General features: G+C 33.9%; 2 protein-coding genes across 2 annotated transcripts; both read right to left on the bottom strand.

Annotated features, from left to right (window-relative positions):
• Positions 1 to 30493: 30493 nt before the first annotated feature.
• Positions 30494 to 31795, bottom strand: LOC110635639 (uncharacterized). The gene has a single exon (XM_021785056.2). The coding sequence runs from the start codon at positions 31484 to 31486 to the stop codon at positions 30566 to 30568; it is 921 nt and encodes a 306-aa protein (XP_021640748.2). The 5' UTR covers positions 31487 to 31795; the 3' UTR covers positions 30494 to 30565.
• A 906-nt stretch (positions 31796 to 32701) lies between these two features.
• On the bottom strand, positions 32702 to 41742 carry LOC110635653 (kinesin-like protein KIN-14F). The gene is made up of 18 exons (XM_021785075.2): positions 41491 to 41742; positions 41246 to 41406; positions 38501 to 38664; positions 38230 to 38373; positions 37398 to 37757; positions 37171 to 37239; positions 36803 to 37027; positions 36570 to 36651; positions 36394 to 36489; positions 36138 to 36317; positions 35571 to 35677; positions 35209 to 35387; positions 34948 to 35112; positions 34597 to 34850; positions 34353 to 34516; positions 34078 to 34272; positions 33274 to 33971; positions 32702 to 33178 (listed from the first exon to the last, which is right to left on the bottom strand). Exons 2-18 carry the CDS (start codon positions 41394 to 41396, stop codon positions 33019 to 33021), a joined length of 3393 nt encoding a protein of 1130 aa, XP_021640767.2. The 5' UTR covers positions 41397 to 41406; positions 41491 to 41742; the 3' UTR covers positions 32702 to 33018.
• Between the last annotated feature and the right edge of the window lie 30347 nt (positions 41743 to 72089).

The following is a 72089-nucleotide window of genomic DNA, read 5'->3' as shown; positions in this document are numbered from 1 at the left end:
GATCATTTTGGTACAGTGGCAATGCACATTACCAGGGTTTGACCTAATTGTTCACTACCTTAAGGTCATTTTCTGTGCATGGTATCTGCATGAAAATTGTGTCATGTGTCTACTTTCATGTCCAATTGGCCTCACACCAATTAGGTTGGCAGATTTACAGTTTTGGTTCCTAAAAGGGACCTAGGTCATACTACCCAAAGGTTAACCTTATCCAATCCGAATTACAATGTCATTCTAATCACTCCAACACCTCTCAATTGGTCACAATTGACCATTTCTAACCTCAATTAGGGTCAGTTGCATCAATTGACCATTTCCTTCAATTTTTCCCTTAATTTCATGAACTCAAGAACCATAATTTATGTATTTCATTCAATTAGTGAATTTAAAGTGCATATTCAACATCGACATAATTCAACTCAATTATCCTTTTTAATTCATCAATTCCACTCAAACCCTAATCCCTATAGGTTGGCCAAATTTCACCCGAGGATAAAAGGCATGATTAATTTTATTTCTTTCATCAATTCTAAGTGTATCTAAACCACATAAACAAATTTTAAAGAGGAATTGAAAGAAACAAACACTAACCTTTTCTTTGTATTTCAATTCCTCAATTCTCTTCACTTTCTCCTTTATTTTCTTGATCAAGCTTCTTTTCAAGTTGCCAAAGTAAGGTAATTCAAGAAAGTTGGGGGATTTTATGGGGAATTTTATGGTTTATGAAGCTTGGTTTTAAGCTTCAATGGTGGAGTTTGGAGAGAGATGAGAGAGGGAGTGAGGACGGCAAGGTTTGGGTAAGGAAGAGGACATTTTTTTTTCTTTTAATTTTTGCATATTTATCTTGCTATTTGACTTAGTAAAAAATTAGAGTAGTTAAATTTTATTTTTAACATCATGTATGATGTCACTAAGGTGAGGTCATAAATCATTTTCTTTTCTTTTTTCTTTTTTTCTTTAATTTTTCCATTCTTCTTTAATTTAATTCTATATTATAAAATTTTCATTTCTCTGATTTTATTGGACAGCTAGGTCGTAAGTCACCTCTAGAGGTGAATTGAACAATTTGCCCCCCGCCGGTCTGATCCTGTTTATACATAATCCAGTGTTTCTTCTAGAACCCTGACCTACTTATCAACTCTTTTCTGTGATTTTCTCTTTTCCACTAGCTTCACAATGGTCCTTAGAACCGCGGTGCCATAATTTTCTATTCAAAATTAGGATTAAAGTTGACCTCATAGTCACTTCCTGGTAAGATCACCTATCGCTGTGACCCCCGGCTCATTTAACCTTTTATGCTTTATTTTTCTTATTTATACTTCACTATCTAGTACTCACTATTTATTTTTATTTAGGGCTTTTCTAGGTGTCTTAAACATGATTCTAATTCTCTTAATTGTCCGGACCAACACCGATCACCGGAATAGTAAAATATACCAGGCTATGCATATAGGGGTATTGCAATTCTCTCACCCTTAAAATAAATTTCAGAGACTGATACCAAGTAAAATTTCATCTCAAAATTTTATCTAGTATTAGTCTCTGAATAGTTGTGGGTGTTATTTCCTCATGTCCTCTTCTTGTTCCCAAGTAGCCTCCTGGCTTGAGTGATAGTTTCACAGCACTTTCACCAGTGGTATCTGCTATCTGCTTGTTTCTCAGCTGCTTCACCTCAAATGCCAGAATCTTAATGGGTTCTTTCTCATATGAAAGGTCTGGATTCACCTTAATTTCTTCTACTGGTAGTACATGAGATGGGTCTAATCTATACCTCCTCAATATGGACACATGGAAGACATTATATATCTTCTCTAGCTCGGGAGGTAGTGCCAATCGATATGCTAGAGGACCCATTCTTTCCAGAACCTCATATGCTCCAATGAAACGAGGACTCAGTTTCCCCTTTCTGTCAAATCTCATAATTTTCTTCCAAGGAGAAACCTTGAGGAATACTTTCTCACCCACTGTATACTCAATATCTCGCCTCTTCAGATCAATATAGGACTTCTGACGGTCTGATGCAGCCTTGAGGTGATCTCTGATCAGTCTGATTTTTTCCTCTATTTGCTGAATAATCTCTAGCCCAATCATCTTTCTTTCACCTACTTCATCCCAACACAAAGGAGTTCTACACTTTTTGCTATACAAAACTTCATATGGAGGCATCCCAATGCTTGATTGGTAGCTGTTGTTATAAGCAAACTCAATTAGAGGTAAGTGTGTGTCCCAACTACCTTCAAACTCAATTACACAAGCTCGTAGCATATCCTCCAATATCTGAATTACCCTCTCAAGATGGCCATTTGTTTATGGGTGGAATGCCATACTGAAGTTCAATCTAGTTCCTAAGGCTCTCTGAAGACTACCCCAGAATCTAGAAGTGAACCTAGGATCTCTGTCTGACACAATCGATACTGGCACTCCAAGTAGTCTCACTATCTCATCAATGTACAATTTAGCCAATCTCTCTAGATTGTAGTCCATCCGAACTGGCAGAAAATGAGCAGACTTGGTCAATCTGTCCACTATAACCCATACTGCATCATGGCTCTTCTGTGTTCTCGAAAGTCCCATCACAAAATCCATAGTTATTCGTTCCCATTTCCACTCAGGTACTGGCAATGGATTAAATAAACCAGCTAGTACTTGATGTTCTGCCTTCACTTGCTGATAAGTTAGGCATTTGGAGACAAAATCAGCTACATTCCTTTTCATGCCCATCCACCAGTAATGCTCTTTTAGCCCTTTGTACATCTTAGTGCAACCGGGGTGCATAGCAAAAGGAGACTCATGTTCTTCCTTCATAATGATCTGTCTCAAGTCAACATCATTAGGAATGCACATTCTGCCCTAATATAGCAGTAAACCATCATCTCTCACTAAGAAATCAGGTTTCTTGCCCTGCCAAACTTCTTCCAATAGCTTCTAATATTTTTCATCATTCTGAGCAGCCATTCTGATCTGATCAATTAACACTAGCTGTACATGCCATGCAACTATTGTCTGTCCCTCTTCATTAATCTCCAAACTGGCATGCAGTGCTTTTAACTCATATACCATAGACAAGGGAAAAATTCTTAGACTTGCCATAGTCTTACGACTTAAGGCATCAGCCACAACATTTGCTTTCCTTGGTTGATAGTTTATCAGACAATCATAGTCTTTAATCAGTTCTAACCATCTCCTCTGTCTCAAATTCAACTCTTTCTGAGTGCCCAGATACTTCAAACTCTTATGATCCATGTAGATGTAACACTTCTCCCCATATAAGTGGTGTCTCTAGATCCTAAGAGCAAATACAATAGCTGCAAGCTCCAAGTCATGTGTCGGATATTTGCTCTCATACGGTTTTCAGTAGGCTTGATGCATATGCAAGGACATTTCGATCTTGCATCAGTACACAACTTAACCCATTGTGAGAAGCATCACTATAAACTGTACATTCTTTACCCAGTGTAGGTAAAGTCAGGACTGGAGCTTCAGTCAAACATCTCTTCAACTCATCAAAACTCTGCTGGCATCTGTCCACTGAAATTTCACATCTTTCCAAAGCAACTTGGTCAGTGGAGAAGCTAACATAGAAAACCCCTTCACAAATCGGTGGTAGTATCTAGCTAAACCCAAAAAACTATGAATTTCTGTGATATTCCTAGGTGGCTTCTAATTAAGGATAGCTTCAACTTTACTGGGATCTACCTTGATGCCTTCTACCAATACTATATGCCCCAATAAGGAAATCTCTTTCAGCCAAAATACACACTTTGACAATTTTGCATATAGCTGTTTCTCCCTCAAAGTTTATAGTATAATCCGCATATGTTTATCATGCTTCTCTGCACTCCCCGAATAAACCAAGATGTCATTAATAAACACCACCACAAATTATGCCATTAACCCAATCAAATTATTGAGCAAAGTTGAGTTACTGAATCTGCAAAACTGCAGAATTGCCATATGAGCAGTAAAGTTTCAATGGCTATAACTCTCTCTAGAAAACTCCGATTTAGGTGATTCTTGAACCGATGGAAACCTAAGACATAGTAGAATATTTCATATGAAGAATGTTAGGCAAAATTATGAACTTAACTCAATCAAATTGTGAAACGAATTTGGGTCACCGAATCTGCCAGAATCTGGGCACCTAAAATTGACCAAATAAACAGTAAACTTTGCAAGGCTATAACTCTCTCTAGAAAACTCCGATTTAGGCGATTCTTGAACCGATGGAAACCTAAGACATAGTAAAATATTTCATATGCAGAATGTTAGGCCAAAATATGAACTTAACTCAATCAAATTGCGAAACGAATTCGGGTCACCGAATCTGCCAGAATCTGGGCACCTAAAATTGACTAAATGAACAGTAAATTTTGCAAGGCTATAACTCTCTCTAGAAAACTCTGATTTAGGCGATTCTTAAACCGATGGAAACCTAAGACATAGTAGAACATTTCATATGAAGAACATTAGACCAAATTATGGACTTAACTTGGTCAAATTGCTGAACGAACTTGGATCGATAAATTTGCCAGAACAAAATCTGTAGCATGAATAGTGACGTGAACAGTAATGGTTTTTTGGGCATAACTTGAGCTACACAGCTCCGAATTAGGCGATTCAAAAATGAAAATAAATTTAAGACCTAAATGAACAATTTTTATGAAGAACACCTCACCAAATTATGATTGAAACTAGGTAAAAATTAGGTTCAAAGATTGGGGCACCAAGTTGTCCCAAAACCAAAATATTCTAAAATTTTCAAAGCTAACTTGGGATGCATTAGACATGTATATAATGAGTTCTTGGCAGCAATTGAGATTGGTATTGAGGTATTCTACTTGTGTATTTTCAATAGAAAAAGAAGTTGGAACGGACAAGGAGAAGTAGGTAATAATAAAGGAGAGCATTGAAGGTTTGTGCACAACTAACATTTTCTTCGTTTTTAAATTTGTAAATTGCTTGGAATGTGTTAAATTGAATGAGTTTGCTTTGAACAAGTTTACTTTGATTGAAATATGGTTTTTCTCTTGCATTTAAGAAATTTAGGTGTTGCCACCTTTATTTGGATATTATGATGCATTTAAATGTGTTTATTGGTTTATAAATGTGATTGTTGAATGGAAAATTTTGAAAACTAATTTGAAACCACAGTTAGCATGACAGTCCCTTTCGGAACTCCCCAGTAGTAACAGCTACTTGGGGTTTTATAATTGATATTGATTATGTCTCCCATTAATAATGGTTAGTGGGGTAAGACTACATGAGTACTCATTAGCTAGCTAGCCCTTCCCTCATTAATAACGGTTAGTGAGGTTGAGATTGCTTTGTCGTGGTGTACAACACGACACTGATCGTGAAATTTTGTGTCATGGCCTAAACTGTGTTGATGTTGGCAACACTAATGCTTTGTGAATTGTGATTTATGAAATGTGATTTCTCATTTGAAGTGTTATTTCAATAAATGGTTCTTATGAACTTAGAACTATTGTGATGTTTTCATGCTTAAGAAGGATGTGATTTGTTATGCTTTGACAAATTGTGTTTTTACCTTAAGTTTTGAAATTTTAGTTGTACACCACTGAGTGATATACTCAGCAATAGCTTCTTTATGCTGTCGTAGGAAAGGGAAAGGAGAAGGCTGCTGAGTGAGAGACTTGGAAGCAATATTTTGGTTTTGATAGTGGGTATATATAGTAGGTATACCTCTGTAATTTCCTTTTGATATATTTTGTACCTATATGTATGGATGTACGGACATTGAGTAGTTTCTATTTAAAAGCACTGCATTGCTATCACATTTTGAGTTTGTAACTATTTTGTATTTCACTTTGAGACTTATGAAAAAGTAACTTTTGCAATATTTATTCTATTACTATTTCCAATGAATGTTTACATGGAATTTTAACTATTCTCATGCAATTTTCCGCAACAGAATTGATAAGACAAAAAGCTATGATTTGTTTTAAAATCCCTTGTAGCATAACTAATGGGTTATCAGTAGGTGTAGTTCGGTAATTCATTAGGTATGCTACGGGAACATGTCATCCCTTACCAGGGATAAGGTGTGACATGTTTTAGTGATATCAGAGGTTTGGTTTTTATACAAGTTTTGAAATTGCATGTTTGAAAATTTTTTATAAGTACAACTGCTCAATTGTCATTATTGATACATATAGTGCATTACATCATAAATATGGACTAATGAGGGAAATCTCCTTGTGTTGGTTGCTCAGGGAGTAAAATTCTTTGTGATTCAATATGGAAGAGGGGGATCACACAGTAGAGCAATCAGTAGCAGCTGAGGTACAAGGAAAAGCCCCAGCTCCTCTGAATGCCAGTGGATCGGCTGCACCCATCCCACCCATGCAGTTTCCTGCTCAGTTCGCTCAGCAGATGGCTGCACTATTTCAGCAAATGGCTGGCAATATACCAGTCCAAGCTCCTGTGCAAGCACCTCCAGTGCAACCACCATCCCCAGCCAGACAATATGATAAGTTAATGAAGTATGGGGCAACAGAGTTCAAGGGTACAGTGGACCCATTGGAAGCTGAGCAATGGTTAGAACGGATGGAGAGGGTCTTCAAGAAATTGCATTGCACAGATGAGTTAAAGTTTGAATATTCAATTTCCTTGCTACATGGAGATGCATATGAGTGGTGGAAGACCATTCCCCACAGTTTGGCTGAGCCGCCAGTGCTGACATGGGATGACTTTCTAAGGGAGTTTAGACAGAAGTATGTTTCTGATACCTATGTGGATATGAAGCTACAGGAGTTTCTCAGTTTGAAGCAAGGGAACAAGACTGTAGCCGAGTATGAGAGAGACTTTTCTCACCTCAGCCACTATGCTGGAAGCCTACTCACTACCAGTAGAGACAGATGCAAACGGTTTGAGGCCGGTTTGAGGCCTAGTTTGAGATTGCAAGTGGTTGGGTTTCGACATGACAACTTTTCTAGGTTGATATCATAGGCCCTTGAATTGAAAAGGATAAAACTAAAAGGGGCATTTGAGAAGGTAATCACTAAAATAGAGAAGAGCAGTAAGCCTACAGGTCAAAGTCCAAGTAACAATTTGGGTAAGAGGAAGAGCTTTGAGGGACCAAGTAACAGAGGATCTAGTAGGGGAAGATTCTCAGGGCAGAGGCCACCTAGATCCGGACAGCAGACATCTAGGGGTTCCTTTCCTACCCGTGCTTGTGAAACTTGTGGCAGAACTCATGGAGGAGTATGTTATAAGGCCATAGGAGCCTGTTACAACTGTGGTGGAAGTGGGCATTTTGCTAGAGATTGCACTAGTGCCCGCAGATCTGGGCCTCCTACTACCACTGAGAGATCTGTTCAAGGTTCTGCTTCCAGAGGACAACAAACAACTAATAGAGGCAGAGGCAGGGGTAGAAGTAACACTTCTGGCAGCCAGGGCACAGTGAGCCAACCAGAGCAGAGTGGTACACCAGTCAGGGTGTACACCATGCGCCAAAGGGATGAAGCTGAGACATCAGATGTTGTGGCTGGTACTCTCTCCATTTTTGATAGAGATGTATATGTGTTGTTTGATCCTGGTTCTACACATTCTTATGCTAGTGCCAGTATTGCATGCTCTATTGCTATTCCTTGTGTGAAATTGGATTATGATGTGCTAGTGACTAGTCCTTTAAGACAAGAGGTTAGGGTGAACAAATTGTATAAGGATTGTCCTTTGGTTATCCAAGGACATACATTCCTGTCAGACTTAATTGACATGCCCTTCCGAGATTATGATATCATCTTGGGCATGGATTGGTTAGCCAGGCATCACGCCATGATCGACTGTAGACTGAAGACAGTCACTTTTGGTCTTCCCGAGTATGTAGACGTAGTGATACACGGGGAGAGGCAATTATTGCCATCCAACATCATTTCAGCTGCACTTGCTAGAAAGATGATTAGAAAGGGATGTGAAGCTTATCTAGCTCATGTGATAGACACCCAGGTGGGGAGTCTAGATCTTAAAGATATTCCTCCGGTATGGGATTTTCCAGATGTCTTTCCGGAAGAATTACCGGGATTGCCTCCAGAAAGAGAGGTGCAGTTTGAAATTGAGACTATGCCTGGTGTGGAGCCAATCTCTATCACTCCTTATAGGATGGCACCTGCTGAGTTGAAAGAGTTGAAGGTACAATTGCAGGAATTGTTAGATAAGGGTTTCATCCGCCCTAGCGTGTCACCTTGGGGAGCACCAGTATTATTTGTGAAGAAGAAGGATGGTACTCTTCGCCTATGCATAGATTACAGACAGTTGAATAAGGTGACCATAAAGAATAGATATCCTCTGCCACGGATCGATGATTTGTTTGATCAGTTGAAGGATGCAACTGTATTCTCCAAAATTGACTTGAGATCGGGCTACTACCAATTGAGGGTGCAGGAGCAAAGTATTCCTAAAACTGCCTTTAGGACTCGGTATTGCCACTATGAGTTCTTGGTAATGCCATTCGGGTTGACTAATGCTCCAGCTGCTTTTATGGGCCTAATGATCACTATCTTCAAGGCATATTTAGACTAGTTTGTTGTGGTGTTCATTGATGATATTTTGGTGTACTCAAAGAATGCAGAGGAACACGACAAACACTTAATGATAGTATTGCAGACTTTGAGGGAGAAGCAGTTGTATGCCAAACTGTCAAAATGTGAGTTTTGGCTAAAGGAGATTTCATTTTTAGGGCATATTGTATCTGCAGAAGGTATCCAGGTGGATCCTAGAAAAGTAGAAGCCATTCTTAATTGGAAGCCACCTAGAAATGTCACAGAAGTTCGGAGTTTCCTTGGTTTAGCTGGGTATTATTGAAGGTTTGTGAAGGGATTCTCCATGCTAGCATCTCCACTGACCAAGCTACTTAGGAAGGATGTAAAATTTCAGTGGACTAATCGGTGCCAGGAAAGTTTTGATGAGTTAAAAAGGCGTTTAACTGAAGCTCCAGTCTTAACCTTGCCCACTTTGAGTAAGGAGTATACCATATACAGTGATGCTTCTCATAACGGATTAGGCTGTGTGTTGATGCAAGATAGAAACGTCATTGCCTATGCTTCACGCCAGCTTAAATCGGATGAGAGGAATTGTCCTACACATGACTTAGAGCTAGCAGCCATTGTCTTTGCCTTGATGATCTGGAGACATTACTTGTATGGGGAGAGATGTTATATAGACACAGATCATAAAAGTTTGAAGTACTTGAGCACACAAAAGGAGTTAAATTTGAGGTAAAAGAGATGGTTAGAGCCGATAAAAGATTATGATTGTTTGATAGACTATCAGCCTGGAAAGGCAAATGTTGTAGCTGATGCTTTAAGTCGCAAGACTATGGCTAGTTTGAGGGTTTCTCCTTTGTCCATGGTGTATGAATTAAGGGCATTGCACGCTAATTTGGAGATTAATGAAGATGGGAAGATGGTAGCTACTTGGCAAGTGAAGCTAATGCTGGCAGAACAAATTAAAGTAGTTGCACAGAAGGATGATAAGTATGTGAAGTTGATGGAAGAGGCTCGGGATGGCAAGAAAACAGAATTATCAGTAAATGATGAGGGCTTGTTGTTATATAAGGGCAGAATGTGCATTCCTGAGAATGTTGAACTGAGGCAGACCATTTTAGAGGAAGCACATGATTCACCTTTTGCAATGCACCCTAGTGGAACCAAAATGTATAGAAGTGTGAAAGAGCACTATTGGTGGAGAGGAATGAAGAAAGACATTGCAGAATATGTTACCAAATGCCTAACTTGTCAGCAAGTAAAGGCAGAACACCAAGTACTGCGAGGTTACTCTGACCATTACCAATTCCCAAGTGGAAATGGAAAAGAATCACTATGGATTTCGTGACAGGACTTCCACGCACACAAAAGAATCATGATGCAGTTTGGGTTATTGTTGATAGATTGACCAAGTCTGCACACTTTTTGGCAGTGAGAATGGATTACAACCTGGAAAGATTGGCCAAACTATACATTGATGAAATGGTGAGGTTACATGGAGTGCCAATGTCTATTGTGTCTGATAGAGATCCTAGGTTCACTTCTAGATTCTGGGGTAGTCTCTAAAAAGCCCTAGGGACTAGATTGAACTTCAATACAGTATTCCATCCACAGACAGACGGCCAGTCTGAAAGGATCATTTAGATTTTGGAGGATATGCTTCGGGCTTGTGTGATTGAGTTTGAAGGGAGTTAGGACACACACTTGCCTTTAATTGAATTTTCCTAGAACAACAGTTATCAGTCAAGCATCGGAATGCCTCCATACGAAGCACTTTATGGCAGGAAGTGTAGAACTCCCTTGTGTTGGGATGAAATGGGCGAAAGGAAGTTGATTGGTCCAAAATTAGTGCAGCAGATAGAAGAAAAGGTTAAGCTCATTAGAGACAGACTCAAAGTTGCAACGGATAGACAGAAGTCCTACATTGACCTAAAGAGAAGAGATATTCAGTATAGTGTGGGTGACAAGGTGTTCCTAAAAGTTTCCCCATGGTAGAGGATCATGAGGTTTGGTAGAAAGGGAAAACTAAGTCCTCGCTTCATTAGGCCGTATGAGGTTCTGGAAAGAGTGGGTCCATTGGCATATAGACTTGCATTGCCTTCGAAGTTGGAAAAGATTCACAATGTCTTCCTTGTCTCCATGTTAAGGAGGTACAGATCAGACCCCTCTCACATTTTGCCAATAGAGGAGATTGAGGTGAATCCATACCTGACATATGATGAGGAGCCCATAAAAATCTTGGCACATGAGGTGAAGCAACTGAGGAACAAACAGATACCTCTAGTCAAAGTGTTGTGAAACCATCATTCAGGACAGGAGGCTACATGGGAGCGTGAGGAGGACATGAGGAGACAGCACTCACAGCTATTCAGAGACTGAGACCAGGTAAAATTTCGAGGACGAAATTTATTTTTAAGGAGGGAAGAATTGTAACACCCCGAACCTCTGAGTTATGAATAGTATCATTTTTGCCTGTGACTAATACTATTCAAAGACACCTCGAGGACCAAAAATAAATAGAAAATTAATTGAGATAGCCACAATAAAAATTCTAGTGAACAAAAAGGTTAAGGACTCATCAGGTATTACAAAAAGAAGGATTATGACCCGATGAGGGGCATTTTGGTCAATTCACCTCAAGAGTTGACTTTTGACCAAAATGTCAATTAAATTAAATGAAATTAATAAATTGAATTATGGGGTAAAAATTGAATAAAAATTCAAGTAAAAATATGTGAGGGAAAATTTAAGAAATGAAAACTTAAACTTTCATTTCCATTATGACAAAATTAAAATGAAATATTTATGGACTTTTGATAGTTAAATTTAATTATTTAATTAAAAGGAAAAAATTAAGTGTAAATGTAAAAAAAAAAGGAATAAAATTTAAGTTTAATTATCCTTATGATACAATTAAAATTTATAATTTTAATAAGCTAATTTTGGGGATAAATATATATATATATATATATATATATATATATATATATATATATATATATATATATATATATATATCATAAGAGGCTACCACCCTCTCCTCTCTCTTTCTCTCTCTCTCTCTCTCTTTTTCTCTACTTCTTCCACTTCTTCCCCTCATTGATTTCCCCTCCCAAGTTTTAATTCCCTTAAATTCCCTTCATAAATTTCATAGCCCACTAAAAGAAAACATCAAAGAGATCTTTGATTGAGAGATTAAAAGCAAGGAGAACAAGAATTGGAAGAAAAGTGAAGTTGGAAAGAAATCAACAAGAGGTAATTTTCTTTTCATGTTAGATTAGTTGTATAAGCTTGGAATGAAGTTAATTTATGATGAAATTTCATAAGAAAATGAAAGAAAACATATATGGAACCTAAACTAGGGTTTTGGCCAAATGGGAGAAAAATTAGGGTTTTGAACATTAGAGTTTAGAGACCAAAAATGTGAAGAAGTGCTAAATAATGTCTTTGACATAGTTCAAGGAAAGAAATGGCCATTTGTGACCATATTAAGTGTGTTAGAAGTGTTTAAATCAAAGCCAAATTCGGATTAGGTATGAAGCATGACCAAAAGTCAACTTTGAGGGACCAAAAATGAAATTTTACAAGTCCAATTGGTATGGGACCAATTGGGACTGAAAATAGGCACTAAATGACACAATTTTCATTTAGGAATCATGCCCAAAAAGTGACCAAAACCTAGTGAACAAACTGACCAAACTTGAAAAACTGTAGTATGAACAGTGCACATAAACAGTAATCGTGTTTGGGTCATAACTCGAACTAGGCAGATCAAAATGACCTGAAATTTTACCAGTAGTTGACTGAGATATAGACCTAAAAATTTTATGAAGAAGAAAAACCCAAATTATGCCATTAACCCAATTAAATTATTGAGCAAAGTTGAGTTACTGAATCTTCAAAATTACAGAATTACCATATGAGCAGTAAAGTTTCAATGGTTATAACTCTCTCTAGAAAACTCCAATTTAGGTGATTCTTGAACCGATGGAAACCTAAGACATAGTAGAATATTTCATATGAAGAATGTTAGGCAAAATTATGAACTTAACTTAACCAAATTGTGAAACGAATTCGGGTCACCGAATCTGCCAGAATCTGGGCACCTAAAATTGACCAAATAAACAGTAAACTTTGCAAGGCTATAACTCTCTCTAGAAAACTCCGATTTAGGCGATTCTTGAACCGATGGAAACCTAAGACATAGTAAAATATTTCATATGCAGAATGTTAGGCCAAAATATGAACTTAACTCAATCAAATTGTGAAACAAATTCGGGTCACCGAATCTGCCATAATCTGGGCATCTAAAATTGACTAAATAAACAGTAAATTTTGCAAGACTATAACTCTCTCTAGAAAACTCCGATTTAGGCGATTCTTAAATCGATGGAAACCTAAGACATAGTAGAACATTTCATATGAAGAACATTAGACCAAATTATGGACTTAACTTGGTCAAATTGCTGAACGAACTTAGATCAATAAATCTGCCAGAACAAAATCTGCAGCATGAATAGTGACGTGAACAGTAATGGTGTTTTGGGCATAACTTGAGCTACACAGCTCCGAATTAGGCGATTCAAAAATGAAAATAAAGTTAAGACCTAAATGAACAATTTTCATGTAGAACACCTTACCAAATTATGATCCAAACTAGGTAAAAATTGGGTTCAAAGATTGGGGCACCAAGCTGTCCCAAAACCAAAATATTCTAAAATTTTCAAAGCTAACTTGGGATGCATTAGACATGCATATAATGAGTTCTAGGTAGCAATTGAGATTGGTATTGAGGTATTCTACTTGTGTATTTTTAGTAGAAAAAGAAGTTGGAACGGACAAGGAGAAGTAGGTAATAATAAAGGAGAGCATTGAAGGTTTGTGCACAACTAACATTTTCTTCGTTTTTAAATTTGTAAATTGCTTGGAATGTGTTAAATTGAATGAGTTTGCTTTGAACAAGTTTACTTTGACTGAAATATGGTTTTTCTCTTGCATTTAAGAAATTTAGGTGTTGCCACCTTTATTTGGATATTATGATGCATTTAAATGTGTTTATTGGTTTATAAATGTGATTGTTGAATGGAAAATTTTGAAAACTATTTTGAAACCACAGTTAGCATGACAGTCCCTTTCGGAACTCCTCAGTAGTAATGGCTACTTGGGGTTTTATAATTGATATTGATTATGTCTCCCATTAATAATGGTTAGTGGGGTAAGACTACATGAGTACTCATTAGCTAGCTAACCCTTCCCTCATTAATAATGGTTAGTGAGGTTGAGATTGCTTTGTCGTGGTGTACAACACGGCACTGATCGTGAAATTTTGTATCATGACCTAAACTGTGTGTTGATGTTGGCAACACTAATGCTTTGTGAATTGTGATTTATGAAATGTGATTTCTCATTTGAAGTGTTATTCCAATAAATGGTTCTTATGAACTTAGAACTATTATGATGTTTTCATGCTTAAGAAGGATGTGATTTGTTATGCTTTGACAAATTGTGTTTTTACCTTAAGTTTTGAAATTTTAGTTGTACACCACTGAGTGATATACTCAGCGATAGCTTCTTTATGCTGTCGTAGGAAAGGGAAAGGAGAAGGCTGCTGAGTGAGAGACTTGGAAGCAACATTTTGGTTTTGATTGTGAGTATATATAGTAGGTATACCTCTGTAATTTCATTTTGATATATTTTGTACCTATATGTATGGATGTACGGACATTGAGCAGTTTGTATTTAAAAGCACTGCATTGCTATCACATTTTGAGTTTGTAACTATTTTGCATTTCACTTTGAGACTTATGAAAATGTAACTTTTGCAATATTTATTCTTTTACTATTTCCAATGAATGTTTACATGGAATTTTAACTATTCTCATGCAATTTTCCGCAACAGAATTGATAAGACAAAAAGCTATGATTTGTTTTAAAATCCCTTGTAGCATAACTAATGGGTTATCGGTAGGTGTAGTTCAGTAATTCATTAGGTATGCTACGGGAACATGTCATGCCATACCAGGGATAAGGTGTAACAACCTAGGGCTTAACTTACCCTTTCTTCCAAATTGTAGTACTTTCTTCCACGGTGAGACTTTGAGAAACACTTTGTCACTAACTGCATACTCTATCTCTTTTCTCTTCAAGTCGGCATAGGATTTTTGTCTGTCTGAGGCAACCTTCAAATTGGCTTTGATTATTTTCACTTTCTCCTCAGTCTATTTCACCAGGTATGGTCCTACCAGCTTATCTTCGCCCAATTCAGTCCAACATACGGGGGTTCTACACTTCCTCCCATATAGTGCTTCATACGGGGCCATTTGAATTCTAGCTTGGTAGCTATTATTATATGCAAATTCTACCAGTGGGAGATATCTATCCCAACTCCCCTCAAACTCAATGACACAACTCCTCAGCATATCCTCTAGGATCTATTACATAATTCACATTGTTACTATCATTTCAATTTATTATTTGTGAAAATTCAATTAGTTTTTAGGTTTACCTGGATTACTCATTCTGACTGTCCATCCGTCTGAGGATGAAAAGCCATGCTAAAGCAGAGTTGTGTGCCCAAGTCTTCTTGTAACTTTTTCCAGAATCTCGATATAAACCTTGGGTCTCGATCATATATGATGGAAAGTGGGATTCCATGCAGTCTAACTATCTCACTGATATACAATTCTGTTAGCTTCTCCAGTGAATAGTCAGTCCTAACTGGCAAAAAATGTGTTGACTTTGTCAATCTGTCCACTATCACCCATACTGCATCATGCTTCTTCTGGGTGAGAGGTAGACCACTAACAAAATCCATAGTGACCCGGTCCCATTTCCATTCAGGTATGCTTATAGGCTGTAGCAATCCTGATGGAACTTGATGTTCTGCTTTAACTTGCTGACATGTCAAACACTTAGTCACATAGTCAGCTATGTCCTTCTTCATACCAGGCCACCAATAATGAGGCTTCAAATCATTATACATTTTTATGCTTCTCGGGTACATAGCATCAACACTAGTGTGTGCTTGTTTTAGAATACTAGTCTTTAGTTCCCCATCATCTGGTACACATACTCTTCCTCTATAGTACAGACACCCATCTGCTTTCACCTCATAATTAATTTCCTTTCTCTCTGGAATTTTACCCATAATAGCCATTAATTTTTCATCTACCTTCTGCCCATCTTGTATCTGCTGTAGCAGGTATGGCCTCACTTGTAACTCAGCCAAAATAGCTCCATCTTGAGCTAAGGACAGACGAGCATTTAGTGATCTTAAAGCTGTGATGGACTTCCTACTCAAAGCATTAACAACTACATTTTCCTTCCCAGGATGATAATTTATCACACAATCATAGTCATTTAGGAACTCAATCCATCGCCTCTATCTAAGATTGAGCCCCTTCTGGGTTGGCAAATATTTTAGACTCTTGTGGTCTGTATAGATGTAGCATTTTTCACCATATAAATAATGCCTCCATATCTTCAGTGCAAAGATAATTGCTGCTAACTCCAAGTCATGAGTAGGGTAGTTCTGTTCTTGTGGCCTTAACTACCTGGAAGCATAGGCGACCAATTTCCCCTCTTGCATCAATACACACCCTAACCCATTATGCGAGGCATCACTGTAGACACAAAGTCTTTTCCCAACACTAGCTGTGTTAACGCTGGTGCTTCTATCAACATAGCCTTTAGCCTCTCAAAACTGGCTTGGCACTTGTTGCTCCAGCCAAATTTCATATTCTTGTGCAATAACTTGATCATTGGAGCAACTATAAGAGAGAACCCCTTCACAAATCTTCTGTAATACCCAGCTAGCCCCAAGAAACTTCTGACCTCAGTTGTATTTCTGGGAGGCTTCCATTCCATCATTGCTTCTATCTTTTTGGGATCCACTCTAATCCCCTCTACTGATACTATGTGTCCAAGGAAAGAGATTTCACTCATCTAGAAGTCACACTTGGATAGCTTAGCATACAGCTTCTTTTCTCACAGGGTTCGCAGAACAATCCTCAAATGTTCATCATGTCCTTCCCTGGTCTTAGAATACACCAGAATATCATCAATAAAGACCACTACAAATCGATCTAAATATGGATGGAAGATGCGGTTCATAAGGTCCATAAATGCTGCTGGTGCATTTGTTAACCCAAACGGCATCACCAAAAATTCATAATTCCCATACCGGGTTCTGAATGCAGTTTTTGACACATCTGCATCCTTTACCCTCAACTGATGATACCCTGATCTGAGATCAATTTTCGAAAATACACTGGCTCCCTTCAACTGATCAAACAAATCGTCAATTCTGAGCAATGGATATTTATTCTTCACAGTTACTTTGTTCAACTGTTGGTAATCAATACACAATCTCAAAGTTCCATCCTTCTTCTTCACAAACAGCACCGGAGCTCCCCACGGTGACACACTGGGGCATATGAACCCCTTATCAAGCAACTCTTGTAACTGAATTTTCAACTCTCTTAATTCAGTGGGTGCCATCCTATAAGGAGCAATAGAAATTGGTGCTGTACCCGGCATTACCTCAATAGCAAACTCAACTTCCCTTTCTAGTGGTAAACCAGGCAATTCTTCAGGAAATACATCTAGAAAGCCTCTTACTGTGGGTATATCACACAGGTTCGGTTTAGTCTGCCTAGTATCAACCACGTGTGCTAGATATGCTTCACAGTCTTTTCTCATCAATCTTTTTGCAACTGTGGCTGAGATAACATTGGACAGGAAATCTGTTCTTTCATCTACAACAGTAATCTCATTACCCTCAGAAGTTTTCAGAGAAATCCTCTTCAATTTGCAATCAACTATTGCTTGATGACGTGAAAACCAGTCCATTTCCAAAATCACATCAAACTCATGAAAGGGTAATTCTATTAGGTCTGTCGAAAATTCATACCCTTGAATCCTCAATGGCCAACCTTTATATACCTTATTCACTACCACACTATGGCCTAGTGGATTTATGACCAGAATTTCTTGATCACTCTCCTCTACTGGAACTCCCCTCTCTACGAGTAGTTTGATGCAGATGTATGAATGAGTGGATCCTAGATCCACCAATGCATGCACAGAAGTTTTGTAAAGAGAAAATGTACCCCTGATGACATCCAGGGCATCTTGCTCCTCCTGAGCTCTGATGGCATAGGCTTGGCAGGTACTCTGGCCTCTCAGCTGACTCGGATACAGGCCTCAATGATGGACCAGCTACCTCAGATTTACCGGGCTTCCTACCCCTTTGTGGTGTAGGAGCAGGTCTGTCTGTTTGTGTTGGGGTAGCTGTAGTAGTCCTTTTCGGACAATTTTTTATCTGATGTTCTATAGATCCACACCGTAAGCATGCACCAGTCACTCACCAACAGTCCCCCTTGTGCCACTTCTGGCAGTATGAACAGGCAAAAAAATGCTAGGGCTGGTCCCCTAAACACCGTCCCTGGAGAGCTGCTCACTGATGATGTGGACTAGCCTCTCCTAGGTGTAAACTGTAGTCTAGGCCCCTGAGACTGACCCTGACCTTGTGGTTGTCCTGAACCCTGAGCAGGAAAACCCTTACTCTTCTTACTGGGAGCAGAAAATGAACTGGATTGACCTGGACCATTCTTCTGCTGTCTTTCCCTTCTAGTTTGCTCATTTATTCGGACCCTTTCTACTTTCGATGCAACATCTACTAATTTGGCAAAATCTGTGATCTCCAATGCTGTTATCATGACTTTGATATTTTCATTGAGCCCTTCTTCAAACCTTCTGCACCTCTCTGCCTCTGTAGGGACTATCTCCCTCCCATACCGGCTTAGTCTGACGAATTCTCGTTCATACTCTACCACTGATAGTTGCCTCTGTCTCAGACTAATAAATTCTCTTCTTCTCTCTTTTAAATGTACTTTACTGACATATTTCTTCCTAAACTTTGTGAGGAAGAATTCCCAGGTCATCCGTTCTGGTTGCACTTCACTGGTTACTGTGTCCCACCACATCATCCTGAAATAGGGACACAGCACCCTCCAGATTCTACTCGGGGGTGCAATTAAGCTGTTTCAGCACTCTGATTATTCTATCCAACCAGTTTTTCACTGTCATGGGATCATTCTCTTTCTTCCCAAAGAAATCCACAGCCCCTTATTTTCACAGTTTCTCTAGATGGGACTTCTGTGGTGCTGGTGGAGGTTGTGACTATGGTTATGGTGGTGGAATTGCCCCCATCATTTGTCGGTAAAACTCGGTCATTTGTTGAAATAATGCAAACTGAGGTTGGGCAGGTGCCTCAGCTGCTGGTGGAGCATATTCTTCCCTGCCCCCAGATTCAGCCCTTGGTGGAGCACGACTCTCCACCTCTTCATCAACTGCTCTTTGAGAAGCAAGATCCATATCATAATCAAAATAAGAAAACAAATAAATCTGCATCAATGTCACCTCAACACTTATAAATGCAATGCAATGGTATGCACTTTATCTAGGCCCAGAAACGCCTAAACCGATGCTCTGATACCACTAAATGTGACACTCCTTACCCGTCTACAGTGTAGCCGAGCAAGATATGCCACACAGTGTGCCGGAGCACCAAATCATATTTCCATTACAATTTACCCTTTTTAACTCATTTATTTACAATTTTGATTAATCTGAATTTTTCGTAAATTTTATAGAAAATCCAGCAGAGTGCTAGCTAATAATTGAAAAAACAGTTCTTGTTTAAAAGACACTTCCAATAAAATTTTCAAACCCAGAACTCCATTATACACACGTCCCAACTCAATCTCAATGTCTCAACACTATTTTCAGAATTTTTGTTCACATCATCACTTAAAGCACATTCATGAATATTTCTCAACATTTAATTTTTCAACAAAATATACAGAAAATTTCAATAACATGAAATTTCATATATTTACATTATCAAATAATTTTAAGAGTTTATAGTTACAATCCAAAAATAATACAAAATGCAAAATACAAAATGCCACCCAAAGTCCTAATGTCCTACCAAGTGCACTGCAGATGTGAGGTGACTCTGGACTCAGTATGCAGCTCTAAAAGTTCACCCGGTCTGATGTTTGCTGGGCTCCCCAGTTATGTCTCCAGTACCTGTGTGTAGCGAAAACGACGTGCTAAGCAATTCTGCTTAGTGGTGACAATATAAAATAAATAACTAAAATAAAGTAATTATACAGAATGTATGTTTACATCATTGGTAGACTTAATTTATGATATTTATTGCAGTATTATTCGATTAAAATTTGGTAAGATTTATTATCATTGCCCGAGTAACCCCTACTAGTTGACTGGACTGGATAAATGGGTAAACTGGTACTGGGTACTAAGTACCTCGGACCATCACACCATCGGTCACATTGTGTCTCCCAGTGTGCAACAGAACAGCTAATAAGCTGTAATAATTATCAGGGATAAAACCCAAGTATAACAACTTAATCAACATAACCAAAGGCTATTATGTCACAGAATGGCACGTGAGGCCATAAAACACAGAATGGTATGAAGCCATATGCAATACTGCTAACAGAACCCTATTGGTATGCTAACCTATCCAAACCAATCTTGCTAAGTATACTAGGGCATGTTACACTCTTAAATTATAAAATTCTTGAAATTCAAGTTTAGGTATTACTATTCAATTCATTAGTCAACAAAAATATTGACTTTTACATGGACAATAGGTACATTGGTTTTAATACTTCCAACATACTACATTTTGCATTCTTAAATTGTTGGTATTGGTTGCCAATACCATTTCTAAGCTTAATGTTAATTGTTCAAAATTTTCAGATTTCAAGCTTTATGTTTACTGTTCTATTAGTCATTTTTGCTGTGGGAATTTGGCAAAGTGGTCAACATGAAAGTTGTTCCTTATTTTGTCTAGTTACATTTCTTTTTTTGAATCTCTCCATTTGGAGTTTTGTAACTCAAGTTATAGCCCAAAAACCATAACTGGCCAGATTACAAATTTTCTAGATTTTCTGGACTGACTAAATCCACAGTATTTTGAGCAGTGGCTGCAGGTCACTTTTTGAATATGTTATTGTCATAATTTGAGTTAGGCTTCTTCATGAAAGTTGTAGGTCTATATCTCATCTTATTTCTGGTAAAATTTCAGGTCAATTAGATCTTTCTACACTAAGTTATGGACAAATGACTAAATACTATTCATTTGGTCATTTTGCCCAAGCAGAATGCAGGTCACTAGAATTAGGGCAATCTTTAGGTCAACTTGGTTTCATTTTCTGGGCATAGTTTCTTCACCAAAGTTGTGCTATTATGTGTCTAGTTTCATGTCCAATTGGCCTTGTACCAATTGAACCTCTACAACTCCAATTATTACTGCCCAAACCTACTGGACTCATGCCCAGTCGTGCAAGTCACCAAGGGCAGCCACACTAACCTCAATTCCCACTACACAAACCACTTCATTTCTTGTTTACACATAACTAAATGGTTACTAATTGACCATTAAAACTTACTTTCACCATTACATGGTCAAAGTCTCCATTTCATACCCAAACCCTAACCCTAACATCTCAAATTATGCATTTAACTTGCATTTCACCATTTCAGTTAAGAGACTAATGTTAAGGTAGCCATACTACCATTTCTAGTTCCATGAAATCCTCAAAACCTTACCACATCCAAGGCTGCCAAAAATTTGGGATGGGCATACACATGTTATTTGTTAAATTTCTTTGTAATTTTGCACTCAATCATACTCCTTCAACATGAATTTAAAGAGAAAAACAAGTTTAAGTCACTAACCTTTAATGGAGCTAATCTCAAACTTGTAAGAACTCTTCTTTAACACTTCTTTTTGCCCCCAAAAGATTCACCAAGATGAAAGAGCAAGCTTTTGTGTTAACACCTAGGGTTTTTGTTGGAAGAAAACTAGGGAAAGCAAGCTTTTGGTGAGCTTGGCTATGAAGGAGTGGGGGAGAGCTTTGGGACGTTTTTTGAAGAAGGGAGAGGCTGCTGGTTTGTTCCAAATTTTTTCCCTCTTTTCTTTATTTTTAATGTGTTATAATTGTATTTCTTGAATTTTGATTGGCCAAAGATTTTAATGACCTCATGCTTACTTAAGGATTAGGTAATAAATCTAATTTATTTTCATTTTCTTTTCTTTCCTTTGCTATTCATTTTTAATTAATTTTTCATCAATGTTTTTTCATATTTTATCTCATATAATTCACTTACATAAATGGACAAGGTGGTCAAAAATCATCTCTGAAGATGAAATGACCAAAATGCCCTCCGTTTGGCTTAACGAGCCAAAATTATCTGTACCGATTGAAAATTTTTTCTAAGTATTTTCTTGGCATTCTAATGCCATAAGAACCTCAATGACCCTTCTCTAGAGTCTCAAAAATTATTTTATAAATTTTCCCCGGGTCTAGGGTTACTAACGGCCTTCACCGTCACTTCCTTTTCGGGTTACTCATCTCTGGGGTTTCAGCTCGTTTAACCTTAATGTATTTGGTTTCTAAAAATTTTCCTTGATTTTTATGAGCATTATTCTGTTTATTTATAACTCCTCACTCTAGTCTATTTATAATTTCAAATATTTTAGCTGCCCAGACTGACATTGGTCGCCTGAACAGTAAACTGTACGGACTAGCTAAAGTGAGGATGTTACATGATCTGTTAGTTGGTCAGAATTCTCTAATTCTAACTCTATTTGCCTTTCTTTGCCTCCTTCTTGAATAAACTGTTGTTTAAGAAATGTGGCATCTCTACTTACCACAACATTTTGTGATGTAGGCAAATAAAAATAATATCCAAAACTCTCATATCCAACAAATTGACCCTTTTCTGATCTGGTTTCCAATTTATCAGTGTTCAGCTTTTTGATATAAGCTGAACAACCCCAAATCTTAACATGCATAAGACTTGGTTTTCTTCCATGCCATATCTCATAAGGTGTGGAAGCTACTGATTTTGATGGAATCCTATTCAGAATATGCAAAGCTGATTCTAATGCAAATCCCCAAAAGGAGATTGGCATATCAGTATAGCTCATCATACTATGTACCATATCTAATAGGGTACGATTTCTCCTTTCAGATACACCGTTTAGCTGTAGTGTTCCTGAAGGAGTCAGCTGTGAAACAATGCCATGCTCTTTCAAGTATTCATCAAATTCAGTACTCAAATATTCACCTCCACGATCTGATTGAAGAGCTTTAATACTTTTTCCTGTTTGATTTTCTACTTCAGATTGAAATTCTTTGAACTTTTCAAAGGATTTATGTTTGTATTTTATCAAATACAAATACCCAAACCTTGATTTATCATTAGTAAAGGTAATAAAATAATGAAAACCGCCTCTAGTCATTTCTTTAAATGGACCACAGACATCACTATGTATCAGCTCCAAAATATTTTCAGCTCTTAGCTCTTGTTCAACAAAGGGTGATCTAGTCATTTTGCCCTGAAGGCAGGATTCACAAGTTGGAGTAGGTTCAGAACCCAATGAGGATAGAATCCCCATTTTCTCCAGTTTTGCAATCCTATCTTCTGCAACATGACCTAATCTTAAGTGCCAAATATATTTTGAACTTGAGTTAATTTTCACCATGGCATTACATTCATTTAGATCACTTGCATTCAATTTGTGTTTGTCATTATTATCCAAATAATAAAGACCATCATGCATATAACTCGAGCCAACATATTTATTTTCAAAATAAATATTACAAACATCATCTGTGAACTGAAATTCATAGCCATTTCTAGTCAAACTAGATATAGAAATGATGTTTTTAAAAGCATCAGGTACATATAAAATATTATTCAAACACAAAACATGTCCAGACATATAAAAAGATTTAGATCCTATGGCTAAAGCTTCAACAGTTGAGCCATCGCCAATCCAGAGTCGAACATCTCAAGAACGCAAGCTGCTACTGTTTACTAGTTCCTGCATATCATAAGAAATGTGAGAACTGGCACCAGTATCTAAAACCCAAGCTGTAGATGAACTATGAGGATCATCAACATCTAAATAGACATAACTTCTGAAGGTGTATCCTTCTTGTCCATCAGAGAAGCAAGATACTCTGGGCAGTTCCATTTCTAGTGCCCATTTTTCTGGCAGTGGAAACACTTTCCTTTACCTCCATCAGCTTTAGTCTTCCCTTTTTGTTTAGCTATCTTCTTAGAAAGACCAGGAATTTGAAGTTTCTTTTTCTTATTGCCCTTCTTCTTATTGGACTTTCCAGCAGAAGAAGATGCAATTAAAGCTATCTCTTTTCCTTTATTGCCCGGCATATTCTTTTGGGCAATAACCAGCATGTTAAGTAGACCAGCCAATGTGTATTCCTGTTTAGTCATATGAAAATTTGTCACAAAATTCCCAAATGACTCAGGAAGGAACTGAAGGATCAAATCCGTCTACAGTTGGAAATCCATATTAAAGTCAAGATGTTCCAGCTGCTCAATAAGCCGAATCATCTTGTGGACATGATTCCTAATATTTTGTCCCTCAGACATCCTCATGCGAAATAGCTGCCTAGATATCTCATACCCGACATTCCTACTATGTTCACCATACAACTCTTGTAGGTGAAAGAGGATCTCACTTGCATATTGCATGTTCTCATGTTGTTTTTGTAACTCATTACTCATAGAAGCAAGCATGTAACACTTAGCTCTCATATCATGCTCCTTTCACTTGTCCAAAGTTTCATGTTCCTCTTGAGTGGCCTCTGGAGGTAAGGGACCAGGAACCTGTAAGTCTAGAACATATCATATATGTTCAAGGTTCAGGACAAGTTTCAAATTTCTTAGCCAATCAGAAAGATTAGGTCCTGTCAACCTATTGTGATCAAGTATGCTCGCAAGGATATTGGATGGTGGTGGTTATGGTGTGCTCATTATTATCAGAAAATTAACTACAGAAAATAACCAGATTAATTAGTAAATGTATCATGTATTTAACCAAAATGATTATGGTCTTTTAATGAAATTGGTCCTCCCACTAACTTAGCAAATCCCACAATTCCAAAGTAGAAAACGGAAATCCTAGTTGGATGGATTTCTAGTGGGTGATTGAATTCTTATAATCTTATTGATCATCCTCAGGCACATCCATTATTGGAATTACAATAAACTACAAGTGAGCAACTCCTTACCCATTACATCTCATGTGAGGTTCAATCCTTTACCTAGCCCCTAATGCTCAAATTCTCAGGCATATCTATTATTGACTTATCTTGCATTAGTTACGTTGATCCCATTGAGCCAGTAAACATGCAAATAATTTTAATGTCCTCAGGCACATCCATTATTGGCCACCAAACCATTTAAATATTTACAACATCTCATGCTTAATAATTATTCTTAAGAAAATCTCTTAAATTAATTGCATCATATGCAAGTATTTAAAATTTCTTAAAATAATTGCCTCAATGGAGAGCCCATGATATAATTACCTTTAATTATACCATTTCCAACTGAATCATTTGTTTAGAAGATTTTGTGGTTACCCTAATTACTATTATGGTCTCACTTTGCATATTATTCAATTAGCATGCATATATCATATACTTGCATACATTCCCATACATCTCATGCATTCATGGATAAACATATAAATATGGTATGATCATGGACTTTCTAAGGGATTCAATTCTGAGCCACCAAGAATTGAATCAGGGCATTTCTAGGTGCATTTCATTCATTCATATTACAAGAGTTGCTAAAGGAGTACATAATCAACACTTGATCTAGAATTTCTCCCACTGGTCCCACCAATGCTCTTGACCTCCTTGATCTTCTTGCAATCCAATTACATAGTAATCATTGGCATACTAAGGCGAATTTACAAGAACCAAAAAAATGAAATTACAACCCAAAAATATTACAATCTTTATAATACATGCCACTAAAATAAATTAATTAATTTACAACCCAAAGAAACATAAAAGAAATAAATCCAATCACATTGGTCTTTTATTGTCCATGATCATCCATCATGCATATCACCATTTAACAATTAAATAAAACATATACACTAAATTTAAATTGAATATCTCATATTCAATTTAAAAATTCAGATTTGAATCACATTCAAATAAATTTAAAAATTCAAATTTGAATCACATTCAAACAAATTTAAAAATTCAGATTTGAATCACATTCAAACAAATTTAAAAATTCAAATTTGAATCAAAATTTAATTATGTGATTAAAACTCCTAATTAAACATTTTAATTAGTCATGGGCCTAATTATGGGCCTTGAAAACAAGCCCACATTCAAGCCCAAAATCCATGCGTATGGTTGAATGAACCAAACCATGCACACCAATGGTGCTCATCATCATGCCTCCACCTATTCTTTGCAACCAGCAATGATTCAATCAACTTTTGATCAAATCACATAATTAAATCAGATATTAAACAATCTAAATGGTAAATATAGAGGCTCTAATACCAATTGAAGGAGCGGAAGCATGAAAATTATTAGATTAGAACATTGAATTCAAAAATTTTCTTCTAGGGTCTCATGCATCATGCAAGATTCATTATTTACCTATTGATTTCAATGTTCAATTGTATATTAAAACTCTTTTAATATGTATTAGGATCTACATTTACCATTTAAGATTTTAGAATTAACAAATTAATTTATTAGAACCCTAGATTAATTCAAGAACATGTGCGCTAACCTTTTGATGCACTGTAGATGTGTTTGGTACCTTTGTGAAGCACCTAGGACCCCAGATATTGTCCCTCTAGCTTGTCCACACCAAGATCACCAATGGCAGCCCCTTGAACAGCTTCTAAAGCCTTACCAACCAATTAGAAAATAGGGATTTGCCTTTAGGGAGGTTGTAGATGTATGTTGGACACTAGAAATAATTTCTAGCAATTTTAATTCAAGAGAATATGGACAATTCTCTTTGAATTGATGAGAGATGAAGAATAAGAGAGGAAGAAGACTTCAAGGGTGGCGACACGTCTTTGATAAAATCAGAATGTTCTTTCATTCTTTCATAACACCACATTATATAATTAGGTCATCACTTAAAATCCTTGCCACATGTCATTTTCTGATTGCACCTTAATTTTAATTGACCTAATCACATTAAGCCAAGTATCAAAGCTAGGTTTAATCTTGACTTTGATCATCTTACATGATTGGAAGACAAATGGCAAGCTTATATGGTACCATGTATCACCATCTCATGGTGCCACATGTCACCCTGTGAAATGATCAAATTACTCTTGTGTTGTAATTTTGAGTTCTTAACCCAAAATAATTATTTCTCTTCTTTTAATCAATTTATATCAAATATAAATTAATTAATTAATCTCTATTAATTAATTTCTCATAATTAAATTCATATTTAAACACTTTAAATATAAAATTAACTTATACTATACATCCAATAACCTAAATTTGGTTTCAAGTCATGCTAGGGACTTTGCAATCTAATTGCAAACCAAACCTATTTAATTAATCAATTAAACTCTTTAACTAATTAATTAAATCACATTTAACTTGGTGATTACTTGTGTATGTGTGTGACTCACTAGGCTCATCACTAATTGGCAATGACATATGATATTAACTCTTAATATCATCAGAACTCTTTCTTACCATAAATGATTTCTCTAAATCATTTTATGCATCTCATTGACCATGGTTAACACTTAGCATAGCATGCCATGGCCACCCAATTAGTAATAAGGAATACCTTAAATGAACCTTTAATCATATGTTACCATGCACTAGAATCTCTCTATTACAAAATCCCAATTCGAGCTTTTAGTCATGGTTTATGTCAAACTCTATTTGCTATGAATATTATGTTCTCTTTTAATTCCAATTCTTGATTAAAAAGATTTTCTCATTAGAAACTCTTTTCTGATTAAATTTATCTGTCCTGGCCAGGAACTTGAAATATCAAGAACAATTAAATTAACATAGGATTTTATCCCTATTTACTTAGGGTAACAGATTCTATCTTGACCAACACCTATCTCCATACATAACTAGTAGGAGCCAACACATGCCCATATACCCATACACAGTACAAGTATGAAAGCAGTATCAAACTCAAACCACCTATATACAAGATAACTGTACTATCTTAGGTTTAAAGATTATATGCACTGATATGATTTATGACACTGCATTGACAAGAGTAAACTCCATGTACTTATCATAAATGTCACTGGTTCGGCCTACTTATCATGCATAAGTACCTATTTTGTTTGTTATATGGCATGAGACTCACCATTCCATCTTATTTACATCTAATATAAATAACTTGGGAATAAACATGATTATTATCTTTCTGGATAAGTCATGTCCTTATTGTGAAGTATCCTCAATTGTGAACCAATTTATGATACTTTGTGCTAGAAATACTGTCACTCATATTCTTAACAACTTAAGAATAGAATTTCTAACAAAATATCAATGGACATTTTCTATCACACATAAATATATTATGTAAACAGAAAAGTGAACATGCCTTTTATTAATAAAATATTTACAAGATACATACTAAATGATATGCTATAGAGCATACTACTAACAATTGAAACTATTTCATACTTAGAGTGAAATTCCCTTACCACTCTTAGTTCTCATAAATCATGGTTGAAACCTAGCATAGTTAATATTTCAAGTTATGCTAGAGACTTTGCAATCTTATTGCAAACTAAAAACAAAATATGAATTTAATTAATTAATTAAACTATTTAATTAATTAATCAAATTAATTAAGCTTTGATCATGTTATCCTTATTGTGTGTAACTTTCTAGGTTCATTACTAATTGGCAATGAGAATAATATTAACTCTCTAATGTTATTAGAACTATTTCATACTTACAGTGAAATTCTCTTACCACTCTTAGTTCTCATAAATCATGGTTAAAACCTAGTATAGTATACAATGACTACTCAACTAGTGATGAATTAATTTATACTTAACTCATGAACCTTGATCATACATACCATGCACTAAAATCTCTATGTTACATAATCTCAATTTTAGCTAGGGTCATAGTTTATGTCAAACCCTAATTGCTTAGAATCATATGTCCTCATGTTAATTTCAATTCTTGATTAACAAGACTGCTCAATTAGAAACTCTTTTCTGCATAAGTCTATCTATCCTGGTTAGGAACTTTATTTATCAAAAACAATTGAGATAAACATAGGATTTCATCCCTATTTACTTAGGCAACGAATTCCATTTTGACTAAACACCTATCCCCTTATATAACTAGTTGGAGCCAGCACACGTCTATATACTCATACCTTGTACAAGCATGTAAGCGGTATCAAACTCAAATCACTTATATACAAGATAATTGTGTTATCTCAGGTTAAGAGATTATATGCACTATTATGACCTAGATGATCATGTATTGACAAGAGTAAACTCTATGTGCACATCATCTTAATGTCACTGGTTTAGCCTACTTATCTCATAAGTGCCTACCATATTTGTTATATAGCATGAGACTCACCATTTCATCTTATTAATACCTCATACTAATCCATGGAAACAAACATAGGTGACAGTCTATACGAATAAATAATACCCAATGAGGTATCCTTGACTGTGATCTAAAATTTATAACACTTGTACTATATTATTCCGTCACTCATATTTTAACATCTTAAGAATGAAATATCTAATAAGCTGTTAAATGATATTTTCAATTAAATTTAAATAATTTAAATTAAAAGAAAATATATATGCCATTAAAAAGAAATTAATATTTACAAGATACAAATTATAAGTTATACTTTAGGGCATACTATTAATAGGCTTACCAATTGAAGTGATGTACTGGATGAAAAGCTTCAGAATTGTGAGTGAAGGGAACAACTCCTTTGGTTTGATCACAGTGAATGACTCTTTAGGCACTTGGCTCGAGGTTACACGTAAAAGGTTAGTCTCTATTTGATTGCCCTTTGAGACAAGTAACTTGCCTTTTCTAGTAGCGGTAGATGGAAAACCACTGGTTTGTTGTAATAGAGTAGTATTGTTACTCTGTTCAGCGATACTGGATGGTAGGGAAGTGATTTTGGTTGAGAGAGTGGTGGCTTTTGGGTTACTATCTGCGTTGGTTACTTTGTCTTCAAAGAGGGGGGGAGGTTAAAGGTGCAGTCATTACTTCTAGAAAAGGCATGTTGCTAAATTCAATAAGGTTTAAATGGTCGATGTTTATGGTTTCTATGTGGTTTTGGGTCAAAAGTATGGATTGGTTGGAGCAGTAGATAGTGCCTTCATCCATGATTTGCGAAGGATGGCTTTAAAGGTTGTAGCACTGAAATTCCACGCCAGGGCCAATTTACCAACTACAAGCTTTTTCAGAGTTTACTTCTGCTGGTTTTCCTAACTCATGTCTTTACCTTTTTAATAAACTTCTTTTTGCTTATATATATATATATATATATATATATATATATATATATATATATATATATTGGCCTAATCACAAAAATAATCCAAATCTCTTCGTATTCTTACAATCTAATCCAAATATTTAAATTTTGATATAATTAGTCAAATTTTCAAATTTCGTAAATATTTTGTCCAAAATTTTGAAAATTTGTTATAGTTTTATTCAATTTTTTTAACATATTATTTACCTCATTTTGATATCATCAACTCTTTCCAAACTTCATTTTTGATATTTATATCAAAATTCTAAGCTTTTGATAAAATCAAATAGTTTGTCACACAATCTCTCCCTTATCAAGCACCAAATAAGATCACTATTTGATGCTCAGGCATAGTTTGAATTAGATTGTCACGAAAAGATTTTATTATTATTTTTTTTTTTTTGGCTAATCAGGCCATGGAAATTACTGTTTCGGGGCAATGATTTTTTCAAAAACATCATGTGCCTGAGTTCAAAATTTGCCTCTTTATATCTCTTCTCAATTTTACTGGACGTGTCAGAAAAGACAAAAATATAATGTTATTAGACCTGTGTTCCTACTTACAATGATCATGAAACGAATGTATATATATCATCAGGTAAATGAATCGCATACACTAATTAATTTCCAACATTTCCTTACTCAATTTTCCAAGCGTATATGACATGGAAAAACCCTGAGGTAGGTGTCCTCTCTAGTGGTGAATCATACCTGAGACCATTACCAGCGTCTTCTTCTCGATTGGTATCAGAGTTAGGGAATCCAGGCTTGAAAATGAACAGCCCATTGCCTGCGCCTGGAGATGCAGAGCTATTAAACAACCAATCATGGACATCCCAGAAAATCTCTACCACCACATCGTTCATCATAGTCACTTTCTCATTTCCTCTAAATCTCCAATGCAAATTCATTATGTGAATCACCTCGAAGCTGTCGATGCTAATCCACAGCTCAGGATCACCAAGCCCTGATGACATTTCAATGACAATGTCGTGCTCTTTCTTCTCATTGTGTAGCATTGCTTTGCTAAAAAATATTTTCTTCCCATAAACATTTTCTTTCTTGCACAACAATATAGGTTCTATCAAGGATGGTCTTTTCTTGGTTCTTTTATAAGCATCTTTCTTTAAATCACCTAGTATGAGAACCACCTCTTCATCATAAACTAGAGCCACATAATAATCCGAGGAAGGCTCGGGGTTGCTCGAAAATTTTGCGTGTCGAAAATCCCAGTAAACTTCTACTCGTTTTCCATCAACTTGGAAGGATTTTATACCCTTTCTGCCCCAAAACTGCCAAGTTTTTAAGTCAATCTTGCAAGTGTAAGGATCTTCATTGGAAGGGTTTTCCACGCCAATTGTAAGGGAATAGTTGATAAGGTTTTTGTTCCATGTTACTGTTACATAGCGAGACGATTCTGCTACATTGGCTTTGTAGATGAGGGTGACACAGCTTTGGGGAACCTTATTTGTTTGTTGATCCTCGGTTTCTTTCTCTAATGACGGTGACGACGATCTTGCAACCTGAAATGGTTCAGCTCCTGAAAGATGATTTGGCATTTTCAGGTGCTAACCTCAAAAGGGTTGGCCTCTCCTTACCTTATTAATCAGGTTAAATTTTCAGGGCCAAAACACCGAGGAAGACTTTTTTCTTTTTCCTCTTCAGAATCTCTTATTCAAACAAATCTGGTCTGGGATGTCAAGACCGTCATGACATTTCAATCTAATCTAATGATTATGATATTGTAAATCTACATGGAAAAGCTAACAAGATTTATCTGATCCCTTGGCCTAAAAGGGTGTTTCTTGAACAATGTCACAAGTTGATTTGAATGTACAGAATCTGCAGATTGGAAGGAAAAAAGAAGACTGGCGTTATTGAATTTGCAGGCATGAAAATAGATATATTCTGTGCGAGAAGCAAATCCCAGATTTGAAATTCACTGGAATCTAACACCAAGAAATGGTATTGTAGAAATTGACATGAAAATTAAATTTGAGGAAGGCTATGCAACTAAGCTTTGGTTGTCAAAGAGGTTTACGAAACAGAAGTTTTCTTGTATTTCTAAATTAATTAACTACATGCAGTTGCTGTCATCAATTTTAAGTTAAAAGCCAGGCTGGTTTGATGGCTAAATTTGGAAGCTATGGAACCACCCCATGCTTGTCTTTGAAATTGAAAAACCATCTTTAATCAGTGCAAGATTTTCGCAAATCTTCTTGAAATGGTTGCTTAACGACAAATAATTACCCATGCATAGTTGAGGTGATTTTATGTTACTTTTTGCTTCCATATGGGTACTTTATTTTTAGTTATTAAATTATTAGTATGATATTTCAAATTTCATTGTTTCCATAGGATTAATTAACAAATTGATTTTCAGACTAGAATAGCAAAGCTCTTTGAACAGATATTAATATTAAAAAAATTAATTCTCTCTGTTTGTTGTAACAAGAATTTTCTGTTTTTTATAGGAAATTATAGAATTTTTTTTTTGAAGTATATATGGTTGCTAAAGAGTTCACACAGAAGGAAAATAAAACCGTGTAGACTATCTGATGCTATGAGGTGGCAAAGAAAATGCCCTGGTAGACTTGCGGCAAAAACTTATTTAGACCTAAGACATAAATGAGTCCCACTTATTTTACATGTAAGTCTCATTATATATTTTGTGTATTGGATCAACATGGACCAAGTTTAGGCAAATACATAGAAAAAGATTGACGCAAGCAATCTAGGCAATACATAAACTGAAAATTTTAGATTTCATAAGATACTGAAACAATCCTCATATTCAAATGTTCATAAAATGACGGCTGCACATAATAATTACTATAGATTCATAGACCCAATATGGAAACAAAATGTCAGTATCCTGTGTAACTGGTTTGCTCTATAGGAAATACAGATAAATTAAACACACATATGATATCACAATAAAATTGCCCTTATAGTGTAACATAGAAGGGCACTCACCTCGAGTAACATCCTCAAAACTCTGAAGAAGTTTTGCAACCAGAAATCAAACAAGAACAGTCACTATACAAAATTTTAATATATCAATGGCTTGTATATTTATAACTATCAATTCTCAAGGTAGAACAAAAAATTTTCCACGAGGAGTAGATCGACTCCTCCTGAATTCAGGAGTCGATGTGTTGCCAGCTTCCTTGGGATTACGAATTGCATTATTTGGAAGCTTGTTTTCAGGTTTCCCTGCCAATAATGGTTCCACGGCATGCACAACTCCTCTGCATATGTACCATTGGAACAAGTACATTATAAGTTAAATATGCAAACTACGGTCCATTAATTGGCTTTAAAAGAAGGAAGATTTTAACCATACCTTAGTTCAAGATTTTGAGAGTTTCTTGAGAAGCTCTTTTGAAGCTTCTTTAACTTCAGAGCACCCAGTATTGGAGACCCAGGAAGCAAATGATCATTTTCTGGCTCTGAAAAGTCACTCTTTCTTGGCTCCTCTTTCTTTTCAATAGCATCCATATCAGAATGCATATCAGACTTCTGAAAATTTGCAGGTAGTTGATGTTTTGCCTTAACCTTACTTTCAAGTTTGTTTTTTCTAATGCCACCTTGTCTTATATTAAGAGCTTGCCTAAACTGCTCCTCTTCATGTTCTGGGAATACTTTCCTGGAGCTAATTTTTTGGATGTTAAACAATGCTTCGGAGATGTTATTCTGCTTTGCTGCTTCTTGTGGATTTGTGTATGAAACCTTTGTGCTGTTATCTGTTGATGCGGTTACTGGCATTGCAGCAACAGATTTATTGACATGTACTCTCGCTGGAAAGGGTACTTTTGCGACCGGTTGATTGTCAACTGTCTCAGCTTTGGTCTTACCCCTAATGAGAGCCCCTCTGTCTGTGGAGATTGACCTCCTAACAGGAGGAGATGGTGACCTCATCTTTGCAGAGCTTGCTAAACTCTCTTCAACTACAGAAGCAATCTTTGGCCCTGCAGTTTCCTTGTCTGTGAGTGCTGAAGGAAATCTCGACCTCCGTTGCTTACCCGAAGAACTACTTCTTGGCTGAAATTAAAATCCAAAGCCAAATAATTGCTAAAGTAAATACTCGGTGAAACTTAAAGAATACAACACAATGAAAATCCTTTGCAAGACAAGTGTTACTATTTACCTCAGAACTTCTAACTTCATCATTTGGTCGTTGGCATGTTTCAGGTTTTAAGTTGGCACTTGCACCATATCTTGGCATATAGAATGGAGAAACAGGTCTAGCCCTTTGAGATTCTGCTGTGGTTCTAGTATTTCCCCCTTTTATTTGTTCTAGCTCAGCTTCCTTTCTTTCCAACATCTCTTTAAGATATGAAATCTATACAAAAATAATAAAACATTATTTTCATTACTACTTATTTAAGAACAAAATTATAAACACAAGCCAATAAAAATAACCTCTTCTTTAAGTTCTCGAATTTCGCCAGTTTCTTTGTTTGATCGAGCCGCCCCAAGTTCAATAGAAGCAACTCTCTCTGCAAATTTGAGAGTGCTAATTGTCTCCCCAATAGCATTAACTTCAGGGTTTATGTGCACAAACATCAATGTTTTAGCTTGTCCACCTAAACGTAAGAGTAAAAGATAAGAACACAGAAAGAACTTTGGGAGGAAAAACTTTTTCATTTTATAACTAGATGGGTACCTAAAGAATCTTGTAAGACTTGTGTAAGCTTGCTATTTCTATAGGGAACATGTGCACTCTTCTGCGCAAGAGCGGATATCACATCTCCAAGTGCAGACAGAGATCGATTAATATGTTGAGCTTCTCTCAATCTCTCACCTACAGCTTCAGATTTATCTACTCTTTCACTTCCAGCCAAATCCACTAAATGAAGGCAACCCCTAAGGATGGATCCAGAAACTAACTCTTTTCCATGAACATGAATTGTCAAAACACTGCATTTTAACCAATAATCATTACTAAAAATTGCTTCGAAAAAAGAATATAAATATAGTAAAAAATTATAATCACTGCAAGAAACAAAAGTTCTACCTATGTGAACGGCTGCTTCGTTCATTTAGAGCAGTTGCACCAACAGCACGATTTCTCTGACCAATAATCATGACATCAAGAACATCTCGAGTACTTGAAACTGGAATCCAACTTGCATCCGGTACATTAAGTCCATTTAATTGGGAATTGTTACGTATATCTAATGTAAGTGTCATTAAGGAAATCAACTCCTCTCAGCTGAATGTAACCATAATTTTGTCAGGATAAATACGTTATAAAAAGTTAATTTTCAAAGGATATCTACGGTTTGATCCATCACTAACTAATAGGTCTCTCACTTGTTCATTGTATATTTCAATCATTTGAACTCCAACTTCATAATTTATCATATCTGCTCTTGTCTTTGCAATCTGAAACAAGTCACGAAGAGCTCTGTAGTTCACACCCCATGTTTCCTCAGTGGTCAAATCAGGACCGCTCTAGCAAAAATTAAAATAAGAAATTGCAAAAGTTATAAAAATTGATTAGAAGCTATTATTAACTTTTGATTTTGCAAATATTTAAGCAACAAAAGTGGTTGGGTTGCTCATCATGATAAAGTTTATGAAATAAAATACAAGCCTCTAAGAACTACTTGCTAAGAAGCAACATCTTTGGTATACCATTGTATATGTCTTCCCTGATCCAGTTTGCCCATATGCGAAGATACAAACATTATAACCATCTAGGACAGATCTGATCAATGGTTGAGTATCATTATAGATTTGCTCTGCAAAAAAAATGAAAAAAAAAAAATGAAAGTGATCCTTGTTTAGAAAGCTAGTTGATGCACAAACTCAGAAGTTTACGAGGTTACAAAACATACTTATGGCATAGTTTATATGCATCATTCATTATTAACTTGTCATTAAATATATTACCCATATAAAATCATGAAAAAAGTTAAAAAAGAATAACTATTACATAAAATATGACTACAGATTTCATTTGTCTTGGTTGATAAACAAATATATCCCATAATTTTCATTCTAGAAACCAACTCATAGGCCCTTCTTCAAATAATAGCCTCAAACTCAAAAATATAATTAAAAAGTTAGAAAAAGAAAGACTGATAGTCACTGCAATATTCTCTAAATGGAAAAATCTTTTTTATTTTAATTTTTCAAGAACGTTGTCACCTGAAGTTTTTCGTTGAATAAGAATTTTCTACTAAGAGAGAGAGATCATACCTTGTGTCACACTTGTTCCAAACACTTTGTTGAAAGAAAATATCCTTCTTGCATCTTTGCCATGCTTAAGAGGATTGACAATCATGATATTCCCATTTTCTCCAATATAATCTACAGTAGACTGTACATTTGATTGTCCTGATAAGAAGGGCCTTACTCTACAATAGACCCTGATTGTTCCTATTGAGAAACAAATGTTATTAGCTTCTCAAAATGCACTAGTTAAAAAGTAAATATAGAATACAAAAATAGTTACCTTTTAGGTCTTGGACTTGATTGTAAAGTTGACGATTTTCCTCCAAAACTTGGTGGTAACAGGTGGATGCAACTTCAAGGTCCTTGATATGGTGCTCTGAGGGGAAAAAAAAGTTATATAAGTAGTTTTTTTAGGCCATAAAAAATCCTAAATGAAACAATGTATAACATTCTCACCAAGCCTACTGAGTTCTTCTTTCCAGTCTGCTTGCATATGTTTAACTTCTCTTTTTGTCACTTTGTAATGCATTCTTACTTCCTAAAAACAGTAATTAAATCATGAAACTTGCTTTTCTCTTAAATTAATTAGTTGATTGGACTAAAAATTAAACTTTGAAAACAAGGTAATAAACCATTGTTGAATAGAAAAAAAAAAAAGGAAGTACAGTTTCAATTAGCTTTATTCAAACCTCAAGCTGTTTCTGATGAAGATCAATTTGCTCTGTCTGAACAAGAGAATGACTAACAGTGTGCCGAACAGCTTCCCGTTTTCCTCCACAGACACAAAATTTGGAGAAATCACTTGATACCAAATTAGTTCTTTGTCTAAGATATTGTGAAATGGCTTCTATAAATTCGGACTTTGATAAGAAACCAATATCACCCTTCAGTATTTTCTTCAGAAATAGGCCAAGCTGAAAGTAGTTGTAAAAAGGGCATTAGACTACGTCAATGCATTGAGGAAAGTGCAGGACTTTTGACTTAATGATACACTGAGCTTGTAGAAGCACTTCACCCCACACTGTATAAAATAAACAAGGATATTCTGAAGAATTACCTGTGTGCCTTGAGAAACAAGCAATGCTGAGAAATCTTTTACTACCTTACTGAGTAAAGCATCTATCACCTGAAATTTCAACCATATAATCATCTAAGATTCCTTATTCAATGCTCCCACTGCATGTAACTAACTTACACTGCATAACTTAAAGTTGTTCTGCCTTGAATATGTGAATTAGCATAAACAGAATATATGCAAATCAAATTTGAAAGGGCCTTACCTACCATTGCATTCAAAGGCAGCTCTTCAATCCCATTACTCTCTCTAAGGTAAGCTTGTAGGAGACCAAGTCCAAAGTGATCAAAAAGAAACGCCAAAGCATTGGCAGTTTTCGATTCTTCGATTGAAACTTCATTAGAAAGATGGAGAAAATCTAATAGTTGTTCATATTGTGATGATTCAGATTCATCAACTGACTCATCAGCACTTTCGCTGCCAACCAAGGACAATGGAGACTCCTTTGGAAAGGATACAATCTTCACAAGCCCCCCATATCTCCATACCCCAATTCCCCCTGCCTGCTTCCACTCATAATATCCTTTCAAACATAAAATACAATCTACAACCTTGCTTGATGAGCCTCCCTGTGTATCCAAGTTTTGAAATCAAGGAACGATTTAATTAAAGGAGACATATCGTATGACAAAAGCTAATCATAACAACCACAAAGAAAATTTTGAATCAATGTGAAGAAACAAAGTAGGAGATAGAATTCCACCACTTTTAAATGTCACATAGACAACATAAAACTATGCAACATTTGTGTTGCATATGTAGATACATTGATTTATGTATGGAAATATGTTGAAGTGAAATTCAAAAGCTGTGCATAATTTTCAGTCCCCAAAATACAAATGTGGAACATGAAACAGTTTAGAAATTTTATCATCTTCCATTTCCTTAATGCAAAAATCAAACATGTCAAACATCTAGAAATACTGTGTTAATATATAAATGTATACGCACGAACACACACAAGTATAATACTTGAATTACCCTTGTGAAAAACTATTGCATAATTAGTAACTTCAAGTGAACATAAAAGCATTTAGTAACCTTCTCCAAATCTGATGCTTCAAAAGTCAAAAGCTTCATGTCTTTAACAGCCACCAAAAAATTTCTCATGTTTTCAAAATACTGAATTGCAGACTGTGCTGCTCCTTCAGCTGACTGCACTGCAATTATTGGATTTTCCACCACCTATACAGAAACCAGTCTCAAAATAAATGGAAAATTTGTTGATTCATACCTATACAATTAATGCATGACTTGTTAGAGATCCAAAATGCAAGTTTACTAAAAGTGCGGAGTTAAAACTTCGTGATACCTTGAGTACAGCACCAGGATTGACTTTGTTGAGAACATTGCAGAGAATGAGACCATTTCTTAGTGCAAGGCAGAACTCTTCCTCAGAGGGATCTTTGGGAAGAGTTGCTGATGCACCTTGGTCCATCTTCCTTAACCATTCTGCTGCTTGGTACCTCCTTGATGCTGAGACACATAAAACATACTAATATTACAGTTCAATATTCTAACTCTTTTTTCTGTTTTGGAAATTAACCTTACTGCAGCTTTTACCAAACCTTTTTAATTTTTGTCCAAATTCTACGGAGGGTAGCAAATTAGATCTTCTTTGGTTCAATTTTATAATAAAATTCATTTCATTTGTAAATGAATTCCATAATAGAATTTATTTAAAAATAAATTTCTTTATTTGATATATTTTATATTAAATATAAAATTCATTTCAAATGAAATAAATTTTATGTTTAGAATAAATAAAATAAAATAAAATAATATATAATAAGAGGATAATTTTGTCACTTGAAATATATATAATTTTAAATTTAGAATTCATTTGTAAATTTTATCTATTTTGATGGAATTTGATTTAATTATAATAAATTTCAAGGAATTGATTATTAAGAATTCTAAATAAATTTTCATTTAAATCAAACATTTAAATATTAGATTTATAAATGAATTCCACAAAATTTTATAGAATTCATTTATACTAAATACTACCTTAATAACATTTGTTTTTTCTTTCGGTACATTGGAAGGTTTTGGAGGGAAGGGATTAATAGACATTGAATTTCTGACCTTTTAAATCTGGAGATAATACTCGATCGTCTATTTGGAGAGTAGTCCAGAGTTAGATTTTAGAGTTTGGACTCACAACAGTTGGATTGAAGTGTAGTGAACAGTTTAAAATTATGACTAAAATACTAAACTTGAGATTTTTAATTTGACATTTCTAATTGTATAGTTTTAACTAATGGTTATTTTATTTTTAACGGTTAACAGTAATCCTAATTTTTAACAGTTTATCACTAATTAATAATGATAAAAAAAAAATTACAATTGCACAAAATTTTATAAATCCTAAAATGAGTAAGTTCACTTAAAATCTCACAATTGTGCTCAAATTTATCAGTTTGTGCTCTTTGCTATTGTCATAAATCTCTTAAAATATTTCATTGGAATTGCACCACAAACTTTTCAAATCAAATCATAAATTGAGCTCATAAAAAAAAATATCCATAAAAAAATCAAATAAAACGACTCAGTAAGCTACTAATCCAACAGTTAAGGTTTGCATTTTGAGATGTACAATTTTCATACTATGCACAGAATGCTTTATTCTTTATATTCCTTTCAAATTTATAAATATCCCACATTCTGATTCACATGATATTTGAAATTAATAAATTAAAAGGATGGTGTTGTTTATTCTCACCAACCCAGACCGACCCAGACCTTTCATTTATGGTCCTGGGTATCATAATAGGACCATACTTACTCTTGTTTGGCACAACTAACTGACCCACATTTCAGCAACCAATGCTATATTGCTGAGGTGCGGTTGTTGGAATAATGAAAGCTACATGAATATCAATCTATGGCGAGGATTTCTTAATATTTTGGATAAATAATGCTATGATTGATCATCATTAGTCTTTCGAAAAAAGGTAAAAATCATTCTGCCTCCACCTTCTTCCTTGAAATTTGTCATCAGAAGTTATATTATAGGACCCAAAAATTGTAACAGTGGAAAACACATTTTTATATTCATACCCAAAAAATTATCAAGTTTCATTTCTGGCAATCTCGTTTGGCATTGGAATTCAAAGTTTAAAAAGAATATTTTCAGAAAAAAAAATATTTTAAATATTGTTGAAAATTTATATTATTATTTTATTAACTTATAATTAAGTTATATCAAATTTAATTTTAAATAATAATTAATATATATAAAAAAATATTTTTTCTGAAATAATAACTCTAATTGAAATATCAAGCAGATACTAAAAAATAATTTTTTTAAGTATTTAAGAGGCATAATATTTTTGTTAATCAGTTTGATGTGATAAAAAAATTAAAAAATAATTTTAAAATAATAATAATAATATTATTATTATTATTATTTAATTAAAAATTGTAAATACTTGATATTGATTCCCTAAAAAAGACTGATATGGATGAATTTAAATTTTGATACTGCTCCAATATTGCCAATAAATTAAGATACCAATTAAGAAATATGTTGGGCTGTGGGGCAGGACTTTAATCAAACGATTTAGGAACTTAAATAGGATTACCGCAGAGTTGCTTTCGGCTACAACATATAAAAGAGGGTTACTTTGGGCCCACATCTCCAAGCCCACATCCACATCCCCAATTACTTTCAGCTCTTGGGGATCCCCCGCATTCTCCGCATCATCATCATCGCTGCATAATCTTTAATAAATCCACTTTTCCTTTGTTTTTATCCCTCAAGTAAAATAATTATATTCCCACTCAAACAATTTAAAAATAATCTTAAATATTAAACAATATTCTAAATAATTTAATTTCATTAAATCCTATGAGACATTGGAGGAAGAGCCTACCAGATCCTGATGGTAGTAGAAATATAGTGTTACTGATAGCTGAATGGCGAAAAAGAATTCGGATAGCGATTGTCTTGAACTTAGTTGTTCGTGAGTTTTGATGAAGTTGGATGCATTGTAGTTTAACCATTAACATTGAAGAAGAACAGAAGAAGGATAATTTAATGTTAGTACTTTACCTGCTTCTTCAGCTTTTCTTTGAGCTAATTCATGGTCATTGATGATCTCCTCAGCATAGGAAGCCTCATTGTTGGAAACCGAAGTCTTTAATCCTCTCAAGTTCTTGCAGGGAGAGATGAAAATTGAACCACAGTTTGTTTCTTGTGGCATCTTTTTACCCCTTCAAAAACGATCATAAGCCAATGAGCAGAGCAAAAGAAATCAGTGCATTTCTGCAGAGAAAAACATGTATTTAGTCTCTTACCTTGTAAGGGTCTTCAAAATTTTAAGCCAAAGGCAGATTTTAAGGAGAATAATGTAGTAGAATAATTAATTAAAGAGGTTTTAGCGAAGAATGAAGAACAGCAGATCCAATATTTAACACAGAAATTAATGATAGCAGAAGGAAACAAGCTTCTCGTGTGTAGTGAATGATCATCAAAACAAATAGCCTCTTAATGTTCTTGCCAGTTGCTACATACGTAGAGAGAGAGAGAGAGAGAGAGAGAGAGATGAAAGGATCCTTCAAATTTGAAAACGTTAGTCTCTTCGTGCCCTCTGGCTTATGGCCTTCTTGTACCAAATAAAATTAATAGACCATCGTCACTATTAATTTTTTTTTTATAAAGATAGAAATTATTGTTTTTTTATACAATAATTTTATCCATTTTTAATTTCAAATTCAAAAACTCTAATGAAAACTAATTGTATCAAGAAAAAATAAATTTTATCTTATTTATGAATCTAATTAGAAATCATTCAATGCAGTTTATAATATATTTTAATTAAAAAAATTAAAATAATTTTATAAAATTAATAGCCAACTTGGTAATTGTATAGTAATAGTAATAGTTTTAATTTCAATTATATTGATTTTAATCTTTGAGATAAGTTTCGGATCAATATTTAAATTTATATTACCTCGAGCTTGTTGTAATAAATGATTTAAAAATATATATTTTTATTCCATTTTATTTATTATTTTAAAAAATTAAAAATATATTAATTTAATTTTTTAACATTATCTTTATTTATCATTATTTTTAATATATTTATTTTTCTTAATACCTTTATACATTCCTACTTTAATCCATTGTAGTATTTTTATTATACAAATAATGTTATTTAATTATTTCTTTTAATTTTTATGAAAAACCTTAGTTTTTTTACCAAAATTAATAAAAGTGAACTTTTAAAATTATTTTTAAGCCAAATCGGTTTAAACTTTAAACAGTGATAAAACGTCAATTAACGGCGTCAATGACCAGCTCTTAAAGCGGGCTTCGTTTTGACTTGAAATGACCTTCCACGTGGCATGCAATGAGAACAAAATTAGGTGGAGACAAGAGTGGACTCCAGTGGGTCCCTTTGATTGTTGGACTGCACGGCAGGATTTGGCCAAAATGATGACATGGGTTTCTTTATAAAGCTTCGGAGTTCGGGCTATGATTTTGTTATGGTCCTTTTCTCATGTAACGGTGTATCTCCTTAATGGTCGTTATGATGTACAATATATTTCAAGGCATGCAAATTTGCTCTCTACCATGATTGATAGTGCTGAGTGGATCCAGACCGTGCGATATGTTCACTGATTGATGCTGTGGTGTATGTTTCACTTGAGTCATAACTCATTTTTCATGGTACTTAATTCAATAGTTAATTATTTATTTATAATATAAAAATTTTAATTCTCGATAATCTCAAAGCTTTAAATAGTTTAGATGTATCAAGTAATTCTAAATGGATGCAATAGGAATAATTTAATTGATAAAAAATAGTTCTCCTTTTTTATTATTATTTAGAGTTCAACTCTGTTGAAAAATATTTTAAAATTATTCTTTTGAATGCGCATATTGTTATAAATGAATATGTCATTGCAACTGCGTGAAAAACATTCAGTATGTGAAAATTGACTAAGAACAAATTAAATAAAATAATAATGCAAAATATTGTGGGTATTTTGAAAGTCTAAAAATTTTTTAAAAAATCAATTCAATTGAATTTTTTTTATCAATTTTTATGTTTGAAAAGTTTAAAATTATTAAAATTTAATTAAATTAAAATCTTTTAATTAAAAATAGATCAGTTGAAAGAAATGAATTCATTTTACAATAAATCTATTTATTTAATAAAGTTTTCTATTAAATACTTAAATTAAATTATTTATTTGTAAACAAATGCAAAATATGAAAAATAAATAGTTTTATTTTATTTATCAATGGTTCCAAATAATAGAATTTAATTGAATTATATTACTTTAAAAATATTTTAAACATATAATTATTTTTATAAATTTATTTAAATTAAAATTTTTAATAGAATTGAATTAAATTTTATTGGAAAATTTTTTTTTTAAAAAAAAAGTCTTAGAAGCTAAACTCCGAAGGGTGTCAAGATTATGATTTTGAATGCCTTGAAAATTGAAAAGGACTGGAAGAGTATTAATGTATTTTGTGTTAAAATTATAATTTTATGATATGTGAGATTATTTAAGGGAACATTTTGTTATAATAATGACCCCAAGGCAGGCCTGGGGATTATTACAGTATTACCTTCTTTTTATTTGAGCGATCCGTCTGGATGCCATTATTAAAGTAATAAGAGCTTTTGTCCAGAAGTTAAGGCCCTAATTACCCTCCAAAACTGAAAAAATTATACTATAAAATAATTTATTATAACCATTTATTATAATCAGTCTCATATAAATTTTATTATAATTAATAATTATAATAAAATTATTACATATGTATCAATTTTACAAAATAAAAATTCTTAGATATCAGTTAAATAAGTTTTTAATTTTAAGAAACAAAAATGTAATTTTATTAATTTTTTTAATTTTCTTTCTAAATTATATAGGAGAAAAAATAAATTATGGGTCCTATTTATTATTTTTATAAATATATTATATTTTTAAATAATTAACATCTTAATTAATTTTTCCTCCCTTATTTTCTATCAATCAAAACGTTAGTGTTAAGTCAGACTTATTTATAAATGGTGTCAGCAATTAAAAAATTGAACTGACACAATGCTATTGCAGAATGTTGAAGTTGAACAACAAAAATTTATATATGGGTATGAAATCATTATAAACAAATAGATTTTTGGGTATAATAATTTAAAATATATAAAAATTATTAAATTTAGCAACCAATCCATCTCAAATTTTGTAAGGCAAAATTAAAAATTAATAAAAAATTATTTAAAGTTAGTTTGTGAAATATAACTCTCGTTTATTTTAAACATAATTAATAAAAAAGGATAAAGGATTTAATTTTAAAATTTAAAAGATTTGTATTATTAAATATAGAACATAGATAAAGACATTCTATTTGAATATTAATTTTTCAATTAAATTTAAATAAATTAATTTTGAATTGAATTTCATGAATTATCAATTTGGCCTTTCAGTAGTTTAGGATTAATATTTAACTTTTAATTTTATATATTATTTAAATTAAATTATTTTAAATTGATTATAAATTTAAATAATGGGATAAAAAATTAAAAGGGTTACCGCCTCGTAATAAGATGTCATAGTAATTTTTTTTTTAATTTGAAATGAAGAAAGGGGGAATTTAATTGGAACGTTGGATCCCATAATTCAAATGATTGCATAGACAAGCTTTTTACAATTTGTATCCGATTTACTGGACCACAAAAGAGAAGGTTCTCCTTTCTCTTTCTCTCAAACATATATTCCTCCTATCTTTGCTTTACTAGCTTTTCTTTATTGGATTAATTCACGAGTAGATTTCTTTTCTAAGCATCTTTATAGTCAAATCCCTTATAGTTAAAGCAAAATTGCACTGCATAGTCAAAGCCCAACAACATTGTGTGTGTCTCTGCATATATATATATATATATATATATATATATATATATATATATATATATATATATATATATATATAAATTTAAGAACTCAATTTTTTAAAATAAAAATACTATTGAATAATAATAATAATAATAATAATAATAATAATAATAAAAGTTGGTTGTTTTACTGCTCATAATTCAACGTATTTCCAACATGAAAACTTTTGGAAAGTAAATATATGAATTCGAAAGAAATAAAAAGTTAAGTAACGGGTAACATTGATTGTTATCATCACATCACACATGCTATATTTTAGTATGTTGATGGCCAATAATTAATGCTCATAATATATATATATATATATATATATATATGTTGTAGATAAGGATTATTTATCTTTGTGAACGTATATATTTACGTGTGTTCTTTTTCTTAATTAGAAAAAATTTGTAAGGTCTTGTCTCCATGGCAAGGGAGAGTATCTTGTCCGAGTTTGCATATACGACGAGTTTTGTTTTGCCTAAATGAGTAACAGTTCATTAACAATGTCAATAAAGGAGTTGTATGGGCTGTTATGCTGACGGACGAGGAGGTGGATGTGGTTTCTGTGGATGAGTTGGAACAAGGAGAAATGCTAGAAAGGTTCTGGTGGTGTCTTGTGGGGAGATTTCTAACAGATGGATCAATTAACTTAATTGCCATGAAGAACACTATGGGCAACGAGGTTCATATCTATGTTAGTTTAACTTTATCTTTCCATAACACTATTATAGAGCTTAGATATTAACACCTCAAGAGGCAGAGGAATGACTGAAGTCACCACCCGAGTGATAACTGGGACGAAACTTTAAAAGAAATGTGGATAATGACTCTACCCCTCATAAAGGTCTACTACTCTTTAATGACCTCAGTTTAAGATAGTGGATACAGAAGAGGAAAGGTGTTAGATACTCTCTCCGCTTGGGCTTACCTTAGGTTTAGTGTTTCTTTTTAAAGTTCTTGTTCATTCACAATGCAAATCTATGGTTACACACACTTTGTTCAATTAATTATACCACGACCATAACATGAACATATTAGTAGCCCTAGAATCATGAATTGTTTCTATATTTAGGGTTGTTACCATATTCACCTTATTGCCTTAATTAACATTTACTAAGTTGTTTACATGCCTTCGGTTTATTTGCACATTATTGAATGTCACGCCCTACTCCTCCGTAAGATGTAACATGATCCCGTAGTACACCTAATGAATTACTGTACTTCACCTACCGGTAACCCATTAAATATACTACAAGAGATTTTAAAACAATTTTCGTGAAATTAAATAGTGGTGGGAACATTGAATATTTCTTAAAAAGCGTTTAAGTGAAATTTTGGTCATGGATCAAATCATCGATTAAAATATAGTGTTACAAAAAATTTTCAAAATTTCGGCAGAGTGCCGACTGTATTTTGAGAAAATAGTTCTTTAAACCTGAAAATGAAAACACTCCCAATAAACTTCACTTCATCTCACAATTCAATCTCAATAATCAAATCAATTCATTTTCAAACCAACCTCATCATAAAAGAAACATTTCATTGATTTCAAGACTCAAAAATTATTATTACAAAACTATATAGGTAAATGAAATCTCAAATTTACATTATAATAATTTACATTTAATTACATACCAAATTATTTTACAAGAGTTCTTATACAACTGCTCAAATAATTTACATACATATTATTATATGCATATATCAAAACCTATGTACATGGGTATACCTATGATATACTTGGAGCTGATCTGAATGTGTCTTCAAGGAAGCTTACTCACCTGCTTTATGCTCTTTTCACCTGCGACAGCATGCAAAGCTATCGCTGAGTGGTGAATTCAACGGTGCACAACTATAATTTAAAATATAATACTATATATATGTTGACAAAATTATAACAAATAATTTGGAAATCTTGAACTTCATAAAAATTCCAAAGGTCAAAATAATTGTTGCCAATAATATAATCATTTGTTAAAATAACCTTGATCAAGAATTTCAATTTATCAAATCACAACTGAACAATTAAAGTAATTCCAGCAATTTATGGAAATAAATATTAATTTCAATAAAATCAAGTATGCATAAATCCCATTTGAAATCAAAATTCTTTACTATTCAAAAACCATTCTTTATCTCACTAACTTTGCAAGACTAATCCGAAAGGGCCATATCCGGGGTGATTCTAACTCCCTATGATTAGGGAGGTCAAATTGGATTCTAACTCCCTATAGTCGGGGAGGTCAAATCATCGTGCATAGTACACATCACAATAATGAAACTTCCGGAAGGGCCATGAAAAAACTTAGATCTAACCTCTAATAAGAGGAGAATCTAAGCCTATGCACGTACCATGGTAATCAAAACAAAGCTAACTCCATTGTCTCCTCAACAAATGAGAGAGAGAGGTAATAACCTAGTCAAGCATCTATAGTGAGATACAAAACAATATCATAAATCTCTTTGTCCTTTTTGTGAGCATAAATCAGAACACAATTCGATTCAAAGTCAATTCCAATATCCAATACTTTTTATGCCCATCATAATTCAACACATATTTTATCACAATTTTTCCAAAACTAATTTATTCAATTCACAACAATGCTCAATAATTATTGAAATACTATTTCACAAAGCTAAATTCATGCATACTATAATAATTTCAATAATTATTGAAATAAATCCAATACTTGATAAACATAATATATAAGGAAAATAACATTATTTAATCCTATGAAATATTCTGAACAAAAGCAATTAAAAATTAGTTATGTATAAACCTCTGATGAGTCACTCTTGGCCTTGACCCAGTGGGTCTTTTCCCTTCCCAGTGTCTTTTCTAACTGAAACACATAATTTATAGTGTTTTAAAGTGTTTCAGTACTCATTTAAATTGTTTCTAATAATAAGGTTCAATAATTAAATCTTATTAATATTATTCCTTTCATTAGTCAACCTACAATGTTGACCTTTAATGCACACTAGGTAAATTAGTTTTAATATCACTAATATGTTCCATTTTTCATTCCTCACATGTTGATATATATTGCCAATTTCATTTCAATGCTTATTGTATTTTATTGCAATTATTCAGATTTCATGGCCAATGTTATTGTCTATTAGACCAAGCTACAGTGTAAATTTAATAGATTTCTCTTCATTAAATTGTTTCTCATTGTGTCTTCTTTAATTTTCTTTTTGAATCACTCCATTTGGAGTTGTATAACTTAAGTTATGGTCATTTAACCATAACTAGGTCAAAGTTAAATTTTGACTTCCTTATTAGGTATTTTCGGTTCTGAATTTGCTAATTAATTTGGATTATTTGTAATCACATTGAGGTCTAGCATTCTTCATAAGTATTATTGCCTTATGTCTTAGGGTCAATAAAAAATTTTACTTGTAATTTGTCAAGTCTTATAAAATTATTTATAGCCAAATTATTGACTTGGACTCAAAGGTCTTATATTGGCATGGTCCTTAATTAGGTCAATAGCTTTGACCTTAAATTCTGACCTTATACATTTATAATTTGAGGAAGTTGTCTAAAACAAAGTTTTAGGCCTCTTTCTTAGCTTTCCATATTGGTATGGCTCATTACATTGGGAGATTTCTTGTGAGAGATATGCCTATTTGAATTTTCTAGACTTAATGGTTAATTGTACCAATTCCAGATTTTATACATCAACTTGATCAAACTAATTGACCTATTTCTCTTAGTTTTGGTCCAATCATCAATTTTGTAGGTATATGTCTTATTGAATTTTTGGCACTAATTTCAGGTCATTTGGAGTTTTCGAGACCAAGTTATGGTCATTTTACTAATGCTGGTCAAGTTGCACTTATTTGACAATTCTGGGTCACTTTTAGGTCAAAGTCAATTCGGCCAGTTTTTGTAACCCAACTTTGGAGATCATTTTGACTTGGTAATTGGCATTTCTAAGCTTGGTGGTCTTCACCAAAGTTGTAGCCCTATGTCTAAGCTTTCCAACGATATAAATTTCAGGTCATTTGGACTAGTTTTGAGTGAGTTATGGTCATTTTCATAAGCAATGTTCAATTGGTCTTATTTCAGGTTTACAATGTTACAAATCCGGATTAGGTCAGTTTTCATGTCACTTTTTAGACAAAATTTAGGTACACTTTTTATATGAAAATTGGCCTATTTTATGTCAAGTTTTGCCTCCAATTGGTCTCATACCAATTGGGATTACAATTTTACACTTATAGCTCAATTTAGCTACTGCCCTTCTATACTTCCCTTAACACCAATCACATACATTTTTACTTGTTAAATCTCATACCAATTCTGACTTGGTATGGTACCAAATCCATTCTTCACTTCACATTATAGTTAAATTGGGCAGTATATAACCAATTTACAATACACCAATTTCAATTCCAATTCACAAAATCTAATTCTAACAATATATATACATAATCACTCCTAACCATTACATATAACTTCACTACTAAATTATATACACATTCTGCCACCTTTAGTACCATGATTCAACAACCCATTCTATGAAATTAAACACTTCTAACTTCACCATAAGGCTGCCCAAATTACACATATACATCAAGCTTCCAATGTCAATTCACATCCTCACAATTCAAACTATATACATGGTAATCAACTCCTATACATGTAATCACTCTAATTAGCCCTTCAAATCACCAAATACATGAAGAAATAAATCAAACTCCTATGGACATGAGGGCTGCCAAATTTGGCGCTTTGTCCATATTCAACAGACCCTTCAATTCCTTCCATAAATCAACTCACCATAACACCAACACAAACTTTAACAAGGAAAGGAAGAAAAATATGACATGTACCTCAAATTGAATGTCACACCCTACTCCTCCGTCAGATGTAACATGATTCCGTAGTACACCTAATGAATTACCATACTTCGCCTATCGGTAACCCATTAAATATACTACAAGGGATTTTAAATCAATTTTTGTGAAATTAAATAGTGGTGGGAACATTGAATATTTCTTAAAAAGCTTTTAAGTAAAATTTTGGTCATGGATCAAATCATCGATTAAAATCTGGTGTTATAAAAATTTTTCAAAATTTCGACAGAGTGCCGATTGTATTTTGAGAAAACAATTCTTCAAACCTGAAAAGGAAAACATTCCCAATATGATTTCTCAAGTACAACTCCAATAAACTTCATTTCATCTCACAATTCAAATCTCAATAATCAAATCAGTTCAATTTAAAACCAACCTCGTCATTAAAGTTTCATTTAATTGATTACAAGACTTAAAAATTAATATTACAAAACTATACAGGTAAATAAAATCTTAAATTTACATTACAATAATTTACATTTAATTACATATCAAATTATTTTACAAGAGTTCTTATACAACTGCTCAAATAATTTACATATATATTATTACATGCATACATCAAAACCTATGTACATGGGTATACCTATGATATACCTGGAGCTGATCTGAATGTGTTTTAAAAAAAGCTTACTCAACTGCTCTATGCTCTTTTCACCTGCGACAACATACAAAGCTATCACTGAGTGGTGAACTCAGTGGTGCACAACTATAATTTAAAACATAGTATAATATAAATTGACAAAATTATAACAATTAATTTGAAAGTCTCGAAATTCAACAAAATTCTAAAAGTCGAAATCTTCATTGCCAATAATATAAATCATTAGTTAAAATGACTTTTAGCAAGAAATTCAATTTATTAAATCACAACTGGACGTTTAAAGTAATTTCAGATATCATGGAAATAAAGATTAATTCTAACAAAATCAATTATGCATAAATCCCATTTGAAATCGAAATTCTTTACTATTCAAAAATCATTCTTTATCTCACTAACTATGCAAGACTAATCCGCAAGGGCCATCTTTGGGGTGATTCTAACTCCTTATGGTCGGGGAGGTCGAATCGGATTCTAACTCCCTATGGTCGGGGAGGTCGAATCATTGTGCACACACCACAACACCAATGAAACTTAAAGGGCCATAACAAATAAAAACTTAGATCTAACCTCTATACGAGGAGAATCTAAGCCTGTAATCTACCATAGTAATCAAAACAAAGCTAACTCCATTGTCTCCATTGTCTCTCAACAAATGAGAGAGACGTAATAACCTAAGTCAAGCATCTATAGAGATATAAACGGTAATATCATGAATCTCTTTGTCCTATAGTGAGATATAAAACAATATCATGAATCTCTTTGTCCTTTTTGTGAACATAAATCACAACACAATTCAATTCAAAGTCAATTCCAATATCCAATAATTTTTATGCTCATCACAACTCAAAACATAAATTAGTATTTTTCCATGCAAATTGCCCATCACAATTCAAAACATATTCTATCACAATTTTCAAAACATAATTTATTCAATCCACAACAATGCTTAATACTTGTTGAAATATCATTTCACAAAGCTAAATTCATATATATTATAACAATTTCAATAATCATTGAATTAAATCCAATACTTGATAAACATAATACATAAAGAAAATAACGTCATTTAATCATATAAATATGAAATAAAAACTAGTTATGCAAAACCTCAATTGAGTTGCTTCTTGGCCTTGACTCAGGGGGTCTTCAACCTAGTTGACCTTTAATGCACTCGATGAGTGCTTTAGTTTTTGACACTAATATGTTCCATTTTCATTCCTCACATTGTTATATATATTTGCAATTTCATTTTTTCTTATTGCATTTTTATTATATTTATTTTTTTTTTATTTATAATTAAATTTTATTGGACTAAGCTATGTAAATTTAACAAATTTCTCTTTATTAAATTGTTTCTCATTGTGTCTAATCTTTAATTTTCTTTTGAATCACATGTTGATATATGTTGTATAACTTTCAAAGTTATGGTCAATGAACCATAACTAGGTCAAATCTAAATTTTAGTTTCCTTTTTAGGCATTTACGATTTTGAATTTACTAATTTATTTGGATTGTTTGTAAACACATTGAGGCCTAACATTCTTCATGAGTATTGTTGCCCTATATCTTAGGGACAAGTAGAAATTTTGCTTACCATTTTTCAACTTTTATAGAATTCTTTATAGATAAATTGTTAACTTGGACTCAAAGGTCCTATATTGGCATAGTCCTAAATTAGGTCAATGGCTTTGACCTTAAATTCTGACCTTATACATTTATAATTTGAGGAAGTTGTCTAAAATAAAGTTTTAGGTCTCTTTCTTAGCTTTCAAGATTGATATGGCTCATTTAAATTGGACACTTCTTGTGGGAGATATGACTATTTGAATTTTCTGGACTTAATGGTCAATTGTACCAATTTCAGATTTTATACATGAACTTGATCAAACTAATTGACCTATTTCTCTTAGTTTCTGGCTTTTGGTCCAATTACCAATTTTGTAGGTCTATGTCTTATTAAATTTTTGGCACTGATTTCAGGTCATTTGGAGTTTTCTGGACCAAGTTATGGTCATTTTACTAATGCTGGTCAAGTTGCACTTATTTGACAATTCTAGGTCACTTTTAGGTCAAAGTCAATTCGGCTAGTTTTTGTAACCCAAATTTGGCGATCATTTTGACTTAGTAATTAGCATTTTTGGGCTTGGTGGTCTTCATCAAAGTTGTAGCCCTATGTCTAAGCTTTCTAACGGTATAAATTTTAGGTCATTAGGACTAGTTTTGAGTGAGTTGTGGCCAAAAGACTGATTACTGTTCATATGATCAATTTCTGGGTTCTTATGTTATGCTAATCCAGATTTGGTCATTCTTTTAGGTCACTTCTAGGCAGAATTTTGGCATGACCTACGCATGAAAGTTAGCTTATTTTATGTCTAGTTTTGCCTCCAATTGGTCTCATACCAATTGGGGTCTTAATTTTACACTTATAGCTCAATTACATACTGCCCTTAAACACATTGCTCAAACAACAACCAAATGCACATTCACCTTGCTATAAGTTAATTTCTCATACCCAATTCTGAATTGGTATCATACCATGACCATTCATCACATCACATTTTGGTCACTTTGGGCAGAATATAATAATTCTCAATACACACATTACAACTTAAATTCTCAAAGTTACATTCAACACAATATATATACATGTAATCGCTTAATTTGTTACATACACTTCCACTATCACTTCATAGACACTGCCCTCAAACCATGACTAACAGAATTCATCAATTAATTTCATGAGATCAAACACTAATCCATGCTCTTCAAGGCTGCCAAAAATGGCAATTTGCTAAGGCCTTCACAATTACTTCCAAAACCCTAAATTCAATTGTTCAATCACACATACAAGAGGATTAAATTGCTAGCACTTTAAATTGACTCAACCAACACTAATTCCCATCAATTCCCACCAATTTAATGTAAGAATAACCCAAGCAAGCTCACCTCCCATGGCTGCCTAAAATGGGTAGATTGCAAACTTAACAATTTCTTTCAAATTTTTCAACCAAAATACTCCCCATAACCTCAACACAAACTTTAGTTAAGCAAGGGAAGAAAATAAGCACTTACCTCTTATTGGAACTTGCTAAAACTTCTTCAAATCCTTTCCTTTTTACTCCCAATATGCTACCCAAGATGTATAGTCAAATTTTAGTAAAGAAAGCAAGTGGAAAGGAGGTGAAATGAATGGTTGCATGGATGTAGGAAGGATTCGGCCATGGGAGTTTTCTTTGGGAGGTTTTGGCTGTTTCAATTGCTGGAGGTTGAAGATGAATTTCTGATGTTCAAGGTGTCTTATATAGGTGTCCCAATCTGCCTTAGTGGAGCACTAACCATGGTATAATATTTAATTAATCAAAGTTTCATAAATTACATTTTTATGCACCAAACTTCCATCTTTTATATTATGTACCATATTTTTAATTTTCATGACATTATCAAAGTTTGCTATCACTAATTTTTAATGGACATTGAGGTCAAAAGGCAACTCTAGGTGTCAAATGACCAAAATGCCCCTCTTCGGGTTGCATTCCTGATTTTTCGGTAATACTGATTTTTATCGGTTTCTTGAATTTTTCGTTTTTCTTTGTACTAATTATTTAATTTTTTTTGACATTTCTAATGTCAATTATACTTCAATAAGTCTTTAATTATGTCTCAAAACTTAATTTCAAGGGTTCCCCGTGGTCCCGGTGTCAACTATTGCCTGCACCGTAACTTCCCGATGCAGTCACTCATCGCTTTGGTATCGGCTCATTTAACTTAGTTTCACTTTCTCTCTTTTATTTTTCTTTAATTTTTCTTGTATTTTCTTTTTATTTATTTCATCATTTTATGCCTGTTTGTATCATTGAAGTGTAGTTCCAGACATCCTGACTTATCTGGACCGACATTAGGTCACCGAAGTAGTCGAATATACAGACTATGTAAAGTGAGGGAGTTACATTGAACTTGTCAAACTTCTTCAAATCTCTCCCTTTTTGCTCCCAAAATACTGCCCAAGGTGTGTGCTCCAACTTTAAAGAAGAATACTTGATGTTTGGATGGCTTAATTTTGAGTGGATGAAGCTCCACACATGGGACAACAATGGAGTTTCTTTGGAATGAAATGGGTTCGGCAATTTGAAGATGAAATGAGGAAGAAGAAGTGAAGTGGCCAGCCTTGTCTTTATATGCTTTTTATACTTCACTTAGTGGAGCACTAAGTCTAATTAAGCATTTAATTAATCTAAGTTTCCATAATTATAATTAACACCCTAATTTCTCATTATTTACATTTTATTTCTAATTTTCATTTTTCATGGGGTTTTCAAACTTTAATTTCATTTATGTTTCATGGACATTTAAGTCAAAAGCCAACTCAAGGTGTCAATTGGCCAAAATGCCCATATTCAGTTTCTAGTCCCAAATTTTCGGTAACATCGATTTTTATCAATTTATCGATTTTTCGTTTTTCTTTGTACTAATTAATTAAATTTTATTCGACATTTTCTAAGTCAATTATACCACAATAGATGTTTGTTTAAGTCTCAAAAATATTTTCCAGGGTTCCCCGCGGTCCAGGGCTAATCAACGGTCATCGCCGCAACTTCCCGGTGTGGTCACCCATCGTTAGGGTGTCAGCTCGTTTAACCTAGTTTCATTTCCTTTCTTTTATTTTTCCTTAATTTTTCTTGTATTTTCTTTTTATTTATTTCATCATTTTATGCCTGTTTATTATCACTGAAGTGTAGTTTCAGACATCCTGACTTGTCCGAACCAACATTAGCTCACCGGAGTAGTCGAATGTACAGACTACATAAAGTGAGGGCGTTACATTGAAGACAATCAATGATAAGAGCAACCCCTAAGTGTGCATTTCATGCTCTTAATATGCATAATTTATTTTAATCTCACTTAATTTCTCTAAGTTAATGACTAAGTTAATTTACATGCATAAGTTATAGAGCAATAAAATAAACATCCAAAGAAAAAGGGGAGCAAAAAAGATTACAACCCATAATCTGACAACTAAAGAAGGGAGGAAGGAGAAAAGAATTATATGTCCCAAAATAGATAATAAAACCCTAATTATCAAAAATCTATTGCAAGGCCCATTAGACCCAATACCCCATGTAAGAGGCCTTAATGTCTCCCTTGGCGTGTCTTGGTGCACTTTCAGTTTCCATATTGGTCCTTGGTTCCACTTGCCTCTTTTAGTGTGCACTTGCCTTATTTGGATAGGGGGTCCTACTTACCATATTTTGAAGATCACTTACCATATTTACTTAAGAAAAGGAAGTATTTACTTACCATGTTTTTTTTAGGAAAGAATATATGGCTTACCATATTTATTTAATGAAGGAAATAAAACTAATCACCATATTTATTTAAGAAAAAAAAAATAAAAGCTACTTACTATATAAATAACTAAACAAAATACAATTAAGGAAACAAACTATTAGCAAATAAAGAAAGAAAAGGAAAGGAAAGTAGAACGCAGGTTTAACACCCATTTGGCTAGGGTTGTGACATAACCATTGCCACCACTTCCTTTTGTCTAAGCCATGTATGCAAAGTCCTAAAACTCCACAAACATATTGCATAGTGTTAGTATTGCATCGAATAAGAAGAATAATTGAATAAACAAAGCAAATCTTAAAACTTTACCTTCCTTTGTTTTGGGGCAGCAATAATAACAAATACATAAGAAGTAAAAAACATGTATGAAAATGAAGAAATTTTATGAAAATGTTCTTAAGATATCAGGTAAGAACTTAGAAAAATATAAACAACAAAAAAAATTAACAGAAAAAATAAATTTGAATTTCTAAAACATTATTATTTACATGTACCTAGGTTTTGTCGTGACTTTTTAAAACATGTTTGCATACAAAATTATAAAGAATAAGGCAAACTCAAAACATGAATGTTATAAAGGACATTCTGAACTCTAATTTAGGTGTAAGAATCACCTAAAAAGGTGAAGCATCATCGAGTTATGTCTTTTCAAAATTTGGGTTCATGTAGAACACAAATCAGATGATAAATTTTGAAAAATCATATCTTAAAGACAACAAGTCAAATCAAGCTAAGTTATTATGAATGTTGCATAGTTCTGAGTGTAGAATATGAGAAAAATAATTTTAGAATTGAAAAATCTACCTAGCTATGACTTATAAGTATGGCAGATGCAAAACATCTTGATGAACATTTACAGAGTTTGTTGGCTATGCTCAAATTATATTTAATCTTAACATGAAAAAGAAGTCAAAGATACTTTCAAAAACATAAAAGAGTTTATTTATAATGTTCTAATGATTATATTAGATCTTATACTATGTCTTACTTTTTAAAAAGAATTAACAAAAAATAAAAATAAGAAAGGTAGAAGAAAGAAATAGCAAGAATGGTGTGTGAGGGAGATTAGGAGGCTTGAATGGCGTGTGGTGGCTGCTAGCTTTGAAAGTGTTATGTGTTATTGGCTATTGAATGAAATTGGTTGCTTGTTTAGGAGGTTTAAAGAGGTATTTATAAATGTTTTATCTAAGTATGAAGATTCTCACCTAGGTTAATTTTGGAAAATCTTTGACTTTTGGGCAATGCTTCCTAATCAGTTAAAAAGAGTAGATTTTTTTTTATTTCCCTCTCTAAAAATCAGCCAACAAGAGATAAGCTGCCCAAAAATAATTTTTTGTTTTATTTTTTTAATATTCTTGTACATCCACTAAGGTTCTATAGTCAAAAATCTTACTATGTATGGGAATTTTGGTGAAACCTAGGGTTTCGTAGGTTAGTGGGTGTGGTGATAAGAGTTTTGGCAGTGTTTTGGGGTAGAGTGATAGAGGGTTTATAGTTTTAGTTTTAAAAGAAAAGGTGGGAACAAAAGGACTTCGGGCTACCAAAAGTCTCTTTTAAGCCAAAGGTGTAAAAAGGATAGGGATAGGCGAGATTTAGAGTGAAGCTCACCATTTCCTCTATCTTGGAAAGTGTGAACCTCAAAGCACTCCTTTCCTTCTTCTCTTAAGTATGATTTTGAGTGTTGATCATATGGTTGGTGTTATTCTTTGTAACAACTCAAGAGGGAGAGTGAATAGGTACTAATTAAAAAATTTAAAAGCTAATAAAAAACAAAGACAAAGAAGGAAGGAAGAAGAATCATGGACATAAGGATTTATAAACGTTTGGCTATCCCAAGCTTACTTCCTCTCTTCAAAGCCCTCATTGAGAGTTAACTCTACTATTATCTTCTTTGGTTGAAGATCAAACCCCTTACAAAATCACAGGAGTAAACCATTGCTCTTTTACAAATCCCTTTTCTTATAAGAGCAATTTAATGCTAAAAAACACTATAGATATAATAAATACTCTTAACAACTTCAATTTCAATCTCAAACATAAGAAACTAATAGCCTAAAATAAGCTCTCAAGAAAATTAATTGCTAAGGCTCAAGTTCTAGAGAGAGAAAGAGTGAAAAGCTTTAGAGCACAATAAATTCTCGAATAGAAAGTTGTTGCAACTCTTCTCCAGTCATAAATGATCTTTATTTATAGTTTTGGTAAGATGACTGTTGAGGGTGCATTAAATGCAAAAGTAACTATTCAACCACTTAAAACCCTGTTATTTCGAGTTTCGAAAACCTAGGTTAAGTTGCTGAAGTACCTTACTTTGGCTATCAAAAGTTGGACTGACTAAATATCAAGTTTTAAAACTTGACTTCAACTACCAAGTCCCCTACTTTGGCTACTGAGGTCTCCTATTTCGGCTGTTGAAATCCCTTATGGACTAAAACACAAAAAGGCTTAAAAACAACATAACTTTTGATCTCGAAGTCGGTTTTTTGATCTGTTTGAAACTTCAAAAAGCTAATGCAATAAAATTTCCAACAAAAACACTTTCAAAAACTAATTTTGCATCACTCAAAAATGGAAAATTAATTTGACTCCCCGTTGGTGAAGAGAAAGGTAGAAATAAGACACTAAAAAATTTTTAAAAATACCTAAACTTGAGTTAACATAATTAACTAATTGAGATTTATGTATCATAAAAAATAAATAAACATTACATTGTAGAAACCTATTATGGTTTGCTTCATTTCCTTTTTCTCTTTCAATCTTAATTTCAAGTAATTTTTCAATTTTGAATTTACGATATACAATCTTAACACAAATACTTCCAAGATAGATTATTAGCATACTAATTGTTTATTATTATCAAAACATGGATTAAGACACCTAGATCTAACAGTTGGGTTTTTCATGCTTGTTTGTTTATGGATGGGGCTTTAGAGTTGCAAAAGATAATTAGTAGTTAGGGCACGTAGGATAGTGTGTTCTTGGTAGTCAAATTCTACTTCTAGAGGTAAACATTTTTTTTCTCATCTTTTAAAATTCGTTCCTCTCTTGATAAATTTGAGCTTGTTGGCTATGGAAAATTTTATGTGATATGTGTTTTAATGTACTAAAATTTAAATTGAAAGTGTAAAAAAGGGGACATTTAAGTTTCATGTGGTGTTGAGGATGAAATTCTTTTCAATAATGAGTTGATTTGGGATTTCATAAACTTAATGACTCTCATTTTCAACTTAAAATTTAAAGAATGTTCTTGGGCTATTTTAGAGAAAAATGTGCTTAAATCTCACATGGATTTTGATAGATTATGAATGCATGTGACTTTTTGTAAATTCTTTATGATTTACAAATATATAATTGTAGTTTGAATAACTTAAGATGGGGTTTTGGCAGAATTAGAATTATTTCTCTATTTTGGGAATTTTTTTCCTTTGGGTTTATTAATAGCATGCCCTAGAGCATAACTTTATAATTTGTATCTTATAAAAATTTATTCCCTTTAAATGGAAAATCTCCTTTCATTTAATTTAAATAGTTTAATTTTTATTTAAAAAAGTCCATTAATAACGTGTTAGATGTTCTATTCTTAAAGTGTTCAGAATATGACTGATGAAACAATCTGGCACAAGTGCTATATATATAAGTTCACAGTTAAGGATACATCATTTGGCATGATTTAGCTGGCCTGACTGTCAACTCTATTTGTTTCCACATATTAGCATGGGATACTAATGAAAGTGGAATAGTGAGTCACATGCCTTCCACCATTATGATGTTGGGACAAATACAGTGGGCACTTATAAGATAAGTAGGCTAAACTAGTGATATATAGATGATATATACATGGAGTTCACTCTTGTCAATATATTATCAACTAGGTCATAATAGTGCATATAATCCATTGATCTGAGATGACACAGTTATCTCATGTATAAGTATGGGTATACAGATATGTGTTGGTTGTACAATGTTTATACGGTCATCTCACGATGATATATACATAGTTTGAGTTTGATACTGCTTACTTGGTTGTACAATGCATAGGTATACAAACATGTATTGGTTCTAACTAGTTATATATGGAGATAGGTGTTCAGTTAAGATGGGATCTGTTGCCTTAAGCATATAGGGATAAAATCCTATGCCTATCTAAATTATTCTTGATAAACAGACTTATTCGCTAGGACAAATAGTCCTGTTCAGAAAAAGAGTTTTTGATGGAAAGTCTTATTAATCAAGAATTAGAATTAAGAAAAGGACATATGAATTAGGGTTTGATAATATTAACCATGAATTTAGCTAGAATTAGAATTTTGTAATGGAATGATTTTAATGCATGATATGTATGATCAAGGTTCAAAGATAAGGGATGAATTTAATTCATCATTAATTGGATAGTCATAGAATACTATGCTTGGTGTCAACTATGATTTATGATAGCCAAGAGTGGAAAGGGAATTTCACTTAAGGTATAAAAAGAGTTCCAATACTATTAAAGAGTTAATATTATTCTCATTGCCAATTAGTAATAGACCGAAGAAGTCACACACAAAAAGAACAAATAATCAAGGCATAATTAATTTGATTAATTAATTAAATGGTTTAATTTATTAATTAAATTAGTGAATTTAGTTTGCAATAAGATTGCAAAGTCTCTAATATGACTTGAAACTAAATTTAAGCAATTGAATTTACTAAAACAAAATAAGTTAATATTTAAAACTATTTAAATATAAGCTTAATTAATTAAAGGAGTTTAATTTATATATGTCATGTAAATGAATAAGGTTGGAGAATTAATATAACTCATATGGCTTGTGAAGCCATGAGAGAAATGTGGCTTAGTTGACTTTGGTGAGTGAGAGACAAGATGGAAACATGTTTGATATATGTAGAATTTGTCTCCTAAGTGGAGAATTAGATTCTTCCACTAAGTCAAATTAGGGATTTGCAATCTCTAAATTTGAGAGAATTCACCAAGTTTAGGGATTGCCATATCCCTAAACTATATAAAGTTGAACCCACATGCAAAGTTAGAGATATCTTGATGAGATAGAGATTTCTTTCTTCCTTCTCCCTTTTCTCTCAAGCCAAACTCTTCTCTCAACCTTGTTCTTTTTATATTTGATTCAAGAGACATTAGAAGTCTTTTACTCTTGAATCAAAATTAAAGAAGTTTGTTCTCTAATTATCCAATAAGTAAAACCAAGAAAACCATATTCTTCCTTGCACATAGCTTGGCCAAAGCATAGGGAGAACTGCAAGGAGGAACTCGATTTAAGGGTTGAGCCAAGATCGCTTTATTCATATAGATAGACGAGAGGATCGACGTTTGGAGGTTTAGCTTCCCAGATTAGATTTTGTGCCTTTTTGGGTAAAGTCCCTAAAATGTTTACTTAGTTTTTTTGTCTTTTAACTTTTTAATGGCAAATAGGCTAATAAAAATTAGGTTACAAGTATTGTAACCATGATAGTTACTTAAAATGTCATATCTTTATCCATTACATACTTAGCCTTTTGAGTTTGTTTCTTGTTCATTACTTGCTTAATGCTTGTTTTATATTATGAGTTTACAAAAGCATAGAAAAGCTTATGAAGCATAAAGAGGTGAATTGAGCACAAAAGGAAATAAAGCACACATTAAGCACTTTAAGGCATATGAAGGTGCTATTTTGATGAGGACTTAGCCAATGACAAAATGGGCTTAGATGAGTCTTATTCATGGTATTTGGAGGCTAATGATGAAAAATAAAAAATTTGGACATCAACCCATGTTGAGCTTCTTTGAAAAGCCTTAATGGAGCTTGTATGTGATCCATTATCTAGAGTTTGAATCTAACCTTATGGGCTTGGAACAACCTTATTTGACATATTTTGAGAGGTTATATGAAAAATGAGTGCAATTAGGCTGGATTACATTAAGGGTCACATATTGAGTATGTTTGGGCTCTTTATGTTAAGTTATGTGGGACCAAGAGTTGGGGCTTAATTGGTGGGTTTAATTATTTTATTTAAGACCCAAAATAGATATAATAGAGATATATGGATCCCTTAGGTCATGTAAGTGGAAAACCTGCACAAAGAGAGTTGTTTTTAACTTGTTTTCCTACTTTAACTAGGATTCTTACGAGAGAATTAAGTCAAATTGCATCTAGGACTTTCAAATCAGATTTGATGTCTTAGTTAACCTATTTTTCTCTATAAAAAGGGTTCAAAATATGGATATGGTGTACTTCCTTTTTTGGTTCTTCATATTGGCCAAATCCCCTATATTGTGCGTTCAAGAGTTGCAACAGCTTGTGAGTGTTTTTCCTTTTGGCTTGTGGAGTGATTCTACATCCCCTAGGAGTGGTGTGCATCATCAACAACATCAAATTCAAGTTGGTCAAATTGCATCTAAAAAGGGCAACATAGTTTTCTTTCTTCTTTTGTTCATTTATTTATGTTTAATGTTCCTAGTTTTATGTGAATAGTTTTGTAATTCAATAGGGAGATAACTGAAGCCATTGGACATATTATCATGAGACTTTGACTTGAGTTTAACAAAATCTAGATTTGTTCTATATTGAGTATCATTATCTTTTGGTTTATTTTGTGAATGTTGAATATATGGTTACTTAGGGTGGACAACTTATTAATCATGCATGAAAACATGTTGCTAATTTAAGATAATTTGAATAGTTTGAATACATATTGCTAATTTAAGATAATCTGAGTACGTAATAGCTTAAATAATCTGACAATAAGTAGCGTATAATAATGTATTTCATTATACAGATGAGTGTCTAGGTTGAATGAACCATATTCAATGAGTTTGTTACCTTGAATTGGGATGTCTTTTTAATAATTAATGCTGCAATCAAACTTAATTATAAGTTGCTTTAGTCTTAGCTTGAGTATGATGGTAAGGGATTAATTATAGAGCACTTTCTGGTAAATCTAATATGTAAGGAAAGATAAGAAAGTTGTTAACTTCTATAAACAATTTACTCAATTGAATATATTTGCATTTTAGTTAATGATTGATACATGTTACATGATGGATACACCCTCTCTACTAATTTTGTTGCAATCTGGTTGTGTTTAATATTCATATAGTTTATTAGCATAGCTCACATTCTAGCATTCTTAGTTTTAGCTTAAGTAGTTTTAGTGGTTACAAACCAAAAACCCACTTTTATTTTATCTTTGCACATTCAGTTTGGTAAACTAAGTATTTATTATGTGTGCTAGTTTCATTTAAATTAAGTCATTCTTATTAGTGTTTGGTGTGTATTTTTGTTTAAGTGTTCTAGGTGCTTTTAATTCTTTTGTATCTAAGATCTATTTTCTTATTTTACATTTAGTCATTCCCTATGGGATTGACTTCTACTTACTCTATATACAAGTAGTTAAAGTAGAGTATATTTAATTGGTACATTTGGCATGCATCAAATTTTGGTGTTGTTGCCAGGAAGTGATTGTTATTTATTTTAATCTTGAATTTAGTTTGTTTATCTTTGGTTTTGTGTTTCTTTTTAGGTTACATGTCAAAAGAAGAACTTGATACAAAGCTTAAACGTATTAGGAAATTTATTAAGCATTAAGTTGAATTATCCACTTCGTTCAGAGTTGAAACTTTTGTTGAAAATGAACCACAATTAAAAGAAAATCCTTGTCATCTTTTCAAGCAAGAACCTTCTAATTCTTCCAATGATACAGAGTCAGAAATCATGGTTTCAAATGTCAATGGAAATCACACCATTAGGGAGCTTGTAACTCCTAACATGAATTAATAGCCCTTATGCATTAAATATACTACACTTGTTGTAACATCCTCACTTTAGCTAGTCCGTACATTCTACTGTTCTGGTGATCAATATCGGTCCGGACAGCTAGAACATCCAAAAAAATATTTAAACTAAAGTGAGGAATCATAATTAATTCAAATATTAATAAGAAAAATTTAGGAAAAATTTTAGAAATAAAATATAACCAAGTTAAATGAGCCGGTGCCCTAGTGATCGGTAACCTAGTGAGAAGTTGCAGTTCTCGCAATTAGGAGCCCTAGACCCGGGGGAAAAATTATAAAATAATTTTTGGGACTCCAGAGAAGGGTCATTGAGGTTCTTATGGCATTAGAATGCCAAGAAAATGGTTAGAAAAATTTTTCAATCGGTACAGACAATTTTGGCTCGTTAAGCCAAACGAAGGGCATTTTGGTCATTTCGTCTTCAGAGATGATTTTTGGCCAACTTGTCCAGTTAAATAAATAATTTATATAACATAAAATATAACTAAATGTTGTTAAAAATTTAATTGAAATTAATTAGACAAGAAATGAAGAGAAAATAAAAGAAAATGGCATTATGACATCATAATGATGTCATTAAAGTTCTCCCAACCTATCTAATATAGACACATGGCATAACTTTATTCAAAAGAGATAAAATGGGCTGGAAAATGAAACAAAAATCAGACCTTTTTCCTTCATCCTTTTCTTGCCGTGACCTCTCCTTCCCTAACCACCATTTTCAAGCTTTCAAAGCTTGATTTTCCCTAGCTCTCACCCCACTAACCCTTATACTCCCAACACAAAAAAGTGTTCTTACACCTTGGTAATTCTTTTGGGAGCAAAAAGAAGAGGAAAACAAGAACCTTAGCAAGTGGGAAAACTTTACTCCATAGAGGTTAGTGACCTAACCTTGTTCTTTCACTTTAAATTCATGTATTAGGACTATGAATGAGTGCAAATGATAAGGAAATTGATGGAATATCATTGGTATGCTAACCCTAAATTTTGGCAGCCTTGGTTAGGGTAATAGGGTGATAATTTTTGTAGAGCTAACATGCTAGTATGGCTGCCCTTAATGTGTATCTCTTAAGTGAATTGATAAATGCAATGATAATGCATGATTTGTATGGTTTGAGTTAGGGTTTGGGGTGGAAAATGAGACCTTGACCATGTGATGATGAAAGTAGGTTTTAATGGTCAATTAGTGACCATTTGGTTCTATTTGAATAAAAAATGGAGTGAATTGTGCAGTGGGATTTGAGTTTGGTGTGGCTACCCTTGGTGACCTGTAGAATTAGACATGAGTCTAGCCAGTTTGGGCAGCAATAACTTGAATTATAGAGATCCAATTGGTGCAAGGCCAATTGTACATGAAACTAGACATATAATGGCACAACTTTGGTGAAGAAACCATGCCCAGAAAACCAAACCAAGTTGACCAAAAGTTTGCCCTAATCCGGGTGACCTGCAGTCTGCCTGGGCAAAATGATCAAATGAACAGTGTTTGGTCATTTGGCCATAACTTAGTGTAGAAAGGTCCAATTGACCTGAAATTTTACCAGAAATAAGTTGAGATATAGAAAAACAACTTTCATGAAGAAACCTAACCTAAATTATGACCAAACCATATTCAAAAGGTGAGTTGCAGTCACTGTTCCTAACACTGTAGATTTGGTCAATCCAGAAATTCTGGACAAAATTTCAATCCGGCCAGTTGTGGTTTTTAGGCCATAACTGGAGCTACAAAACTCCAAATAGAGTGATTCGAAAAAGAAAATGCAACTAGACAAAATAAGGAACAACTTTTATGTTGATCAGTTTGCCAAATTCCCACTGCAAAAATGATTAATAGAACAGTAAAGACAAAGCATGAAAACTGAAAATTCTGTCCAATTAGCATTAAGCTTAGAAATGGTATTGGCAACCAATACCAACAAGTTTAAAATGCAAAATGTGGTATGTTGATGATATTTAAACCAATATACCTATTGTCAATGTAAAAGTCAACATTTTAGTTGACTAATAAAATGAATAGTAACATTCAAACATAAAATTCAAAAATTGTGAAATTTAAAAGTGTAATATGCCCTAGTATTCCTAACAAGATTGGTTTGAATAGCTTGGCATGCCAATAGGGTTCTGTTAGTAGTACTACATATGGCTTCATGTCATTCTGTGTTTCATGGCTTCCCAAACCATTCTGTGACATAATAGCCTTTGGCTATGCTATTTGAGTTGATATACTTAGGCTGTAACCCTGATGATTATTACAGCTTATTAGCTATTCTGTTGGACATCGAGAGACATAATGTGACCGATAGTGTGATGGTTTGAGGTACTTAGTACCCAATGCCAGTTTACCCATTTATCCAGTCCAATCAACTAGTATGGGTTACTCGGGCAATGATAATAACTTTTACCAAATTTGAATCAAATAATACTACAAAAAATATCAGAATTAAGTTTACCCAAAAATGTTAATATACATTCTGCATACTTATTTTTATTCCTATTTTATATTATTTTATATTGTCACCACTAAGTAGAATTGCTTAGCGCGTCGCTTTTGCCACGCGCAGGTACTGGAGACCTAGCTGGTGAGCCCAGCAGACATCAGACCGGGTGAGTCTTCAGATTTGCATCCGGAGTCCAGAGTCACCTCACTTCTGCAATGCATATGGTAGGACATTAGGATTTCGGGGTAGCACTTTGTATTTTGCATTTTGTATTAATTTTAGTTTGTAACTATAAACTCTTGAAATTATGTAACAATGTAAATATATGAAATTTCATGTTATTAAAATTTTCTGTATAATGTATGTTGATAAATGAAATGTTGAGAAATATAAATGTGCTTTTAGTGATGATGTGAACAGAAAAGAAAAGTTTCTGGAAATAGTATTGAGATTTTGAGATTGAGTTGAGAAATGTGTGCATAATGGAGTTTGGATTTGAAAATTATATTGGAAGTGTTTTTAAGCAGGTTCAGAAGAACTGTTTTTCCAATTTACAGCCGGCACTCTGCCGGATTTTCTATAAAATTTGTGAAAAAATTCAGATTTATCGAAAATTGTAAATAAATGAATTAAATGGGATAAAATGTAATTGAAACATGAATTGGTGCTCCGGCACACTGAGTGGCATAACTTGCTCAGCTACACTGTAGAGGGGTAAGGGGTGTTACATTTAGTGGCATCAGAGCATCGGTTTAGGCGTTTCTTGGCCTAGATAGAGTGCATACCATTGCATTGCATTTGTAAGTATTGAGGTGACACTGATGCAGATCTGTTTATTTTCTTATTTTGAATAGGATATGGATCCTGCTTCGCAAAGAGCATTTGATGAAGAGGTAGAGAGTCGTGCTCTACCAAGGGCTGAATTTGGGGGCAGGAGAGAATTTGCTCCACCAGCAGCTGAGGCACCTACCCAACCTCAGTTTGCGTTATTTCAAGAAATGACTGAATTCTACCGGTAAATGATGGGGGCCATTCCACCACCACAGCCACAGCCACAACCTCCACCAACACCACAGAAGTCCCATCTGGAGAAACTGCGAAAGCATGGGGCTATAGACTTCTTTGGGAAGAGGGAGGATGATCCCATGGCCACAGAAAACTAGTTGGATAGAACCATCAGAGTGCTGAAACAGCTAAACTACACCCTGAGCAGAATCTGGTGGGTGCTGTGTGCCTACTTCAGGATGATGCATATCAGTCGTGGGACACAGTAACCAGTGAGGTGCAATCGGAACGGATCACCTGGGAATTCTTCCTCACAGAGTTCAAGAAGAAATATGTTAGCAAAGTGTATTTAGAAGAGCGAAGAAGAGAATTTATCAGTCTGAGACAAAGGCAATTGTCAGTGGTAGAATATGAGCGTGAATTTGTTAGACTGAGTAGATATGGGAGGGAGATAGTCCCTACAGAGGCAGAGAGGTGCAGTAGGTTTGAAGAAGGGCTTAATGACAATATCAAAGTTATGATCACAGCATTGGAGATCACGGATTTTGCTAAATTAGTAGATGCTGCATCAAAAGTGGAAAGGGTTCGAATAATTGAACAAAATAGGAAAGATAGGCAACGTAAGAGGGAATTTGGACCAGGACAGTCAAGTATACCGACTGATAGTAAGAAGTTTAAGGGTTCTAGTTCACAAGATCAGACAAAGGGCCACAGAGGCCAGATTGGAATATCTATAGCTAGCTCCCCGGGCACAATAACAAGGGGATCAGCCCCAGTGCCTGAATGTATGCATTGTGGTAGGAGACACAGAGGGGAGTGTCGACTGTTAACTGGAGAGTGTTTCAAGTGTGGGGCTACGGATCATTTCATAAGAGATTGCCCTCAGAGGAGTGGTTCAATAGCTCTGGTACAAGTTGATAGACCTTCCCCTACAGTTCAAAGGGGTGAAAGATCAGGTAGAGCAGAAACGGCTGACATTTCACAAAAGATTGTTTCTGAGACAGTTGAAAAGCCTGAAGTCAGGGTGGCACCACAAGTATATGCTATGGAAGCTCAGGAAGAGCCAAACCCAGACACTGATGAGGTGATACAAGGAAGTGAAGAAACAAGGAGGTAGCAACTCCCCGATTACTTAAGTCTGGTAAATTTCGAGGACTAAAGTTTTATTAGAGGGGAAGAGTTGTAACATCCTCACTTTAGCTAGTCCGTACATTCTACTATTCCGGTAACCAATGTCGGTCCGGACAGCTAGAACATCCAGAAAAATATTTAAACTAAAGTGAGGAATCATAATTAACTCAAATATTAATAAAAAAAATTTAAGAAAAATTTTGGAAATAAAATACAACAAAGTTAAATGAGCCGGTGCCCTAGTGATGGGTAACCTAGTGAGAAGTTGCGGTTCTCGCAACTAGGAGCCCTAGACCTGGGGAAAAATTATAAAATAATTTTTGGGACTCCAGAGAAGGGTCATTGAGGTTCTTATGGCATTAGAATGCCAAGGAAATGGTTAGAAAAATTTTTCAATCGGTACAGACAATTTTGGCTCGTTAAACCAAACGGAGGGCATTTTGGTCATTTCATCTTCAGAGATGATTTTTGGCCAACTTGTCCAGTTAAATAAATAATTTATATAACATAAAATATGACTAAATGTTGTTAAAAATTTAATTGAAATCAATTAGACAAGAAATGGAGAGAAAAAGAAAGAAAATGGCATTATGACATCATAATGATGTCATTAAAGTTCTCCCAACCTATCTAATATGGACATATGGCATAACTTTATTTAAACGAGATAAAATGGGCTGGAAAATGAAACAAAAATCAGACCTCTTTCCTTCATCCTCTTCTTGCCGTGACCTCTCCTTCCCTAACCACCATTTTCAAGCTTTCAAAGCTTGATTTTCCCTAGCTCTCACCCCACTAACTCTTATACTCCCAACACAAAAAAGTGTTCTTACACCTTGGTGATTCTTTTGGGAGCAAATAGAAGAGGAAAACAAAAACCTTAGCAAGTGGGGAAACTTCAGTCCATAGAGGTTAGTGACCTAACCTTGTTCTTTCACTTTAAATTCATGTATTAGGACTATGAATGAGTGCAAATGGTAAGGAAATTGATGGAATATCATTGGTATGCAAACCCTAAATTTCAGCAGCCTTGGTTAGGGTAATATAGTGATGATTTTTATGCAGCTAGCATGCTAGTATAGCTGCCCTTAATGTGTATCTCTTAAGTGAATTGATAAATGCAATGATAATGCATGATTTGTATTGTTTGAGTTAGGGTTTGGGGTGAAAAATGAGACCTTGACCATGTGATGATGAAAGTAGGTTTTAATGGTCAATTAGTGACCATTTGGTTCTGTTTGAATGAAAAATGGAGTGAATTGTGCAGTGGGATTTGATTTTGGTGTGGCTGCCCTTGGTGACTTGCAGAATTGGACATGAGTCCAGCAGGTTTGAGCAGCAATAACTTGAATTATAGAGGTCCAATTGGTGCAAGGCTAATTGGACATGAAACTAGACACATAATGGCACAACTTTGGTGAAGAAACCATGCTTAGAAAGCCAAACCAAGTTGACTAAAAGTTTGCCCTAATCTGGGTGACCTACAGTCTGCCTGGGCAAAATGACTAAATGAATAGTATTTGGTCATTTGCCCATAACTTAGTGTAGAAAGGTCCAATTGACCTGAAATTTTTCCAGAAATAAGCTGAGATATAGATCAACAACTTTCATGAAGAAACCTAACCCAAATTATGACTAGAACATATTCAAAAGGTGAGTTGCAGTCACTATTCCTAACACTGTAGATTTGGTTAGTCCAGAAATTCTAGACAAAATTTCAATCCGCCCAGTTGTGGTTTTTAGGCCATGACTAGAGCTACAAAACTCCAAATAGAGTAATTCAAAAAAGGAAATGCAACTAGACAAAATAAGGAACAACTTTCATGTTGATTAGTTTGCCAAATTCCCACTGCAAAAATGACTAAGGGAACAGTAAAAACAAAGCATGAAAACTGAAAATTCTGTCCAATTAGCATTAAGCTTAGAAATGGTATTGGAAACCAATACCAACAAGTTTAAAATGAAAAATGTGGTATGCTGATGATATTTAAACCAATATACCTATTGTCAATGCAAAAGTCAACATTTTAGTTGACTAATGAAATGAATAGTAACATTTAATCTTAAAATTCAAAAATTGTGAAATTTAAAAGTGTAATATGCCCTAGTATACCTAACAAGATTAGTTTGGATAGCTTGGCATGCCAATAGAGTTCTGTTAGCAGTACTGGATATGGCTTCATGTCATTCTGTGTTTCATGGCTTCCCATGCCATTCTGTGACATAATAGCCTTTGGCTATGCTATTTCAGTTGATATGCTTGGGTTGTAACCCTGATGATTATTATAGCTTATTAGCTGTTCTGTTGCACACCGGGAGACACAATGTGACCGATGGTGTGATGGTCTGAGGTACTTACTACCCAGTGCCAGTTTACCCGTTTATCCAGTCCAGTCGACTAGTATGGGTTACTCGGGCAATGATAATAATTTTTACCAAATTTGAATCAAATAATACTACAAAAAATATTAGGAATTAATTTTACCCAAAAATGTTAACATACATTCTGCATACTTATTTTTATTCCTATTTTATATTATTTTATATTGTCACCACTAAGCAGAATTGCTTAGAGCGTCGCTTTTGTCACGCACAGGTACTGGAGACCTAGCTGGTGAGCCCAGCAGACATCAGACCGGGTGAGTCTTCAGATTTGCATCCGGAGTCCAGAGTCACCTCACATCTGCAGTGCATATGGTAGGACATTAGGATTTCGGGATAGCACTTTGTATTTTGCATTTTGTATTAATTTTGGTTTGTAACTATAAACTCTTGAAATTATGTAACAATGTAAATATATGAAATTTCATGTTATTGAAATTTTCTGTATAATGTATGTTGATAAATGAAATATTGAGAAATATAAATGTGCTTTCAGTAATGATGTGAACAGAAAAGAAAAGTTTCTAAAAATAGTATTGAGATTTTGAGATTGAGTTGAGAAATGTGTGTATAATGGAGTTTGGATTTGGAAATTATATTGGAAGTGTTTTTAAGCAGGTTCAGAAGAACTATTTTTCCAATTTACAGCGGGCACTCTGCCAGATTTTCTATAAAATTTGCGAAAAAATTCAGATTTATCAAAAATTGTAAATAAATGAATTAAACGGGATAAAATGTAATTGAAACATGAATTGGTGCTCCGGCACACTGAGTGGCATAACTTGCTCGGCTACACTGTAGACAGGTAACGGATGTCACACTTGTGGTACCTTTTGAGTTAAAATCTTGTTTAATTCACTTATTCTTTTTGTGGTCTTCTATGTGAGAATCTACATAAACATCTCAAAGAGTTTTGTAAACCCCCAATTTTTGGTCCTTATAGATCCTACACATTTGAGGCAGTGAAGAGCCCAGTAATAAAAGCTTTAAATGAATTCAAAAATTCTAACGGTACCAGAGAAATGCTTATGAGATGTTCTACATGTAAAAATAAAAATTAAATAGGCTGTAGAATAAAAATAAAATAATAAAATAGGTTAGAAAAAGCAGTAGGCCTATAAGCAAAAGGCATGGACCTCCTGTGCTTTAGTTGGACCTAAACTAGGATTGCACTGAACCAAAACAAGCCAAGTAAGTACCAACTAGAGCAAGGCTCATTAATACCTTGCCCCAAGGCTTGTATTCTGAAGGAGTAGAAGCGGTGGGGTTGGGTAATTAGGCAATTTTTATTTTAATTAACCTTAGTGTCATGCATCACATGCAATCAATTTCATCAAGTTAACAATTAACATGCCCAACATATGGTTATAACACTTCTAACCCCAATTGGCCTTTAAGCCTATTTTACCATCAAGAAACTTAAAGATTAAGAATAACCTAAAAACCT

Source organism: Hevea brasiliensis, chromosome 9 (assembly GCF_030052815.1).
Source record: "Hevea brasiliensis isolate MT/VB/25A 57/8 chromosome 9, ASM3005281v1, whole genome shotgun sequence".
In the NCBI taxonomy this organism is placed as follows: Eukaryota; Viridiplantae; Streptophyta; class Magnoliopsida; order Malpighiales; family Euphorbiaceae; genus Hevea; species Hevea brasiliensis.
The sequence above is the reverse complement of the archived record's forward strand: the minus strand, read 5'-3'. Positions and strand labels throughout refer to the sequence as shown.

Bases quoted from the DNA above. Each gene is read 5' to 3' on its own strand.
- LOC110635639 (XM_021785056.2), bottom strand. From the start codon at position 31,486: ATGCCAAATCATCTTTCAGGAGCTGAACCATTTCAGGTTGCAAGATCG.
- LOC110635653 (XM_021785075.2), bottom strand. From the start codon at position 41,396: ATGCCACAAGAAACAAACTGTGGTTCAATTTTCATCTCTCCCTGCAAG. The intron at 35,678-36,137 runs GTATGATCTCTC...TTTTTTTTGCAG, and splicing joins TGGAACAAGTGTGACACAAG to AGCAAATCTATAATGATACT. The intron at 34,273-34,352 runs GTTATTTTTATT...ATTTTTGTATAG, and splicing joins TTCGAGAACTTAAAGAAGAG to ATTTCATATCTTAAAGAGAT.